At 38.1% G+C, this 72,089-nt stretch overlaps 1 protein-coding gene and 1 pseudogene across 1 annotated transcript; both read right to left on the reverse strand.

Annotated features, from left to right (window-relative positions):
- Positions 1-1,716: 1,716 nt before the first annotated feature.
- Positions 1,717-49,056, reverse strand: TEKT3 (tektin 3). The gene is made up of 7 exons (XM_056117903.1): positions 48,478-49,056; positions 39,710-39,793; positions 28,568-28,638; positions 25,697-25,840; positions 18,865-19,087; positions 15,780-15,934; positions 1,717-1,933 (listed from the first exon to the last, which is right to left on the reverse strand). The coding sequence occupies exons 1-7, from the start codon at positions 49,054-49,056 to the stop codon at positions 1,717-1,719; spliced, it is 1,473 nt and encodes a 490-aa protein (XP_055973878.1).
- Positions 3,716-3,858, reverse strand: LOC130027262 (uncharacterized; annotated as a pseudogene).
- Positions 49,057-72,089: the final 23,033 nt, after the last annotated feature.

Raw genomic sequence — 72,089 nt, forward strand, 5'->3', positions numbered from 1 at the left:
TCATATCATATCATATCATATCATATCATATCATGTTGAATTCCAGATGGTTAAGTAACATGGAAGTAAGAGAAATTATAAGTTAATGATCTCAGAATAAGGAAGGGCTTTTCCTAGTATAACTACAAAGGTATAAATCAGAATGAAAAAATTATACATTTCAAGTTTTACATATTAAGTGTCATAAACAAAATGCAAAGTTAAGTGACATTGAAAAGTAGGTGTTCAGTATGTATGACAAAATGCCATTTAATTGCTGTAGGAAACTCTTAAAATAGATTTGGAAAAGATAAAACCTGTTGTTGGGTTATAGGCAAATAACAAAGATAAACAACTCAGAACAATATAAGGGTCAAGAGACCAATGTCTCTATCACTAATTTCACAAAAATAAGATATATTAAACAATAACACATTTTTATATGAAGAAAAGGATAATGAAGGGTTATCAAAGATTCAAACAGTGTTCTCAGACACGACTAGCTGGATTCAACAAAATTTCAGGAAGGCAATTTGACAACATATCACAAAAGCCCTTTTTTGATATGAACAATGCAAAAAAAATTGATCTTATTGTTTCTGGATGTTGTGACAAGTGATTTTCAGTTTTATGTCTCCTGTTTGCTCTACTTTTCAATAAACATAAGAAAATGCTACTTATTTGTAGTTCATCAAAATAATTTTAAAAGATATATCATGAAAGCTCCCAGAATGTAAACAATGTCTCATCTCTATGTTATTCTGGACCCTACAACACGTCTCCACATGCTAGAGTTACTGGTGATCAGCTTGCTTAGCATTTCTCCTTTCCTTGTTTCACTCCCTTCTCCCCTTCAATCCAAACTTTCATTGTTCATTTATTACTTTCCTAAAGTCATTTCACTGCTCAGCTTGTACATCAGCTCCCCAACTCCTTAACCTAGAATGCAAGACCCCCACTTTCCAGGCACCTCATCTGTGAGCTTCTTTCATATAGTCCCAGCATGATCACGGTTACTGTCCTCCCGTTGTTCATCAATTTGCTCGGGCGGGCCCAGTAACGTCTCCATCATGAGACTTGTTGTTACTGTGTTTGGCATATCGAATACGTCACGGGTAGCTTGCCAGGCTCTGCCGTGTGGGCGAGAAACTCTCGGTAGCTTGCCGAGCTCTCCAAGAGGGGTGGAGGAATCGAACTCTGGTAGGCCCGGCCGCTTGTAAGGCAAACGCCCTACAGCTGTGCTATCGCTTCAGCTCCATCCCGGCATGATGAATCATATTATTCTGAATGCATTCTGCATTTTTCTATTATTACTAGTACTCAAACTACCTCACATACCATATATTTCCTCCTCACTGTTTTCTTTAGGACATAGATAAAATTTACCTATTCATGAGTCCTGGCCTAAAAACTAAACTAAAAAAAAAAAAACAACTAAAAAAACAAAACAAACAAACAAAAACCACCAGTAGTTCTTTTCCACGCCATTAATTCTAGCCCATTTACACAATGATACTACAAAAGTTGGTTTTACCTTCCCTATTAGATTATAATTCTTTCCCAATATCCAGCAGTAGCCTATAAATAATAGAAAAATCAAGGTTTGAACACAAACAAGAGGTTTTCCAGATAGGAGATGAGTGCATTTCTACAATTCTTTAATAAGTAAATGTATTAGATTTCAATTTGATGCAGAAACAGACCCCTGTGAAATATCAGACCTCTGTGACGGGAACCCTAGCAGAAGCCAACCAGTCGAAGGGTGCTGGGGAAGCTCTTCCGCATGCTCATGCATTTTTCCTGGTCGATGTAGAGTGTGTTTGCTTTGACAGCCAGCTCATGCTCCAGGGTAGCTTTGTTGTGGGCCAGCGACTGCAGGGAGTCTTCTGCATCCTTTAAGCGCTGCTGCAGGGTCTGGATGGTGTCATCCACTTCATACACCTCATTAACAAGGCTATCAAAGGGACAAAGAGCACTGTTAGCACGCATCACTCTCCCACACCTGTGGTTAGTAGGTGAATTAAGGGCATTTGTAGGTATTGAATTCCTCTTAGAAGCATGGCTCCTTGTGCAGGGTGCACTTGGAGCCTCACAACTTCAGAACCAAGATGCAATGGTATATGGTTCTAGTATGGGGCCCGCATCATTCCCATTAACTATACCCTTGATCCAAAAGGTAAAGTGAAACATATGTGCCAAACATTTTTATATACACAATTATACGCATTCATGTGTGTTAATGATATTTAAAGGAAATATTTTAAAAATTTTCTATTTTCAAAAATATAAAAAATAAGAAAAATCAAAACGGGTATTTTCTTACATTATTTTTACAAATTAAACCATTTCTATGGTTAGAAAGAGGAAGATATCCAACATTTTTCAGTGGCTACTGGAATTAAACCATCTATCAACATATCCTGTGGTGGTGGTGGAGAGGGGATAATTAATGAGATACTCCTCAAATTATAATACTGTCCTCGCCCAGAAATGTTCAAACTGATACTTCAATGATCCAGAATATATATACATATATATATTTACAATTGTCTAAAATATATTCAACCATAAAATGACTATTAAATTAGTTAAATAAACCTTGAAATAACTTTGTTTTGATAACGCAACAATGATGGAAAATGTTGAACACATTTTTGTAAGATCAGAAAGAGGGAAAAACATCATTTTAGATATATCCAGCTATGTCTACCTAGGTCGAGAGGTCAACATGACAAATGACCTGGCACCCGAGCTGCGCAGGAGGAAGAGAGCGGCTTGGAACGCCTTCAAGAACGTCGAAGAAATAGCTAAGAGGACGAAGAACCTCCGGCTCCGGGCACATCTCTTTGATTCCACTGTTCTTCCTGCATTAACATATGCCTCAGAGACCTGGGCCCTACGCAAACAAGATGAGAACGCTATTCAGGTCTCCCAAAGAAGAATAGAAAGAGCTATGCTTGGAATATCACATTTCACTCAAATGAGAGAACGAATCCGGAGTTCTGACATCTGTCGACGATCAAGGATCAGGGACGCTGTCTCATTTGCCAAGGTGTCGAAAATCAGATGGGCTGGTCACGTAATGAGATTTAAAGACGACCGTTGGACTAGAGCTGTTACTGATTGGATTCCACGGGATGTCAAAAGACCGCGTGGCCGCCCACCTACCAGATGGTCAGACTTCTTCGTCAAGATCATGAACGATCGGTTTGAGGCCCTTCATGTTCCCGGAGCGAACAGATGCCATTGGGCTACACTAGCACGCGACAGGGACAAATGGAGACGTTACTGGCGCCCGCTCGAGCAAATCGATGGAAGTTAAGTGATTTTAAGTAAGATATATCCAGAAAAAATCTAGTAAGTTTTTTAATCATTAAATCAACATGGTCTTAATTTTAATTTTTTTGACTATTAAGGAAGCTTTCCTGAACGTCTATTGGCTTTTTTGCATTTCTTTTGTATACTGCAACTCTTTTTTTGCTTATTATTATATAATTTCTTATTTGTAAATGACCCTTTAAATATAGGGAGCCAAAGAGATAGTACAGTAGGCAGAATGTTTGTTTTTTGCATGTAGCTGGCCAGGGTTCAATCCTGGTATTCCATATAATCCCCAAGCTTGCCAGGTGTGATTCCTGAGTGCAGAGCTGGGAGTAAGCCCTAACAACTGCCAAATGTGTCCCACAAACAAACAAATAATAAACATTAAAATAAATAATAGGCATATAATTTTTTCTAAGGGAGTGAGAACACAGTCTCCCACTACCACAAATGACGCAGTCAAGTTTCAAGGGTCAGCACCTCCCGACTGCAATGAAGAAGCTTCGCCCTGAGAACACCACCCTTGTGACCATGGTATCTCCTCTGCCAGGTGAGTATATAATGTTAATCTTTTTTATCTGTTAAACTTGCAGCATTTTTTAATCTTATTTTAAATGTTTCTCTTATTCTCTAGTTCTCACTCTCAGAGAACCCGTCAGGCTACTGAGAGTATCCTGTCTGCATATATGCCTGACTGGATACACCTGTAAAAGTGATTAGAGGATCCCCTAAAGCCTCTATCCCTCTCGGAGAGCTCAGCAAGCTACCGAATATCCTGCCCACAGGGCAGAGATTGGCAAGCTACTCGTGGCATACTCGATATACCAAAAACAGTAACAATGATGGTCCTCATTCCCCTGACCCTGAAAAAGCCCCCAATATGCCTGCCATCAGTCTACACTAGCACGTGACAGGGATGAATGGAGACGTTACTAGTGCCTGCTCCAGCAAATCGATGAACCATGGAGTGATTTCCCCTTTCTTGGTGCTTTTTGCTCTTGTGTTTATATTCAATATTATATTCACAACTAACACTTAAGCAAGAGAACTTTACCCACTGATCTGGCCAATGAAATCCAAAATATAAAACTACATTGTTATCTGAGAGAAATAATAATAATAATAATAATTGAAATGATTAATTGCTCTAGAAATACACTGTCCTGTCACTGTCACTGTCCTCCCATTGTTCATCGATTTGCTCAAGTGGGCCCAGTAGCATTGTGAGACTTGTTACTGTGTTTGACATATCCAATAACGTCACGGGGAGCTTGCCAGGCTTTGCCATGTGGGCGAGATACTCTCGGTAGCTTGCCGGGTGCTCCGAGAGGGGCGGAGGAATCTAACTAGGGTCGTCCATGTTGGTCGCGTGCAAGGCAAACACTCTACCCACTGTGCTATCACTCCAGTCCCTAGAATACACATAATACTAAAATTTTTATTTTTGGTTTTGGGAATCACACTTGGATGTGCCTAGGGTTTACTCCTAGCTTTGCACTAAGTGAGCTCATTCACTCAGAACAACAGTATGAAGTAGATACTGTAAATATTCCCATATAACAGATGAGGAATCTGAGGAAGGAGGAATTTAGTTTAAGGACTTACAGTTTTGCATGGAACTACCTTTGGATCAGAGTTTTTTAATTACCTTTTAGCTCTTTTAACACTGGTCAGTTTAAAATAATTACAAATTGTTGAAAACTTAACCAGCTTCATAAAAAGTCAGTTTTCTTTACATTGTAGCAGACCATGAGTAAATTAAATATAAATATACAATAAAATAAAGAGAACAGTTAACAATGAACAAATAGAGATAGATGTTTGTAGAGATAGAAAGGATTTTGCTGTCACAGAAAACTATCCAGACCATGTTAAGCTTATTAGACCAAGGCAATGTTAATTGAGTTTCAGAACATTGCAAAAATGGATAATAAATGTTAGAGGTCATCAGACCCAGCTTCCGTGTTTTAAAGTCAAGGAAATTAAGTTGGTGGATTGATAAATTGCCCTCTGCAGAGGCAGGCAACCCACATGTGTTTATAAGCTGCACACAGTTATCCAGGAAGTTAAGGAGGAAATCAGAATTTCTCAGGGGCCATAATCAGGATCTGGTTCCCACTTCCTGACCCCACCCACTGAGTTCCCTCAGAAAAAAAGAACAGAAGCAGAAACCCGAAGTTGGCTTCGGTATACTGAACCTGTTTGGTTATAATCCATCTGATTTGTAGGTGAAAATACACAAATAAAGGATTGCAGATAATCCTGTGAATGTCCAGTTTTTAATGCGAATTTCATATTTTTAAATTATGGTAAATGCATGCAACATTAAATTAGCAATCTAAGCTACCACCTTCCAGTCACAGAACTACATCTTTACATAATGAAACTCTGTCGCCTATATCAGTTCTCCATTCCCATGCCACTATCCACCCCGCAACCTTCCTTCCTTCTATCTCTATGAATTCGACTGCTCTAGATCACTGTCACTGTCACTGCCCTCCCGTTGTTCATCGATTTGCTTGAATGAGTCCAGTAATGTGACCATTGTGAGACTTGTTGTTACTGTGTTCGTCATATCAAATACGTCACAGATAGCTTGCCAGGCTTTGCCGTTCCGGCGAGACACTCTCAGTAGTTTGCAGGGCTCTCCAAGAGGGGCAGAGGAGTCGAACCCGGGTTGACCTCATGCAAGGCAAATGCCCTACCACCTCAAATTAAATAATAAAGCATTTATTTTCCTATGGCAGCATGAAGCAGAATTTTTTTCCTTTTAAAGCTAAATATATTCAATTATTATAATTTTTACTTAATAAAAATATTTTCAAGGTAAATATTTCATGCAATATGTGGTATGTATTTATACTAAATATATAGCTTATTATTTTTCTGAAATTCAAATTCAATTGACTCATCTGTTTTAATTTGCTAATCTGGGACCCCTACCACAGAAGCCAGAATAGAGCAAAGTACAAAGAGGGCACTAACAAAATGTAAAATGATATCAAAGCAATAGTTTTTCTACTCAAAACCTTTCATGACCTTCTTTTCTGAAAAGACATGCTGAAATTGATTTTAGTAATACATTCAATTGGCAGCTGTAGATGGGACAGGGAGATAGAGAGTGGGTAGAAAAGTCAACTCTGATTTTTTACTACATTGAGAGCTGTAGTATTTGGATTTATTTTAAAATCAGAATGTGTATGTTCCTATCTAACTAGTGAAATTAAGCACATTAAGTTTTAGGAAAAATAATATGGGCATTGTGGTTTGTAATATTGACACTAAAGAGTTATCAAGAATATCCCTTTACCTACTTTTAACACTCAAATCTTGTCCAGTGTGATCATTCCCAGCTATTATTATCATACTGGTCTCTACTCTATCTTACCTACCTTCTGCCCCTCTCCCAACATAAACTTGTGGTTGATTCCAACCATTGACCAGTCCCCCCGAGTTCGAGCCAAAACGAGTTTGATTCCTCCATCCTTCTCGGACATACCGGCAAGCTACCAAGAATATCTCGTCCTCATGGCAAAGCCTGGCAAGTTACCTGTGACATATTTGATATGCCAAACACATTAACAAGTATCACAATGGAGACGTTTACTGCTCAAGTAAATCGATGAACAGGAGGACAGTGACAATTATAGCCAAATAGTATTCATTATATGTATAATACATAGAATATTTATAAATACAAGATATATTCCATTTTATATATATACAAAAATAATAAAGATAGATAAGAGAATATGTATGGGGGATATAAAAACCATAGTAAGGACAGCCAAAAAGTGGAAACAACAAAAATATGTTCAAAAACTGTTGCCAAAAGACATTTGGCTTTTTCTTTTTTTTTTTTTCCCTTTATTTTATTTTATTTTTTTAAAAGTTGTAGATTTACAATTTTTTGTGCTTTGGTTTCAATTATACAATGATCAGATACCCATCCCTCCACCAGTGCCCATTTTCCACCACCATGGATAATATCCCTCCCACCCCCATCCCCCCATCCCCCCGTCTCTGTGGCAGGGCAATCCCCTGTGTTCTCTCTCTCCTTTTGGGTGTTGTGGTCTGCAAAAGAGGCATTGAGTGGCAAACATGTTCAGTCCATAGTCTACTTTCGACATGCATCTCCCCTCCTGGGAGGATCCTCCAAACATCCTTTATTTGGTGCTCCCTTCTCTATCTGAATAGCCCTTTCCTCTAGGATACCCGGCTGGCCTCTAAGTTATGGAGTAATCCTCCTGGTGCTGATCTCAGCTATTCTTGGGTATTAATCTCATACTTTGTTACTTTATATCCCCCAGATGAATGCAATCTTTCTATGTCTATCCCTCTCTTTCTGACTCATTTCGCTTAGCATGATACTTTCCATATTGTACCACTTGTATGTAAATTTCATGACTTCATCTTTTCTAAGAGCTACATAGTACTCCATTGTGTAGATGTACCAAAGTTTCTTTAACCAGTCATCTGTTCGTGGGCATTCAGGTTTCTTCCAGTTTCTGGCTATTGTAAAGAGTGCTGCAATGAACAAACAAGTGCAGATGTCACTTCGACTATACATTTTTGCCTCTCTGGGATATATTCCCAGGAGTGGTATTGCTGGGTCAAATGGGAGCTCAATTTCTAATTTTTTGAGAATCGTCCATACTGTTTTCCAGAAGGGCTGAACCAGTGGACATTCCCACCAACAGTGAAGGAGTGTCCCTTTCTCGCCACATCCACGCCAGCATCGGTTGCTTTTGTTCTTTTGAATGTGGGCCAGTCTCTGAGGTGTGAGATGGTATCTCATTGTGGTTTTGATCTGCATCTCCCTGATGATTAATGATGTAGAGCATTTTCTCATGTGCTTTTTTGCCATTCGGATTTCTTCTTTGAGAAAGTTTCTGTTCATTTCATTGCCCCATTTTTGGATGGGGTTGGGTGTTTTCTTCTTGTGGAGTTTAACCAGTATTTTGTATATCCTGGATATCAACCCCTTGTCAGATGTGTATTCGGTGAATATCCTTTCCCATTCTGTAGACTGTCTTTGTATTTTGGTCACTGTTTCTTTGGAGGTGCAGAAGCTTCTTAGTTTAAGATAGTCCCATTTATCTATCTCTGTTTTCACTTGCTCGGCCAGTGGCGTGGCATCTTTGAAGATACCATTAGCTTCAATGTCATGGAGGGTTTTGCCAACTTTATCTTCAATGTACCTTATGGTTTCTGGTCTGATGTTGAGGTCTTTAATCCATTTTGATCTTACTTTTGTACATGGTGTTAGGCAGAGTTCTGAGCCTATTTTTTTGCATGTAGCCGTCCAGTGATGCCAACACAATTTATTAAAGAGGCTTTCCTTACTCCACTTCACATTACTTGCACCTTTATCTAAGATTAGATGAGCATATGATTGAGGAGAGATGTCAGTGTATTCAACCCTGTTCCATTGGTCTGCAGTTCTGCCTTTGTTCCAGTACCATGCTGTTTTAATTATTACTGCTTTGTAGTACAGTTTGAAGTTCGGGAGGTTGATTCCTCCCATTTTCTTTTTCCCAAGAATTGCTTTAGCTATTCGTGGGGGCTTATTGTTCCATATAAATTTCAAGAGTGTTTGCTCCATTTCTTTGAAGAATGTCATGGGTATCCTTATAGGGATTGCATTGAATTTATACAATGCTTTCGGTAGTATTGCCATTTTGACAATGTTAAGTCTCCCGACCCATGAGCAGGGGATATCTTTCCATTTCCTCATGTCCTCTTTTATTTCCTGAAGTAGCGTTTTGTAGTTTTCTTTGTACAGGTCCTTTACTTCCTTAGTTAAGCTGATTCCTAGGTACTTGATTTTCTGGGGCACAATTGTGAATGGGATTGTTTTTTTCATGTTGCTTTCTTCTCTCTCACTGTTTGCGTATAGGAAAGCCATGAAAGCGTATAGGAAAGCGTATAGGAAAGACATTTGGCTTTTTCTTAACAAAAGAAATAGGACAATGAACATAAGTGCTTTTAAAAGAAATTAATTTTGAAGCACTTGAATTATTTGATCCTTATGGAGGTTATCTAAAGTATCTCAGCTGATCTATGTAACCTCTCCTAGCCAAAGAAAGAGCAAATAAATGGAAGAAATTGCAGGCACCTAGGACAGCTCTGCCAGTCCACCTCCTAGCAATGACTCCCTGGTGTATAATGCAGCCAGTGACTGATGCAGGCGCAGGTGGAGTGATAAGTATATGTGTCACTCAAGCTACCTTTGAACCCATCTCAGGAAATTTAAAGTCCTTCTTGTTCCACCACCACTAATTCCAGTATCCCTCCCACCCCCCATCCCCCCATCCCACCCTGCCTCTGTGGCAGGTTACTCCCTTTTGTTCTTTCTCTCCTTTTGGATGCTGTGGTTTGCAAAAGAGAAATTGAGTGTCAATAATGTTTGGTCTATAGACTACTTTCAGCATGCATCTCCCATCCTGGGCGAATCTTCCCAAAACCCTTTATTTGGTGCTCCCTTCTCTATCTGAGCTGCCTTTACCCCTAGTGTGTGGCTGGCCTCCAAGCCAAGGGATGGGTACTCAATCATTGTATAACTGAAACCCAAGCACAAAAATTTGTAATTCTACAACTGTACCTCATGGTGTTTCACTAATAAAAATTTAAAAAAAATTAACCAATGCTCTATTTCCCTATATGTATATATATATAAAATTTTTCCAATTTTTCTTTATTTTTGAGATAATACTGTTTGTGCAATACAATAGTAAATCTCTTAGGATGTGGTATGACTGTATTTTTACCTGAAAGATCTTTAATTTGTGTCTCTGGATCTACTGTGCCTGAGTTAATAATGTATATTTGTTTTGAATATCTTGTTTTTATCACTTTAAAAAATTTCTGTCTGAAAAATGTGCGTATCTGCATATCAAATGTTATTCTTTAATTGTATTCTTAGGTAAACTGGTAAATGAAGAACCTTAAGCATTTAAAATAAAGACCCTGAGGGATAAAAAATTATAATAAAAATAAAGTCATCCTTGCATACCCTAACTGAAACCAGAAAACCTCTGACATTCTTGACCTCACCTCCTTTCTCATGCCTCCACATCCTCAGTCATAAAGCCTTGCTATTCAGTCTCCCAAAGAACTTTACCACTTGTCACCATCCCATTATCTCTATGCTACACAGGCACATCTTTGATTAGGTTTCTCTGTCTCTGATTTCAAGGCCTTCACCCCTTCTATTACCTCAGTCCAGGTGGTTCTTAATCCCACACTTGATCCTACTAATTTATTTCATGCTCCAAATGTGACTAGACCCTGCTCCTCAACTTCCATCTTTGGCCCCGGGATTACTGTGTCCAGAGAATAACAGCCCTTCTCGTCTGCAGTTCTTAGGGTGCCAAACACCATCAATTAGTTTATGTCTTCCCTTCAGGCCACTAATCTGCCAAACACCATCTACCTTGCTTGTGGCTATATCCAAAGCCCTTCCCTTAGCTGATAGGCAATGCAGAAAATAAAAAAATCTTTTGGATAAGAACAGATTCCAAGTGCTAGGAGAAGACAGTTACCATTATGGGAGAGAGCTTCCCAGAGATCTAAGGGTTTTCCAATAACAAGAACCAAACCCAAGAGTCAAAGATAATACACAGGACTCCTCTTCAAAGCACCCTGCAGGCAACACAAGAGAAAATATGAGAGGGGATTAGGAAGTGCAAAGAATAAGGCCCCAGAAAATCTCATAGAAGTAATACGCAGCAGAAACCAAATTCAGTTGGTGTATTGCTTTTAATCTTAGAACCTGTCTTTCTTTCAGCAAGGAGAAAAGGAATTGACACATAACTACTGAAGTTTCTTTTGGTTTCAGAGAGCTAAGTAATAAGAACAAAAATCTAAGATCCCATCATTTTAGAACTTTTTTTATTTAGGTAAAATTGAATTAAAAACAAAAATTTTGAACTAAACTCAAGTTGAATTAAAAGTATTAGATCTTTTTTGAAGATCCCAGGTATAAAATTTCACCAGTAAAGAGAGGTTTTCCAGGAAGCATCTTCACATGTGGTAACAAGATTTACACGGACTATTGGTAGTAACCATGGTACATCTGCCTGATGCTCACTCACCTGGACTACCTCCAATGGCTCCCCCATAAACAAATAAACCCTGAGTTCAAAGGTAGGAAACACAGAGCAGAGTGATTGATATGACTTTACCCCCACACAAAGTCAGACACTAGTAGAGTGGAAAATTTATCTGCAAGGAAATTTTTGAAAATATACATGTTAAAGTCGTTCTTTCTTTTTCTAAAAAGAAATAGACACAGATTGCAGTCAAGGCCATTGTTTTCCCATTGCTGTGGGAACAAGCTAATAGGCATTACACTTTCCTTCAGTTTTACTGATGGAAATACCTATTTCAAGAGCTTTCAAGGCTACATTTTGCTCGAAGTTTCCTTGTTCCTGGCAGATTAGAGAGCGTTTATACTGAAACCATTTATTTTAGGGGAGTTACAGAAATGAAAATATTTTGCATTCAAATAAAAGTAAAGCTACTATAGAATGTTTTTAAAATCAAGATGATTTAAGTAAAGCACAGACTAGTCTGGCCTGCCACCAAAGATGCCAAGATTGTTTAGTTACTTTCGAAAAAAAAAATTTTGGAAAAGTTTAAATGAAAATAAAAGTCATAAAATTTGGATTTTTCTCAATCCTCATAATCAAGTGTATGTGATTTATTTCTTAAATCTAGATAGTTACAGGGTTATTTTCACCATGAATAATCAGTGGAATAAGTAAAATAATTTCTCCGCACAATTATAACCTTAAATTCCAGTGTTTCTATTCCATATTGATGTTGACAGTAATGTTTTAGCAAAAATATTTGTAGAAACAATAAGAAATTTTGTGATTAACTCAAAAGGGGAACAGAAAATAGACACAATATAAAGATAAGGAAAATTAAATTTTCTTTAGCTGTGAAGATGCAGAAAGTGTAAAACCCGTACAGCTTTTCTGAAGTTGCTGTGAAAGCCTTATTGTTTGATAACTCTGGTGTCAAACTGGACCACAACTTAAACCCTTTTAAATAGTGACTCTGTGTGTTCACTAGCAAGCTGGACAATTTACTTAATCCCATCTCCACTTTTGATGACTGCAGAAATTTTCAGAGAATGAAACTACAGCTCAGCCTCTTTTAATCTTTGCAGAAAGGCACAATTCACAATCTAGTTCCAGCTGGCTTAAATGGGTTTGTTTTTAACGCTAGGCTTCCGTGAAACAAGCAAGAATTCGAACTGACTGCTCTAGGCCTCTCTGGTCTGGAATAGGAGATTCTATGGAACCCACTTCAAAATCCACATAGCCTGAGACAACTATTTGCCTAAACATCAATTCCACAAACAGAAATGCAGCTAGTGCACAAGGTGAAGAACCTTTTCAGTAATGCTATAGCATGCTTTTTTGCATCCAACTCTAGCAACATGCATGTTAGACACAAAGGGTTTTTACAGTAATGACCTCCCCTATAACCATCAGTTTCATTCTCTGGGAAAGATACGAGAATACTCTTCTTTCCCAGCTTTTACTGATGGGCATTGTGAAGTCCATGAAATCAGTTCCCTAACACAGGAGGGATAAAATCACCACGCAATGTGAAAGATGGACAAAGCTGGAAGAAATAGTTGACCTGGTTGAAGAGAACTCTAGGTAATCAATCTATGGCCAAATTATTTAAAGAGCTTGAGCTTTAGTTTCCTATCTGTAAGTGAAGATAACAAATTATGCAGAGCAAAGTGCTCAGGACAGTGGCCAGAACAGAAAAAGATATTATTCTGTGAAATTCCAGCAATCATTATGATCAGAATTACTATTTTTTTTATTACTTTCATCACTGTCAGACTCACAAAGATTACCTTTTCTTTTACAGACAAAAAATTCACACTTATTTCATTGGTAGAACTTGACATTATTTATCCCTGGGATAAATTGCTGGTGGTGACCAGTGACCAACAGCTTACACAAACAAGGCCCCGGTATGCGAGTTCCATGATTAAATCTCCATGCCGCATGGTGGCAGAGGCACCGGGCTGTCCCTCCCCAGCTCCCCACCTACTCGTCAGCCTGACTGTCATCAGTACAATGTGCCGTCTTAGCGCACCAATAGCCCTTGTCCAGAGATGCCCAAATAGATTCCAAAATGGATTAGTGTCTCTGGAACCCAACCATTTACAATCTAGGATTCCAGAAGCGCACAGCCACAGCACCCATGATATTCAAAATGAACAATGGACAATAAATGATCTAGCACCTGTCCCTGGCAGGCAGATTTTTATGGTGGTGGGAAAATTTGAGCAAAACATAAGGCCCAAAAGTAGAGAAAGAGTATTGGGGGAGTTGTTTGCCATGGAGAGAGGGTGAGAACTGGGATGGGGGTGGGGGGGGAGATGTACTGAGGACACTGGTGGTGGAAAGTGTGCATTGGTGGAGGGATGGGTGTTCGATCTTGTACGGCTGAATCTCGAACATGAAAGATTTGTAACTGTATCTCAGGGTGATTCAATTAAAAGTAAAGTAAGTAAAAGTAAAGGCCCTCCCGTTGATCATCAATTTGCTCGAGCGGGCCCAGTAACGTCTCCATTGGAGACTTTGTTGTTACTGTGTTTGGCATATCGAATACGTCATGGGGAGATTCAATTAAAAAAAATAAAAAGTAATGTGGAGTTCATGTTCAATTCAATCAGCTTAATCAATGGCTGAATAAATAGCAATACTCCTACATTGAAAAAATAAATCTGTTGGTGGTGGTGGTGTGAATTCCTTTTCTCATTGTTTGGTTTTTGCTGTTGTTGTTTGGGTAACCGTTCATAACTCTGTACTCAGGGGTCACTCCTGACAGGGGTTGGGGAAGGACTTATGGGGTACAAGGCAAGTGCTTTAACCCTGTGCTATCCTTTTGGCTCTCACATCACACTTTTTTTTAGCTTGGGGGCTACACTAGGCAGTTCTCAGGGCTTTACCCTCAGGGATCACTTCTGATGAGCTCAGAAGACCATATGGAAAGTCAGGGATCAAACCCAGGTTAGTTCCATGCAAGGAAAATGCACTACTCACTGTATTATTGCTCCATCCCTAATTATGTGAATTCTATAACCAGAGCAGTTGCAGTGGAATCACCCTACTATACCATACAGGATTTTGTAGTTCAAGTGCTGGATCTTTGTTCTTTCAGACTGCTACAAATTTGATTTGCCTCTGTATGGAGTATTTCTTGACATAAGAATAACAATGATGACATTCTTAAAACAAAGGCAGGCTGAAAGCATTGGGCTGTCATTGGGAAATGAGTCCAGTATGCAGGTGGAGGGGGACAGGACCTTTGCACTGTGCTTAAAAGGCCATCCAAAAAAGGAATCTTGAAAGTTAAAATTATAACAATAATAAAATTCGTTCAATATTTAGTAGATAAACTACACTGTTAAATTTCTTCTGTATAAACCACATTGTATAAACTACAGTTAAATTTCTTCTAAATAATCAAACCCAGCTGCTTTTGATTTCCACTGAGAACTGAACAAACTGAAATGAGCCTGAGTAAGACTCTCAGGAGTTTTATGGGGTTGTAAATAGGATAGTAATGACAAAAGCAGATATAAACCACCCAAGAAGGCCCCTCAGAGCAAATGGGTGATATCAAATAGGGCCACTGGAATTGGTACTTTTACTGAAGAGTTCCCAGTATCAAGAAATACACAGAAAGTAATGAACTATGTGACTTTGAGAGGTGTTCCAGAAATTCCAGAAAAGTATTAGGTAACCCAAGTATAACTTTAGGTACCACTGAATGAAGTTTGATAAATTTTTATTAACATTGTTAGTTCCACCTTTCTAAAACAGTGTCAAGATTATATATAACATGAAATTTACCATCTTCACTATTTTAAAATACATATTTATAAATATATATGCTACAGTGACATTCACAATGTTCTGCAATCACCACCATATGTATATATATATATATATGTATATATGTGATCTTTTATCATCTCAAACTGAAACCTCATGTCCATTGAAGCAAAACTCACATTACTGATATTTTAAAAGAAGTCTCCAACACAATTACAATTATGTCCCTTCCATATTACATGTATTTGCAGAAAGCAAACTTTTTTTGTCTCACTTTGGACAAAATGGCAGGCTACCAAATGTAACCTGCCCACACGGCAGAGTCTGGCAAACTCCCCGTGGTGTACCCAATATACCAAATACCAGTAACAATGATGGGTCTCATTCTTCTAGCCCTGGAAGAGCTTTTATATGGCACTTTTTAAAAAATCTTAGGGCTAGGACAAAGGAGACATTACTGGGGCCTGTTCGAGGCAATCGACGAACAACAGGATGGTCGTGATCGTGATCATATTACATATGTTTGCAGAAAGCACCTTCTATAAAGTGCATGACCTGCCCTCAGACCCTGAACCTGTTCCTGTGCCAGGGCAAGAGCCTCACCGTAGCTGGGCCATGTCTCTGCACAGCTCGATGTTTGGTCTCCTCGTGCGCTCATCCAGTCTGGTCTGAGCTACCTTTAGGAAGGCAGACTTTTCCTTGATGGCTTTCTTGATGGATTCTATGGTCATTTCAGTCTGGAAAATCTCCTGCAGGGTCTGCAGGAAGAGAAGCAAATGTCCAAAGCTTATGCTATCCCTTGTTTTCTCATTCTGACCTGTCCATGTAGTCGCAGGCTCATCATTGAGGGTCTTGCTCTACCTAAGAGGCTCTCTGCAGTGTACTGCTCCTCTCTTACACCCCCTCTGCAGTTCTGAGGAGTTGTATCAACAATTCCCAACTTCTGATTTAGCCCTCAGTAGAATTAATTCTATGACAAAAGCAACAAATGCTACAAACTAAAGCTTTCACCCCACCCGCATTACTGCTCATTAACTTGTCCGGTATCTACCAACTCAGATTTGTAGGAAACTCTGAAAAAAGAGGGGTCAAAAGCACTGGGTGGCCCTGAACTCCCTTCCTTACACCAATATCTTCTTGCCTCCTTAACTCCATTCTCTTCGTTACTGATCTCTAGTGGAAAATTTTCTTTGAAGTGAATCAAATTCTATCTTCAGGACATCTAATTTTTAAGAAAAGAAGACTGACAAATTTTAGTACTCATTTTAATATGCTGTTTTCTTAGAGTGCTCCAATTACATAAACCTAGAATCTTCCCTAATTTGTCCTCTATAAAGTGAATTCCCTCCCATGCTATAAAATCTTCTAGGCCTCGATTAACCTTTGAAACCAACTCCTGTTCACTGCTCTCTTCTTTTTCTACCCTTTCTTAATTCTCTATTCTGGCCCCAAGAGGTGCACCCAAATGGATCCTTGGTTCTTTTAAAATTTTATATTTTCACCACTACTCTTTTATCTAGTCCTCTCCAATTGGTACCTATCCAACCTCTAGTAATGTTTACCAAATATATTTAATAATATTTTTCACTAACTGCTTCACTTACAACCTGCCCAATCAGAAGTGGCTTTGTAGTCAACCTCTGGTCCCTGACACTGCACTTACAAAACTGATGTCTCTCCAATGTTCCCCTATCCTTGAAACCCTTTTCTTGCTGATTTTCTATGAACAGTTGTAGTTCTCATTCCTTTATTTTCTCAAATTTTGCTTCATCAGGTGCGGGCAGGGTTTGGTCTCTTACCACCTCTTTAACAATGACCTTTCTCTTCTTGAGAGATCTCATGAAAACGGGCATATTTCAGGCAATTTGTGTGAGCCAGAAAAGTATTTTTAAGCCAGGAACTTTAAAATCTGTCATTTAAGCTTTGACAATCTGTTGGAAATTATTAGATTGCCAGGTGGAGCTCCCTGTTCCATGAAGCCATCCTTATAATCGGAAACAATTACTCCTTTCAACGCGTTTAACATTGATCTATAACTCCCAGAGCTTCTCTCCTCACCATTTTACGGATCTTACTTCCTAATGGAATGTTTTATTGTTTCATTCTGATCTACAAGGAGGCAGGTTGAGTGTGCAGTTATGTATGTATGCCCCAATATTCCAACCATACCACCAAATACAGCTCAGATTGAATTAAATCAACCTTCTTCAAATCTCTAAAATTCATATGTTGAAGTTTCAACCTCCAGTGCCGTAGAAGTGACTGACTTTAGATATCAATTCTTTAAAGAAAATATTTAATTAAAATGAAGTCATTAAATTTAGACTCCAATTCAATATTCCTGAATCCATAGAAGAAGAGATTAGGACATGTAAAAACACAGAGGGTGGACCACATTAAGACTGAGGGAGGAGATGGCCAATTGTAAGTCAAGGAGAAAGGTAGAGAAGAAACCATCCTCGCCAATGTTTGGTCTTAGATCTCCCAACCGTGAGAAAATTAAGTTCTGGTATTTAATTCATGTTACTGGCAATGCTTTCTTATAGCAGCACAAGCAAATCAGAATTTTTGAATAAAAAGATTCTATTAAGTCGTCCTTCTAGAGGAATACAGAATATTTGCTTGTCACAGTCCAAAAGATACCTTCCCATCAATATTCTCAAAAGTCTGGCTCCAACTTAATTATCCAAGTGTCTCTTCCTGGACACATAACACCACTTCTTCCTATGCTAGAAAGGAACAACCAAACCCAACATATGATTGTCTACCTCTGGAGACTTTGTTCGAGATGTATTGCTACTTGGACTTTTTTACTTCTTACACATTTCCCCAAGTACCTGTGATATGTGTTTGCTTGGCAACCACAACTTGAAATTTTTATATTGTTATTCATTGTTTATAAGCTTTTCATATATAGCATGTTTCCTGGAAATAAAACTAGATTTTAGGGTTTTTTCTGTCCTTCACTATATATAGTTCACTATCTGGTTCAACAACTGTTTCCTATCCAAAGATGACACTCAGAAAGATAAGGTTAATTCCTGCAGCCTGGGAAAAGTAGGGTGTCCTCTGCTGGACAAGATTAACTGAAAACAACATGAGTATAATGTTCTTTTTTAAAAAAGAAACAATAAACTAAATGTACCTTAATTTAGAGAAATAAGAGCTCTGAGACGGATACTTTTTTAAAAAATAATTTAAAAAAATTAACAGGTAATTTCTGCTTGAAGACTTTATTGTACTTTTTAATAAAACTTATACTTAGAGCACGTAGAAAAGTTCAATAACAGGAAAACTTTGAATTACCTAGCAGTTTCCTGTATTTGGTTTTTAATTTAACAGCAGTAATTTAACAGAAAATATCCCCGCCATATGTTCTAGTAATAGATTTTCTTCCCAATTCCATACAGTTAGATTTTTAAACTTTAACAACATTCTTGTTTCTATTAAACACTAGGGAACTTTTATTACATTTTTATGTTCAACAAATACTGGATTCCAGTTCTATCTTAATAGCTAAAAATCTGGCTAAAGTAAACAGTGTGCTTTGCACTTTGTGTTTTTAAAACACTTTTAGACCAGGTCATGTGCCTGATGGTCTCTCTCTGGTAGTAGTGAGAGATTTGTTGTTCTAGAATCCATGACTCTCTCTAGCTCACCTAAAGCAAACGGCCAGTGCTTGATTTACCTTTGCCAAGTGAGTCTGAATCTTATTTTTAGCATCTGCAGTCTCAGCAATTCGATTGGTGAAAGCCATGTTCACTTTGTTGAAATGATTCCACATCTCATTGGCAGTTACAACTAAGAGGTTTTGGATATCTTCTCTGAGCTTGGCAGATGCCGCTCGTTCACTCTGAGAGCGGAGAATATTGTCATCTGTAAATTTGGCCCAGGACTCAGGCACTGAGATCCTGATAAAAGGAAAAGAGAACCAAACAATGGTGACAATGATGAATCCATGCCAGTGAAACAGGAAAAACCTCAATTCACAAATACTGCACAGACTGAATTAAATGTCAATATCAGAACACAATTTAAACATTTCTTTAACTGCTCTTTATTTTACTGTTTAGTTTCTACAAATCGAAAGCATAAACTAATCCTCCGCAAAATTTGGGGAAAGGGACAATTAGTGAGAGGTATAGACATTTAAGATCATTGTAAATGTGTCCCATCAGCCTAATAAACAGAAGGAAAAAATTCAACATCAAAAATAAAAAAGTAGTAATGAAATAAATAGCATCATAGTAATAAAGAAAAAGAATGATAATTTGCTTGTGAGTACGTAGAGAGAAGATTCTCTTACATGCTACAGGTGGGAATGTTGGGAGACCATGTTGAAGGCAAAAAGGAAACAAAACCCAAAACATTTGAAATACTACTTTTATAAATATAATTGACACATAGCATTGTATGATTTGTGAACAAAATAATGTATGAACAAAATAATGCATAAACAATATTTTATGTATTTGTGAACAAAATAATGGCTCAATATTGTTATGTTCTATGAAAATGTTAGCCACAGAAAGTCTAGTTAACATCACCACTAAAGATTATAATTCCATTTCCATTTCTGGGGCTGGGTTAAAAATTACATAATTTCCCTTTGTGAGATTATTTAATATCTACTCCTTTAGAAACTTTAAGTTATACTCATATGTAATTTCATGACATTTTGGTGTGTGACAGACCACGTGTATCAGTGTCACATGAATGGTTTCAGATTGTAGGAAATTCCTGACAACTTATGAAAAGGTTCTTTTTATTTAACTGACAGCAGGTTTCAACCAACAGACCATGAATTGCTACTGTCAGTTTGTGACATTAAATATTAAAATTAATGACATATACAGTGATAGTCCCAATAGACTACATCATATAGTCCTGTTATATAGTTGGTTAGTGATCTAGGTTTGTTTAATTTATCACATTTTTAATATATTTATGTTTATTTTTAATTAATACACCATTATTTACAAAGCTGTTCATAATAGAATTGCTTTAGGCATACAATGTTTTAGTACTAATTCCATAACCAGTGTCCCCTGGGTCTCTGCTGTTTCTCAGCCTGCTCCATTGGTAGGCATATAAAAAAATTATTTCATATTTCTTGCCCCAACAAAACTTAAAGAAATGGCAAATTGAATTATCAGAACAAAAGTCCATTTGTAATGATTAATTATTATATGATTTTAACCCATGTAAATAAGGAAATTAAAATCATTTAATACAATACAGTAAACTGCCTATTCTCACATAACTAAGCTTTCAACTATGGCAACTAAAACATACTGCATTAAATTTTATTTTGTACTTGAACCTTGTTGTGGTAATCATCACATCTTCCCTATTACACATGTGTCTTCTTTTTTTGTCCCCTTAGCAGGTACACAAGAAATTTATTTTATATTCTTTGTTTCAAAAAACTTAAAATAATGGCAAATAGAATTATTAGAAAATAAGCAAGTAAGTAAATTTGTGATGATTAATATTGCTATATGTTTTTAGCCTTTCTTACTCTAGTAGAGGACAGTCTAGTGAGTGCAATACTCAATACCACATAATTCTCTTGCCCTTTAAAGGAGCTCTTTCTTTTTTGTTTTTTTTTAATTTTTATTAGTGAAACACCATGAGGTACAGTTGTAGATTTACAAATTTTTGTGCTTGGGTTTTGATTATACAATGATCAAATACCTATCCCTCTACCAGTGCCCATTTTCCACCACCATGGATCCCAGTATCTCTCCCACACCCATCCCCCCCATCCCACCCTGCCTCTGTGGCGGGTATTCCCTTTTGTTCTCTCTCTCTAAAGGAGCTCTTTCAATGCTTCTTGCAAAACTTGTTCCAAGACCATAAATTTCCTGAACTGCTTCCTATATGTGAATCTCTGTAAAGTTCCTTCAAATCTGAATGATAATCTAGCTGGATAGAGTATTTTTTGTGAGATGTTCAGTTCATTGAGTTTTTGTACTATATCTTTCCATAGTCTTCTAGCTTATAGAGTTTAATTTGAAACATCTGCTGTACACCTGATGAACATTCCCCTTTGTGTACAAGTTCCTTTTGTTGATCTTGCTGCTTTTAATACTCGGCCTCTATCTTTGGATTTTGTCATTTTGAGTATAATGTGTCTTAGAATTTTCTTAATTGGGTCTATTTTCACAGGGGCCCTTCAGGTCTCTTGGATCTTGGTGCCTGTAATCCTCAAGTCTGGGAAGTTCTTATCAATGATTTCTTTAACTATTGTTTCTCCATATTTGCCTTTCTGTTCTTCATGGACTTCAGTGGCTCTCAATTGTTCCTCTTGAACTCATCCCATAGTTCTCTGGTATTTTGTTCTTTTTTTCAGATAATTTTACACTTTCTGTTGTTTCCTAGTGGTTTCCTCCTTCTCATCTTTGAGTTTCTCAATCTCTTGCTCAGTTTCTATTAAACTGCTATTTAGAGCTTCTATTGACTTTTTAATATCACCTGCCATATTTTTCATTTCTGTCCTTCCTGATTATGATGGTTTTTACATTTTTTCTATGATATTTTCTAAATGTTAAGACTGCCTAATGATGTATTTCTCAGATTAGATTTCTGCCATTAAGCACAACTGTATACAGTACAGTGCTGTTAACTATAGTCACCATGTTCCAGGTTACATTCCCAGAACTAAAACCAGGAAAGCTTTAGGAATTTGTACATCATCTTTATCTCCTTACACAGGGGCTATGCTGTCTTCTCTGTAACAATTCAGTTTTAACATGTGTTGCTGCTGACATGAGAACTCAAAGAAACTTACTCCAAGAAAACGTGCCCCAAAATATATATGGAGGACATAAGTTGACCAACATATGATACATTTTAAAAGGCAATCCACATTAGCTTATAGACACACATGGTATAAGAATATGTTCATATAGACATCACAATTTTTTAATATAATGAAGTAAAAAGGGTAGGCAAACTTTATAAGTAGTATGTCATGATTCAAAAATGTAGATCTATTTAACTGTGTGGAAGAATATTGAAAAAACTAATAGTAAGTTATTGACATTGGTTTTGTCTAGATAGCAGACCTATGGAGATATATTTTGGTTGTTGGTATCATAGAATATGAAATGAGACTTTCTGTTGTATTGGGTGGATGCTTTAGCTCAGGCTTTAATGATCTGAAATAGGCTCCATATGCTGTTCTATGGCTAAAAACTTATTTCTTCTAGAAGCGGAAGGCCCTTTACTAAAGGAAAGGTAAGCATTCATGAAGCCAGAGCAATAGTACAATGGGAAAGGCTTTTGTCTTGCATGCAGCCGACCCAGGTTTGATCCCCGCACCCTATATGATCCCCCACGAGCCCTGCCAGGAGTGATCCCTGAGCACAGAGCCAGGAGAAAGCCATGGGCTCCACCTGTGTGGCAAAAAAAACAAATAAGTAAATAAATAAACTAAAAAAAATTTAAAAACCCACAAAACCAGAAATCCAAGCATTCAGAGCATATGGTCAAATCCCAGACCACCACTGCCAAAGAGGGAGAATAGGAAATTTATCCCTGCTCATCAAAAGCCAAGTAAGTGGTATTTCATGAACTCAGGAAATAAGGTTTGAATCTGATCCATACTGAAGAATCTCAAATTCAAACTTACTAAATAGTGCTGTTCCTATCACCAGAAATTTGAGATCATGATGATAGAGGCTTCTTGGCAGGGGAGTTTTGGGGGTGTGTATAGGAGGGGTGGCACACAGGGAGGGGTGGTGATCCTCCCAACACCCTTTATTTGGTGCTCCCTTCTCTATCTGAGCTCCCTTTTCCCCTAGCATGTGTAGCTGACCTCCAAGCCATGGAGCAAAATTCCTGGTACTAATCTCGGCCATTCTTGAGTGTTAGTCTCCTATTTTGTTACTTTATGTTCCCCAGATGAATGCAATATTTCTATGTCTATCCCTCTCTTTCTGACTCATTTTGCTTAACATGATACTTTCCATGTAGTACCACTTGTATGTAAATTTGCACAGTGGTAGGGAGTTTGCCTTGCGCGCTGTCAGCCCGGCCGAGCCAGGTTCGCTTCCTCCGCCCCTCTTGAACAGCCTGGCAGGCTACCGAGAGTATTCAATATGCCAAACACAGTAACAAGAAAGTCTCATACTGGAGACGTTACTGAGCCTGCTCAAGCAAATCAATGAACAGACATCTTTTCTAACAGCTACATAGTACTCCATTGTGTAAATGTACCAAAGTTTCTTTAACCAGTCATCTGTTCTCAGGAACTCAGGTTTTTTCCAGATTCTGGCTATTGTAAAGAGTGCTATAATGAACAAACAAGTGCAGATGTCACTTCGACTATAATTTTTTGCCTCTCTGGAATATATTCCCAAGAGTGGCATTTCTGGGTCAAATGGGAGCTCAATTTCTAATTTTTTGAGGATCATCCGTACTGTTTTTCAAAAGGTCTGAACCAGTTCGCATTCCCACCAGCAGTGGAGGAGGGTCCCTTTCTTGCCACATCCACACCAGTACTGGTTGCTTTTGTTCTTTTGGATGTGGGCCAGTCTCTGGGTTGTGAAATGATATCTCATGGTTTTGATCTGCATCTCCCTGATGATTAATGATGTGGAGCATTTTCTCATGTGCCTTTCAGCCATTCGGATTTCTTCTTTGAGAAAGTTTCTGTTCATCTCATCGCCCCATTTTGGATGGGGTTGGATGTTTTCTTCTTCTGGAGTTCAACCAGCACTTTGTATATCCTTGATATCAACCCCTTGTTGGATGTGTATTGGGCAAATATCCTTTCCCATTCTGTAGACTGTCTTTGTATTTTGGTCACTGTTTCTTTGGAGGCAAAGAAGTTTTTTAGTTTAAAGATAATCCCATTTGTCTATGTCTGTTTTCACTTGCTCGGCCAGTGGCATGACATCTTTGAAGATACCATTAGCTTCAATGTCATGGAGGGTTTTGCCAACTTTGTCTTCAATGTACCTTATGGATTCCGGTCTGATGTTGAGGTCTTTAAACCACTTTGATCTTACTTTTGTACATGGCATTAGGCAGAGATCTGAGAGCACTTGTTTGCATGCAGCCGTCCAGTTTTGCCAGCACAATTTGTTAAAGAAGCTTTCCTTGCTCCACTTCACTTTTCCTGTCCCCTTATCAAAGATTAGATGATCATATGCTTGGGGGGAGATGTCAGTATATTCAACCCTGTTCCATTGGTCTACAGCTCTACCTTTTTTCCAGTACCATGCTGTTTTAATGATTACTGTTTTGTAGTAGAGTTTGAAGTTAGGGAGGTTGATTCCTCCCATTTTCTTTTTCCCAAGCATTACTTTAGCTATTCGTAGGGGCTTATTGTTCCATATAAATTTCAGGAGTGTTTGCTCCATTTCTCTGAAGAATGTCATGGGTATCGTAATAGGGATCGTGTTGAATTTGTACAGTGCTTTGGGAAGTATTGCCATTTTGACAATGTTAATTCTCCCCATCCGTGAGCAGGGGATATCTTTCCATTTTCTCGTGTCCTCTCTTATTTCCTGAAGTAGCGTTTTGTAGTTTTCTTTGTATAGGGGGGAGTCCTTTTAAAGGGGGGAGACATATCAAAGTTGGAAGGATACAAGGGAAGTTTTTGAAGTAACAATAATATTTTTAGATCAATGTAGTCATGGAAACATAGACAGACATTTATAATAAGTCATAAAAATAGAGTCAAGGAAATAGGACCGGGGCTTGCTGTTTTTGGCCTGATTCAGTTTCCAGGACCTCATGGTTCCTTGATCATCATGGGGTGTAGCCCTGGAGACGCCTGAACACTGCTGCTTATGGCCCTAATGGTCCTCTAGCACCACTAATAAGACCCTATTTGTCACCAGAACCATAGGGACTAAGTAGTACTATATTCTTAAGTTTTCAAATTGAGCCATTGGATTTGATGTCAAAAGTTCCCAAGAGGGACCACTGGCCCCTGAGAACAGCTTGGGAGCCCTCACCTTGCACCAACAAGGAAAAAGTTATCAAAATATATCCTAAATAAATTTTATTGTAGGTGAATTTTACCTCAATCAAATTCATTTTTAGGAACAGCTAGAAAAATGATGAACCCAAGATAGCATGCAGGGTTTTAAGGAAAACCTATTTTAAGGAAAGAAACCATTAACAGAACAAATCTAACAAATTGATAAGGAAAATCTACATGTGTTTGTCAGGTTAGTTAACCACTGAAATTAGAATATCTAAACACTGGCAAAGTTTTATTTTTCTTTGTATTTATCTGTTTTTTTTCTAACTTTATTCATAAAGCACATATTTATAGTTAGAAAAATAGATATTCTTTCACCAAAAACCAAAGAACGCAAATGCCAGAGTATAAACTGTAGAATAATCATAATTATTGGAGACCTGTCCAAAGAATGATGTGTCTTTGAGTAATAAGCATCTTCTCATGTCTTCCATATTTAATCTACAAGCTGTATAATTTTGAAAAATGTTAGAACAAATTAATGGGCCAACATCACAGGCATGCTGTCTCTCCAACTTACGTTGCATCAACCTTCTCAACACCACGGTAGAAGCTGACTCCATCTGAAGTGTTTTGCAGGTGTTGGCATTTGTCATCAATCCTGTAAGCTGTTTGTTTGTCACTTAGGTCCTTCTCCAGCTCATGCTGGGCAGCTCTGTTGGATCTGGAACACAGAGTGGGGGAATAAATCTTTAAATTTAGGTAACAATGTGTAGGAAGAAGCATATCTTTCTTTCTTGGCACCCATTCCTCTAAATTATCTGGATCTTGGAGCTGGAGTGATAGCACAGCAGGTAGGGCATTTGCCTTGCATGAAGCCGACCCAAGTTCGATTCCCAGCATCCCATATGGTCCCCCTGAGCACCGCCAGGAGTAATTCCTGAGTCTTGTGCATCGCCAGGTATGACCCAAAAAGCAAAAAAAAAAAAAATTATCTGGATCTCTCCTTTTATACTCAGTGTTCAGCTTTTCACTGAAAACAAACTTTCTATAGTTATATCTATACATGTGAATAGTTAGGCCCTCTTTTGGGGTGTGGTGGGGTGGGTGAATGTGGTGGGGTAAACACAGATAAACAAAGTTGGGAATCTTGAATCAAGGCAGGACATTGGTTTAAAGTAATCTGTCTATATATGTGCCTCATTTTCCTTCTTCCTTTCTCTCTTCCACATCTTAACTCCTTTCTCCACCACTGAGTGTAATTCCCTAATGAGTTGTGAATTGTCTGTTAACTTTTTTCTCCTTACATCAATTGTCATCATGAGAGGCCTGTATTTTCAGAAGAGAGAAACCACTGGTTTCTAAAAGCAGCCTCCAGGGGAAAGCTATTGAAAAGCCATCAGAACTCCCCTTCCAGGCTCCAGTTCTCCAGTAGTCATCTATCCCTAGCCTGGGAACCAAGAGTAATTGTTGAGCTCTGAGCAGCATGGGTATGAGGTAGAGAAGAGATCAGTGTTCACTACCAAAGAAATAGGTGTGTGAGAGAAGGAGGAGGCATGTGAGTAGGAGTGAACCATATTTCTACTCCTCTGGTAGTTTGTGAAATAAACAATTATTGTGTGCCTACTTTATTCCCAGCTCTTCTGAAAGTCTGGCATGTATAAATACAAAAGGAAAAAGCAAACTTCTCTTCCCTTAACTGAACTTATATTCTACTGCTAAGAAATAAGCATTGCCCACAATGAGTAAGCATATCCTATGATTTGTTAGCATAACAATGCAGTAAACTAAGTGGAAAAAGAGAATCAGAAGTATAAGTGAAAATTTCAAATACCATGGTCAGGTTAGATCTCTCTGGGGAGGCAATGTTTGACCAAAGACTTGCAGTACAAAAACCAGAGCTTAAAAGGCCTCTCCAATCCCTGGAAGGAATCATGTTTTCCTCTGAGTGAAATGAGAGACCATTGGCTTACTAACTTTAAGGATTATGCCAATTTTGGGATGAAAACAGACTCAAGGCTCAGGAAGACCATTAGCAGAGCAATGCTATTACCCAGAGGAGAGATGATGGTTGCTTGGACAAGGCCAAGGTGGTGAAGGAGGTGAGAAACTTTGACTGTGTTTTAAAATTAGAAGCAAGAGATTGAATAGGATATTGAAGAGCAATGAGGAAAAAAGAGCTGAAGGTGAGTTATTACAATAGTAAAATGTCATCAACTGAGATAGGCAAGGATATGGAATAGAGGACATAAGTGGAGCTGATGCACTGATCAGTGAGCTGATCACTGTCGTTTAAACCAGTGATTTCAACTGTGGTGCCCTTCTGAACAGATTTACTTCTTGTGGCCCCACTTCCCCACTTACTAGCCCCCTAATCTCACTCTATGGTCCCCTGCTGACACTATTTTTCACCTGTGGCTCCCTTGGAACATTCTGGGAGCCCATTTAGGACCACATAGCCCCTGGTGGAGAAGAATCTTATTTAAACATCCATGTTGAGGTACCAACCAAATAGGGTGTTGGAATATGGGAGAAAAGCATGGGTTAGAAATTCTTTGATCCAGATATCATGAAAAATGAAAATTATCTGGAAAATCAGGACAATTGGTGATCTTACTCATTTCAGTATGCCCGCATTTAAAAATTGTCTCAGCAGAGAGGAGCTACTCAGTGAAAACTACATTAAATTGAATGAGCTAATTCTAGTTGAGCTATCCTAGTTTGCTTTAACCCTTTGAATACTGGTTACTGGACCAACTGAACTCTCTCTTCTTTAAGTTTTAAAGTAGAAATGAGGAAAGATACAAACTATCTACATTTTGTGAATTCAAAAACTATATACTTAAGCACTTGACAAAGAGGGTCTTTCTGGACCCCCTCACCTGACTTCAGCATCTCCTTCAGCAGATAGGCAGTTGAGGAAGCATCCTATCAATATATCCTATAGACAAAAGTAGGGAGGTTCTTGGCTGGGATGTTGGTGCCTAATAAGATCTATTTATAGCTTAGGTCCAAGCTGATGCTTTGACTGTTCCTCCAAAACAAATGGAATTGAAAAAATCATTCCCCTATCACTTTCCCCAGATTGTGCCCAATGGCCATGTTAAAGATTCAGGCTCACACAAATCCAGAATATGCCATCTCAGAAAATGATATATTGAGTAGAAAAGGAAAGTCTTGCTAGTTAAAATTTAAAAAGGACACACACAGAACTTACAATAGGGCCACTAATGAGGTCATTTTTAATAAACATGGCTAGGAAGTATTTTCAAGTATTCATCTCAATCTTTGAATAAAATATGTAAATGAATATGTGCTCACATGTGTGTATGCATGTGGACACATGTATTTTATCTATATATGAGAAATCCTCCTGACCCATCTGAATGGGATGCAAAAAAGTATAGACTCATGATATATCCTAAGTTATACACAGAGGTTAAGCTCTTACGCAAGTTGGGCAATAGCCTTATCCAAATGCAGCTTCATTCTTTCTTGACAGCATAGAATAATATCAACTTCCTACTCAATAGAGAAAAAGATTAGTTAAACTCTGTGAAGTAAAACAAAATAATTTTATTTATATAACTGAACGCCGTTAAGATACTGCTACTTAAATGTTGGCCTGAGATTTATCCTTTTCTAAAAAGAAATTATATTATGAAATAAGTTGGGACAGATTTAAACTTTTAGGGGATTCCTTCTTTTTATGATTATTACTTAAACAATAAAACAAATAATTTAATTCCAATTATATATATATATATATATATATATATATATATAGGGTTGAACTTAAACACATAACTTCTATAGTATTCTTAAGACAATGCAAGCCCTGAAAAAAAAAAATGACTTGTTTCTGGCATTGCATATAACCTTTAACAATTCTCATCTTCCACCAAAACATTAAAAGTTCAGACCTGACTTCACTCCAGAGACCAGCTTCCTTTCTGTCCTGTCTGTGTTCAGCTGCCCAGCTCTTATGCACACATATAAAAATGCCTAATCACATTCTTCGCTTAACCATAACTTGTTACTTGATTCTGATAAGATATATGTGTTGTTAAACAACAGATGAAAAAAGTTTTTAAACAAGTATTCACTTCTCTATAAAGTTAAAATTCACACTAGAAAATCTAAATATGCAAAACAGTGTCAAGAAGACATTATAAAAATCCAAATATTTCATATATTTTTCTATTTATTTTGGGCTTGGGGCCATGAAATTCAGCAGTGCTCATGGATTACTCCCGACTGTATGATTAGGGATTCTAACCCAAATTTCTGGCAGGGTTAGGGGAAATATATGAGGTACCAGGGATCAAAAATAGGCAAGCACACTACCTGTTGTACTATTTCTCCAATTCCTTTATTCCTCTTTCATAGCAAAAAGAGATCATATTATACATGTTGTTCGGTAGTCTATGTTTCATTTTTAACTTAAGACTTTCCCATAGCATTAAACAATCTCTGATGAACAATCTCAATATATAGACACTGCTGAAGGACTTTGACAACTTAAATTGTCAGAAGAGTTGTACCCAGTTACAACAATAACCATGTTTCCACTTCTCCAAATAGACATTGTGACTACTCTCAGTCTTTATCAGAGTGATAGAATATCCCCTTAACCCCTCAAAAAACAGACCTATGAAAATTTACAGATTAATATTACTATGACAATGTTCATCACTTGATATTTCCTTTGTGAACCATCTGTTTGTGAACTTGTCCTCTTTTTCTGTTGGTTCTTTTTTCTTTTACTTTTTTCCCCTTTATTTTCACAGTGGCTGGAGCGATAGCACAGCGGGTAGGGCATCTGCCTTGCACGCAGCCAACATGGCCGACCCGAGTTCGATTCCTCCACCCCTCTCGGAGAGCCCGGCAAGCTACCGAGAGTATTCGATATGCCAGACACAGTAACAACAAAGTCTCCAATGGAGACGTTACTGGGCCCGCTCGAGCAATTTTCACAGTGGGTGACACACCTGATGGTGCTCATGACTTATTCCTGGATTTGGGCTCAGGGATCATTCCTGATATGGCCCTACGACTATATGATGTATTGGGGGATAAAATCCAAGTTGGATATGTGCAAGGTAAATGCCTTATCTGCTGTACTATCTTTCTGTACAAACCCCAAGTTTGTTCTTTTTTCTATTAATATATAAGTGTATGTAATACTTAGAATTTAATCTTTTACTAATTATTGCTGTAATAGTTCTATATTAAGATATTTACATATACATATGTACATTTGTACATTTTAGGGCTGGAGTGATAGCATAGCAGGTAGGGCATTTGCCTTGCACGTGGCCAACCTGGGTTCAATTCTTCCGTCCCTCTCGGAGAGCCTGGCAAGCTACCAAGAGTATCCCGCCTGCACCGCAGAGCCTGGAAAGCTCCCCGTGGCATATTCAATATACCAAACACAATAACAACAAGTCTCATAATGAAGACGTTACTGGTGCCTGCTTGAGCAAATAGATGAACAAGGGAGGACAGTGCTATCTATGTACATTTTTAAACCAGTTTTGCCCTTGTAATTTTGTGCCTGTAAATTTTTGAAATGAAGCTATTTTTATTTCTATAATAACAAATTTATAGAATATATCCTTTGGTTTTGACTTTGCTATTTGAGTACAAAAGCCTTCTTCACTCCAAATTTAATTATAATGTATTGTTTAATATGAAATATTAATAATATATACAGTTTATCTCTGTGAGAAACCTTCTGATTCTTTAATATTAAAAATAAAAGGAATAAATTAAAAACTCAATTCCCACAATACCTTATCAATATTACTCCTGCCCATAAAAGTAGCAAAGGATTTCCACACACTTTCACAGTAGGTTTTGATCAGTTTTAGTATTTCTTCCTTAAATAAAAGAAACTTTGCCCCCTCCAAAATGTTGCTTGGTTTGGAGGGTAGTGCTATTAGAGATGGACCTTTCACGTGTTCATATAATGACGGTTATAAAATTCCACATAAAGTTGAAAATCCTAGTGAGGTTTTGTACTCTGGATATAAAATGGGAATAGAGTGACAATTCCTGGGTGGGACTTTTAATAAGAAAATAACATTACATCTAAGGACACCTTTGTTACAAATATTTTTAACAATAATTGCTGTATGATAATTCAAACAATCTTAAATAATAGAGGAGGAGAGTTCATGTAAATAAGAAATACAGAAAGCCAAAGACTTTTGGAACTACCATAATGTGAACTTACACCTAACCTGTACTCACAGACCAAACAGTTCTTGAAATGCCTTGGTGGAAGGAGAAAGGGAGATAAATACTGATCAAAGTTGGATGTGAGTGGAACCAGTAACCTCTGCCTGACACTCAAAGAGAAGAAGATTATAATAGAACATACATAATGCTCACTGAAAGTCTTGCATGTGGGTCTGTTCCTTCTGAACTTTAGACATGAGGAGGAATAATGAACTCTTAAAAACAAAAGAACCACAATGACTTCTATGAATTACTCAAAATATCAGTGATCAAATGATCCTGTGACTAAAGAAGAAAAATTAATCAATAATCATTATTGCTGAGGCAAATAATAAACTTAGGGCACTTGTATAATATCCGGCGATGGCCACGGGGAGGCCCCGAGGGCTCTTCCCCTACCCACCCAGGTTCTGGAGCCCGCTGACCACTCAGCTTGGGTGGCCAGGGTCATGGGGAAGAAGGAAGGAGGAAAGGAGGGCCAAGCCAGTTGATTGATCACATGTTGTTTATTCCATTCTCCCCACACGCCTGCCCCAGTCTCTCTAAGCCCCCCATTCTAGTCTTACACTGCCCCTCATTCCCGTCTCCTCCTGTCTCTCCCGCTCATCTCTCCGCACTCCATCTCGAGCCAGTGCTCTCTCTCTCCTGTATTCTGTATTCTTCTTCTACATCCTTCTCTCTCTGTCCCTCTTGCTAGTCTTTCTGCACTCCAACTTGTTGTCCTGCTCTTTCTCACTCTCCCACGCTCTCCCTCTCTCCAGCTCTCTCTTCTCTCCAACTCCCCTGCACAGCTGGCTGACACCGCACCCAGTCAGGTAGCAAAATCAACATAAGAAAGCCCTTCCTGAGGGCCCACCATATTCAAAGGAAACACCACCTAACAGGTATTCCAAAGCCCTTCCTGACTGCCCAAGGCCAAAATACCTCCTAAGGTGTTTTTCTCTTTTCCTCAGTCCAGTAACTCTATCAACATCTTAATACTAGTTATTTGTGTATGGATACAGTAAGAGATACATTGAGGCTTGTAGGGCAGCCATCCTGGGATCATCTTGCCACAGACTCAGAATACAGAGCTCAGGCCATATTAATTATCCCTAACTCAAGGAGGGTCCGAATCTACTTTGGATCATGACAGCATTTGCCCATGACCAAGCTCTTAATTTATAGTTAAACATTAGGCACTTTGACCAGGCCCATCTGGATGCCAGGGTAGCACATAGTTTACAGTTTGCCCTGGTTCCAACCAGTCCCTCATCGGGACCCTGCTTTTGGGGACACTAGGAAGTAAGGGCAGCTGAGGCTTAGGTCCAGAGAACAGATGCCCAGGAGAAAAATATCACTGAGAGTCACTTTACAAAAGTATAGCATATACTGTCTTCTGTGTCCATACAAAAAGGACATTGCTTTAAATAAACTATGCAAAGGACTTAGGGAGAAGAAAAAGCAATATTTACAAGTCAACAGAGCACAAGGAAAGAAGTTACAAATAAACACAGAGGAAAGGGAGCACTGTATTAGGAGCAACCCAATAAACCTAAACTACCTGAGGCTATTAAACCAATATTATCCTACAGGCACTAATACTCATCTTTCAGTTACTGGGTGGATAATTACATGTCTAACTGATAATAAGTGCTCAATAAGTTATAGATTTTATAATATAATAAAAGGTAAAGGTAAAGGCCCTCCCATTGTTCATCGATTTGCTCAAGCGGGCCCAGTAACGTCTCCATTGGAGATTTTGTTGTTACTGTGTTTGGCATATCGAATACATCACGGGTGGCTTGCCAGGCTCTGCCGTGTGGGTGAGATACTCTCGGTAGCTTGCCGGGCTCTCCGAGAGGGGCGGAGGAATCGAACTCGGGTCGGCCATGTTGGCTGGGTGCAAGGCAAACGCCCTACCGCTGTGCTATCACTCCAGCCGCAAGCAAGCGGCTGATTTGGAGATGCCGGGGATATAATACAATATGGATTATTATTTTTATTAGAATTTAATATTCGTGTAAGATATAACACAAGGATTTTTTTTAACCCTCAACTGGGAAATATGATCACATCACAAGAACAATTCCTTCTAACCATAAATATGGGACTTTTCTGACTCTCAGTTCTCCCCTGAATTGTAGAGATAGAATCATTTCTTGGATCTTTTATTTCTTTGAATTTTTTTTGCCACATCCAGTGATGCTCAGGACTTCCTCATGATTCTGTGCTCAGGAATTATTTCTGGTGGTGCTCAGGGGATCAGATGGGTGCTATACTATCTCTACAGCCTTCATTTCTTGGATCTTATTGTTAAAACCAGATTATGCATCCAGTATATTGAAGTTTCATTACCATTATTATTATTATTTTGGTTTTGGGACCATCATGGTAGCGCTCAGTGCTTATGTAGACTCTGCGCTCAGAGCTCACTCTGGGCAGAAATCAGGGGACTAGGAGGGCCAGGGATCAAACCCAGGTGGCCACAAGCAAAGTGCCCTATCCTTTCTATCTCTCCTGTCTGTAGCTGAGGTTATATGTGTTATATTTGTGTTTATCCATATTAAAGGGAGACATTTTAATATTGGAAAAGTGAGTAAATCATCTAACATGAGGGATAATTTTATTGAAATACAAATACAAATCTAGCTAATGACAAATAACATTTAGAAACCAGAACTCTATTTCTATCACCCAAACATGTTGATGCTATTATTGTATTCTCAGTTTTCTCGGAATTAGTAAGCACAGATGTTTCCGTAGCAATTTGAATTCTCAGTATCTACTCTGGACAAATAAATCAATGATGACCCAGCAAGCACCTGTTTTCTACACAGCTGGTGGCAGGCCACCTCTGGCCCACACTCTAGTTAGAAGTGAAAATCATAGGTGAAGAAGTCAGTTTTTATTCCTGGTTTTGAGAGCCTTCACATTATTTCCAGGCTGGTATCAGTGTTTTATCCCATGCTGTCTCATAGCACAAACTTCCTGGGATGAAATGTTCCAAGTATGTCTTGATCTAAAATTCTGAAATGTCTCTGGAAGGTATATTCAAACTAAGAGCTCATGAATCCTGGGTCTACAACATAAAGAGAAGCTTTCGAACTTCAACCTGAACTCAAAACCACAGGACTTACCTCACATCCCAAAATAAGGCCAGTCTAGATGTGAGATAACTCTGAAGGTACATTTGACTTCAGAGTTTAAAGCTTAGTTGTTTAGAAAGATCATATCATTCCTGCACTATAGCACTGTGGCACTGTCCTCCTGTTGTTCAACGATTTGCTCCAGCGGGCACCAGTAACATCTCACAACAAATTGTGAGACTTGTTACTGTTTTGGCATATCACGGTAGCTTGCAAGGCTTTGCCAAGTGGGCGAGATACTCTCGGTAGCTTGCTGGGCTCTCCGAGAGGGATGGAAGAATCGAACCCGGGTCAGCCACGTGCGAGGTAAACGCCCTACCCGCTGTGCTATCGCTCCAGTCCAGAAGAAGAGACGGTAAAATTAAAAAAATAAATTTAAGAATAAAAACAGCAAAGTTTTGATTTTCTTTTCAAATTAGCATTTTATAGGAAAATAAAAAGCTAATGGAAATGCTAGAACATACCTGTGGATACCACCATGAGGAATGACTACACTTTCTATTGTAAATGTATCATTTATAGGAGACAGCAGTGTATCCTTGTTTACAAGCCCAGCACAAGTACCATAGATACTAACTACATCTTTCCTGAGTAAGTGAAGGACTGAATGAAGAAGCAAACATTAAATAAGAATGCAGTCTGCTAGAGCACTGCTGCTGTGAAAGGAACGCAGACATTCTTTGGTGATTGTATCCTTTCCCTTTCCTACACAGCATCCAGATTTTCAATATTTCTGTTTATTATTTTATCACATCTTAAGTGCGCATTTCTAAAGTACCCTACACAAATGTTTCTGGTTTGCTCATTTATCACATACCATTCATCACCATTTATCACATATCATTCCTAGTAAAAAAAAATTCTGTAATAGTATGGAGAATATTGTTAAATATTGCTAGCAACAGTGAACAGAATTCATGAGAAGACACTTCTCCATATACATTTTTCAAAAATGATTTTTTAAGGATGTTTCTTGTCTTTGTTAATGTATTTGGTTTTTCAAAGAGGTATATTTTGGAAAAGAGAAAAAGATATGATAATATTACCACCTTGACTAACCTTCACAAAACATTTACTACTTACATTAATTGACAATAACCAAAGTGTTCCCTCAACTGATAGGTCATTATACAAACCACAGTTAGATTTGACATACTCAGTTATGAGGTAAAATAGTCCCTACCACTGATTCAGAAAACACAATACTCTAAGAAATTAGTGCTTCTTAAAAATAAAATCTATTAAAATAAGATTCAGCCACAATATAATTGACCCTTCAAGTTGTATAATGCAATGGTTTTCAGAATAAACATATACTCTTTAACATTCATCCCCAATTTTCAGTTACCCCATCCCTATATTCTCTTTCTTTTAGACAATCTTTAATCTGCTTTCATATAAATAGAATCATAAATTATGTAACCCTTCATAACCAACCACATTTCCCTCCTTCCCTTTGACTTATTGCTGCTGTTATTACAGTGACTAAGGATCTCATATCTGGTTGCAGATGTGCACCTGGCTTTTCAAGGGAGATGGTAAACTGTGGAGACCACGCTCAGCACATTGATCTGCTAGGCAGAGATAGAATTTATAGTTCCATGCTTCTAGGGCGGGCATCTTTGTTATGAAATTATTCCCTTGCTTCCATGATCTGCGCCTTTCACTTTGACATGTTTTTCAAGGCTAAACCATATTGTAGAATATATCAGCACTTTATTCCTTTCTGTTGGCTGAATAACATTCTATATCATATCTTATTTTCCACTATCAGTTGTTGAATATATTTGGATTGCTTCCAAATGACTGTTATACATTATGCTCCTATAAATCTTCATATTTAAATTTTTACAAACATGTATTTTCTTTTTGTTCTTTTGATGGAATGACATATTATTGACATAGTATTTTAAGTCTTATAGAAGTGGACTCACCAAATGAACCAATTCATAGTTCCATATTTAAGCTTTTGCAGTAGCAACCATTTTATTTTATATCCCCACCACTATATGAATTTGTACATTTTTAATTTATCCCCATTATTTCTTAACATCACTTGTTACAAATTTTTTTAGTTTTTATATTTTTAGATTCTTACCAATGCTATTTTTTACTACAGTGCGCAAGATAAGCACCGAAACCCTTTATCATTGCCCCAGTCCTACATTATTTTATAGTTTTAAAGTAAATAAGTTCTCATATGTACAATTCCTTGTCAAGATAGATTTTTCACTTAGGAACATGAATTTACGGTTCTTCTATGTCTGTTCATTTTTTTTTTAGTTTTTTAGTGCCGAATTAATTACATCTTGTTTGAATATACCACAATGCACTTATGCACTCACCAACCAAAAGATATCCTGCTTGATTTCAAGTTTTAACAATTATTTATAGATTTGCTACATGAAAAAAAAGAATGATTCTTAATTATGGATGTTCATTGCACCTATCTTTGGAAAAGTTATAAAATATCAATGTCCAGTACCCAGATTTGAATCAGAATCTCTGCATGCAGGACACACTCCTTGATATTTTAAAAATGCTTACCAGGGGCTGGAACAATAGCACAGAGGAGAGGATGCTGACCTTACACACTGCTGACCGGGATTCGATCCCTGGCGTCCCATATAGTTCCCTGTTCACTACCAGAAGTGATTCCTGGATGCAGAGCAAGGAGGAACCCCTGAGCATCACTGGGTGTGACCCCAAAAATTAAAAAAAAATACTTACCAAATGATGCTAAGATATAGCCTTAGTTTAGAATAATAAAATCATGGAAATAGCTCATTTCTTTTACAAATACCATATTCTCTTCCTAAGTAAACCAGTAAAGATAAAATGTTTAGAAGTCATTTAAAATTTGTCATATAGAATATGATAGAAAGATATTCACTGGAAAAAAGTTTCCATAGTTTATTTAAAATGACAAATCAGAAAAATAAATAAATAAAAACAAAATAAAATGACAAAATAGATGCCCAATTATAATAAAACTTGTTCATAGAGGCTGTGAAAGAAGAAATGGAAAAGAAGGGGCCCTACTTACTGTAAATCTATTTCACTTAGAATAACCATAACCCATATATGTCTCAGACATGGATGTTAGGGACTATGGTTTTCACAAAGTCAATTGGCATAGCCTTGCTGTAATGGCAAAAACACATTTTCCATAGATATATCTTTCAACTCATATTTCCTTCAGGCAATCAGGAAGTAAAGAGAATATGAAATAAATTCATACAATGAGTTTCTAAAAAAAAGTGTGGTGTTAAAACGACACTTGATGACTTGTGAGCATAAAAGGTACTAGTGCCCAAGTGGCCGCTTAATCATAGCTACTATTTACCAAGGATTCATTTCTTACCAAGAACTGGTGAAACAAAGACTGAAACAAGTAAGGTCTTGCAAAGCTGATTTGAAGGTAGTGAATTGATTGACTGAAGTAGAAATCTTCAGAACAGGAAATGAGATAGAGAAGGTATGTGAATCAGGTAATGAAAGGCCATAGTAAATTTTATCCCATACAAATTAAAGAACCAAGAAAAAAAATTTTCACAAAGGAAAAACTGATAATCGTGTGCAGTGAAAATCCAAGTGAAACCGGGGAAAGGAACGACATTGTGGGATTTCACAATAATTAGTTACAAAGAAAAAATGATTTATTTAGAAAAAGATAGGTCAGAAGCCAACAAGAGGAACAATTATAGGAGCTGGAAAAATGTATGGAGGTCAAGGAGATGATGTTCAGCAAGTCATATTATGGAACTGGAGAACCTTGCTGTAATGGACAAAAAGGAAAAAGAGGAATCAAAATAGAAATTTACATTGAGGCTCTATAATTATGAACATAAACTGAATCGCTAATGTAAGTATGTTTGTCAGGTATTTGGGGGTGTAGAGTTAGTACCAAAGATAGTGTCTGGACTATAAAAAGAAAGAGAGACATGGGATGGCTTAAATCTCAAGGAATGCCATGGATCATGTGAATCAATGCCATAGTCTAAGGAGCAAAGGTTAGATACCTTAGAACTAAATCATATTTAATTAGTGAAAGAAAACTTAGGAAAATCAGCAAAGTAATAAACATTAGATTTCAGCTACTGGAAGGTCATTTGGTTATAAACATCAAAAGTTTCATAAACACATACCCTCTGACTTACCACTTTAAAGTGCATTCTAAGAAAATAATTAGAAAGTTATCAATCAAGTTTTTAACATCCCGTTATTAAAGTAGCAAAAATGGAATGAGAACAAGAAAACTATTCTGAAAAAGAGGATGGACTTTTAATAGTGTAGTAGAATTTTCACATTATGGAACGTTTTTAATATAAACATTAAAATTATATTTTAGTGCTTTGAGAGATAGTAAAGCAGATAAACTGCTTGCCTTGCAACATGTCTGAGCCAGGTTCAATATCTAGCATCTCATAAGGAACGCCCACCCTGCCAGGAGTCATCTCTGAGTGCAGAGCCAGGAATCAACCCTGAGCACTGCTGGCTAAGCCTCCCCCAAAATAACAGAAACAAATAAAATTGTATCCTAGAGGGGTATCTAATAATGTGGAAAAATTACCCACGTATAGTTTTAATAAGGCAGTATTTGGGGGACAGGATTAAACAGGTGGAATATGGAAGATTCAAAACCTAATGGTAAACTATGGACTTTGGGTGATTAAGTTATATCAGTGAATTATCAGTTTCAAAAAATGAACCACTGTGGAGGGGAATGGTTATAATGAAGATTATTTCGGCAATGGGAACATATGGAAAATCTCTCTACTTCCTCCCTAAATTTTTTTTAACTTAAATTGCTCTAAAAATAAAGCTTTTTAAATGTTTTCACATTTATATTTAAGAATAAATATCGTTAAGAATTTAGTCAAAATTCACTTAGACTGAATTGTTTTATTCAAAATTTGAGGTCCTGTTTCTGTCTTTGAATTGAGGAATGCATATAAAAATGTGGTTAACAAAAGACTGAAAATTAACAGGAATTTATGTCTAATTAAGCTTCAGCTAAATTTTACCTTACTTTATCCTTTTCTGAATTTTCAGATTTTCTAAATAAATATCTATTATTACTCATACAATTCAAAAAATTTTCTAAATACTATAGATATATACTATAGTTTATAAGTATCCTTAAGTAACCAAAATATTTTATACATTAAACATGTTTGGAACCAAGTTTCTTGTTACTAAAGCATTTCCCCCATTTTCACCATAAGTAGATCTGTTTCCACTTCATCATGAACTAGATCAATTCCCATTCTTTTCTCTCGATGAAATAAACATTCTCGGGCTACCTACAGATATAAAAATTATGGAAAACATTAATACAACCTGATTAATATCACAGAATAGCTTATTTAATAGTCTTTTTCTAAATACGTCCATAGAACTTCGTCATCGTCATTTGTCAATATGTACTTTTCAAGCCTTTCTTTTGAAAAGTTAGCATGAAACCAACTGCGACAACCCTTGAAAATTCCTGTTGCTAGGCAAAAGATAATGTTAGCCTGTCAAGACATTGTTTCAAAATATTTTCTACGAGAAGAATGAAGAAACAAGTGGCTATTTTTGCATTTATTTTTAAGTAATTTTTATTTAATTAAAGAACTGTATTTACAAAGCGATTGATAGTTGAGTTTTAGGCATATAATATTTCAGTACCAATCCCACTCATATTTCCACTCATATGAAAGGATATTCAAAGCTTATTCAAAGCTCATATATATCTTTGTATATGTGATATATAGCTATATACCACAACTGAAGCCCCAATCCCTGCTCCCCCATTACGTCCCCTTCTCATCTTTCTTTTACCCCTGATTTCTTTCCTTCTCCGTCCTTCTCCCTAAATTTTGAGATCAAGGGGGATGTAGACATCCCCATCCCTCTTTGACTACGCTAAATTTCCTCATCTTTAAAGACACCAAAATATTGGAGACAGAGAGATAGCACAGCAGGTAAGTGCTTGTGGCTAGCCTGGGTTCCATCCTGGCTTCCTGTATTGTGCCCACCAGCCCACCAGGAGTGATCCCTGAGTGCAGAGACAGAAGTCCTGTGCACTGAGCACTAAGCACAGCCAAGTGTGCCTTTCCCTTCCCACATCCCCCCAAGAAGACAGCAAAATTTTTCTTCTTTTTTTTCCTTCTCTTGAAGTAAAAGCAGTTCTTATTAGAAATTCTGAGGAAGGGAAGGGAGGGAGAGCGAGTAACGTGTTTAAGAGAAAACACGGGCTTCTCCAAAGGCAGAGAGAGCCCCGGTTCACATTCCGTGTTAAAGTATGAAAGTACATATCTCGGAGCTGGGGTAATAGCACAGCGGGAAGAGCGTATGCCTTGCATGCGAAAGACCTGGGTTCAATTCCCGGCATCCCATATGGTTCCCCGAGCACCACCAGGAGTGATTCCTGAGTGTAGAGCCAAGAGTAACTCCCGAGCATCACTGGGTGTGACCCAAAAAAACAAACAAAATAAAAAAGAAAGTCCATATCTCAAGAGGGAAGGTTTGCGTGACATATGTTTGCATGACATATGTGCCAGGCATCACTTGTGCATAGCAGCTGCACGAGTGTCTGAGAAGCATATGCGGCACCAAAATATTTCTTTAGCCTAAATTCCAAGTAATTATTTTTTAAGTACTATTTACTGCTCATTCAATTATTTTTAAAAGACAATCGTATTTTACAGACAAAAACACAGAAAAGGGAAATTTATCAATATTCTTATTACTATTTTGTTTGTAATAAAATAAATTCTGGTTACCACACAATTTTATATTATGCTTTTTAGACTTCACTTTAAATAGTAGGAACTTATCATGAAATCGTCTTGAGACGAAGTGTGTTAATGATTCAAACAGCTAACAATAAATTATGAATGAAAAAACATTATGTAACTGCAAAATACTTTTTTCAAAGACATTCATAAATGTATACTGCTGTTTGTTGTTGATAGTGCTATTTTGGTCGCACCAGGCAGTACTCAGGGATTGTTCCTGGCAGGACTCTGGGGACTGCAGAGGGTAACTGTGGGCGAGAGATATTTAGTGCCAGGGATAGAAACCTGATTGGCTGTGCAAGGCAAGAGAGTACCCAGTCCCTTAATGTCAATTTTTGAAGGCATAAGAAAAATATATACACTATAATCCAGACATAGCATGTGATAGAATGAAGTTAGGCAACTAGGTAAGGGCGAGAGAAGGGGATCTAGAGTAATGAATTAAATATATATATAATCATGAAATCAAGATGCGATCTATAATGAAGTTTCTGCCACCGCCCTCTAGTCCTACATGGGACACTGGCTCACACCCCAAGTTCAGGCTCTATCAAGACTCACCACGGGATCAACCAACAACTGAGAACACTGAACAGGGACCACCAATCTTTCTTGGACTAGCAACATACTTAGCACTGCACTGCACTGTCCTCCCGTTGTTCATTGATTTGCTTGAGCAGGCCCAGTAACGTCTCCATTGTGAGACTTGTTGTTACTGTGTTTGGCATATTGAATATCGTATATCGAATACGTCACAGGCAGTTTGCCAGGCTTTGCCATGCGGGGAGGCGTGGCGGGGGGTTCTCTGGGTAGCTTGCTGGGCTCTCCGAGAAGGGAAGAGGAATCGAACCTGGGGTCAGCTAGATCGGCTGCATGCAAGGCAAATGCCTTACCCGCTGGGCTATCGCTCCAGCCATAGCAACATACTTACTCGAGTGGGCCCAGTAACGTCTCCATTGGAGACTTTGTTGTTACTGTGTTTGGCATATCGAATACTCTCGGTAGCTTGCCGGGCTCTCCGAGAGGGGCGGAGGAATCGAACTCCGGTTGGCCATGTTGGCCGCTTGTAAGGCGAACGCCCTACCCGCTGTGCTATCACTCCAGCCCACATACTTAACTGCACAAAAAGCACAAAGCAGGCACAGTTTAGAAAAGGCCTTTAAAAGCAGCTTTGCAAAATTGGGTGGGGTGCACTTTGTTCTCAAGTCTTTCACACCCCTCTACTCTGTGTGTCACTTTTATGCTTTATGGCAAACTCCATTATAGGGTTGCCTGATTCCCAGGCCTGGGAAATGTAATCCCTTTCTTTTACATTACAGGATTTCTCTTCTGTCTCTCGCTCTCTTTTTTTTTTTCAAAATATAACTGTTTTGCTTTGTGTGGTCTGATTTTTTCTTTCCTGTGGGAACATATAATAAAATTAAGAAACTGAATAATCACTGCCCATGCCCACTGTGCAAGCACTCACATAGACTTGTAAGAGACGAGATCCTGGCAAGATGAAGAAGGTTGTAGAGGAACAACCACAGGCAAAACATTTTTTTATGAAACTCCATTTTAATAGAACAATTTGAATTTATTAGAAGAGTAATGAATGAATAAAGAAAACTTTGATTATTTTATTATTTGGGAGAGGGAGCATCTAAGGTTCTCAGGAAGCTCAGGGCCCCATCCTGGGTGGTTCTTAACCAACCCAGCCAGTGGTTTAATCCAGTAGCTTACAGATATGGCGATGCTCAAGCTCTGTGGTGTTTGGGATTATTCAGGTCACTACCATCATGTTCAGGAGCCTCCAGAGCCACACCTGGCTATATAGGGGGACCATGTGGTGCCAGGGATCAAAGAAAGGTTGGCCACATACAAGGCATGCATCTTAAAAAGGTAAAGGCCCTCCCGTTGATCGTCGATTTGCTAGAGCGGGCCCAGTAACGTCTCCATTGGAGACTTTGTTGTTACTGTGTCTGGCATATCGAATACGTCACGGGGAGCTTGCCAGGCTCTGCCATGCGGGCGAGATACTCTCGGTAGCTTGCCGGGCTCTCCGAGAGGGGCGGAGGAATTGAACTCGGGTCGGCCATGTTGGCTGCGTGTAAGGCGAACGCCCTACCCGCTGTGCTATCGCTCCAGCCCATCTTAATCCCTCTAATATTTCTCAGGTTCCTCTTAATATTTTAATATGTTTTAATAAATTGCATACTGGCCCTAAAGGAAAGAGAGAGCAAAAGGGAATGTCCTGCCACAGAGGCAGGGTGGAGGGGGAGGGTCGGTTACTGGGATCATTGGTGGTGGGAAATGGGCACTGATGGAGGGATGGGTACTCGATCATTGTATAACTGAAACCCAAGAACGACAGTTTGTAAGTCTACAACTGTACCCCACGGTATTTCACTAATAAAAATTAAATTAAAAAAAAAAAGAAATTTGGGGCTGGAGCAATAGCACACCGGGTAGGGCGTTTGCCTTGCATGTGGCTGACCCCGGTTCAATTCCCAGCATCCCATATGGTCCCCTGAGTACCACCAGGGGTAATTCCTGAATGCAGAGCCAGGAGTAACCCCTGTGCATCGCCAGGTGTGACCCAAAAAGCCAAAAAAAAAAAAAAAAGAAATTGCATACTGGGAAGTTTTTACTAATTCACAGTTCTACTTAGCAATATACGAAAGTGTTCATTTTAGAAACTTGAACCAACCCTATATGCTATCAATTTTCACTTCTGTACATTTGATGGTCTAATGTGGTTGCTTCATTGATTTAATTTATAATTAAGTTATTGCATTTTAACGTTTTCCCCTTAGAGTAGCTGATCATAATTTTGTCTTGATATTTGTTTATGTGAATACATTCAATTTTAATTAGAGGTTTCTGGCACTATTAGTAATAGATATTCTAGTACACAAGAATATCTCAACAAAAAATTGCATAAACTTTCTAAAATGGAGCCATATCCCTAAATACAGTCATCATTAAAAGTATGAAAGGAACTAAAATTAAAAAAAACATATATGGCTATCATTTTAAGTATAAACTAAGAGATGGCTTAGGTAGATCAGAAATCCTCAAAAGTTTTCCAGTGCTCAAAGAAAACTATGTATTTCTAATCTTAAATAACAATTCATGGTACAAGAGATGTTGTTTATTGAGGTAGAATATAAACACCTGGCATATGAAGGTTCCAAGTAAAATTCTTGGCATCACTTATGTTCCTCACCTCTTACTGCTGGGTATAGCTGTAGCACTTCCAGAGTACTGCTTTGTGGCCCTGGTATCCTCCAGCACTAACAAAGTTTCAGGACCACAATGCAGAGGAAAGTACTGAACTATCAGGCCCATACCACACACAGTTCTGCAGACCACTGGGAGTAGTTCCTAGACTGCTCCCTCCCAGCACCACAGTGTATGTCCCCTGTTTTAAAATTTTTATTATATGTGAGAGACTCCTTGTCCTTCTCTCTCGGAAGAGAGCATAAAACAACTTTCCATAGCCATGCCACCAGACCCGTGCCAGGGAGTTTCATTCAGGGCACCCCGAGGAGGGCAGGTGAGGCCCCTCCCCACCCTCAGGGATTCAGCCCTGGGATCTGAAAACCCCCACCATGCTCACAGCCACTCTCCAAACACTCATGCCAAATCTCACCCATGAAGGAATTCGCAGAAAACCCAGTTATGCAGGACTTACGGCTGAAAACTCCAGGTTCAACGTTACCGGGAATGGGTGACCTTCCCCCATGGCCCCTGTTTCCAGAAACTTAGCAGTTATGCCCACAAGTCACCTCTGGCTGGCACCAGATATTCTCATCAACAGCCATGATCCAGAGACTTATTGTCCTTCTCTCTCGGAAGAGAGCATAAAACGACTTGCCATAGCCATGCCACCAGACCCCCAACCAGGATGCTTCATTCAGAGCACCCCAGAGGGGAGTGGATGAGGACCCTCCCTGCCCCAAGGTACCCGGCCCTGGCAGCCAAAAACCTCCAGAACTCAAGCACTGCAATGCTCATGGCCACTCTCTACACGCTCAGGCCAAGACTCACCCACAAGGAAACCTATCACTGGACCTGTGGCTGGGATACATCTCATACCTCACACCACTAATACTCCAAGAGTAGCACACCACATTTGAGAGGTTTAAAGTAGAAGGCAACCAATCTTAGAGGGAAACATATTTTTTACAAATATATATAATAATATTTAAATATATATATATATATATATATATATGGCGATAGCACAGCGTGTAGGGCGTCAGCCTTACAAGTGGCCAACATGGCCGACCCGAGTTCGATTCCTCCGCCCCTCTCGGAGAGCCCGGCAAGCTACCGAGAGTATTCGATATGCCAAACACAGTAACAACAAAGTCTCCAATGGAGACGTTACTGGGCCCGCTCGAGCAAATCGACAATCAACGGGAGGGCCTTATATATATATATAAATATATATATAAATTTCCCCCTTAACAACACATTAGTAATCTCTTCTAGTAGGATTTAATGACCCCTAGGTGACATACAACAATCTTCACACACTCTCCTCTAAGGAAAACTTTTTGGAGCATTTTTAGCTGTTTATTCAAAACAAACAATACAAAATAAATTATTTCAGTTCTGCTTTGGGACAGGGTTGGAGTTCTGGATGAGAACATCCAAAATATGGTGGTGGGAAGGTATAATGGTGGTAAGATTGGTGTTTGAATATTAAGAGTAATCATATATTGTGAACTACTTTGTAAAAATAAAAATAAAATAAAATAAAATAATTAAAAATTGAAGCATCTAAAATGCTTCTGTAAAATAAAAAAAATTAATCATATGTGGAGCGATAGCACAGTGGTAGGCCATTTGCCTTGTGTGCAGTGGCCTGGCCGAGCCGGGTTCGATTATTTCACCCCTCTCAGAGAGTCAGGCAAGCACTGAGAGTATCTCGCCCGCACAGCAAAGTCTGACAAGCTCCCTGTGACGTATTCAATATGCCAAACACAGTAACAACAATTCTCACGATGGAGACGTTACTAGGCCCCCTCGAGCAAATCGATGAGTGTGAATTTTAAAAAGACATCATTAGTAGACTATCCTTACTGGGGATCTCTGTTGGTTGTGTGTTAAATGGGGAATAAATACAACAAGAAACAACAATGTGCAGACATCTCTAACCAATTACCTAACTTCAAAGTTCAGTAAATGTCCACTGCAAATTCTTATTGCATTGCAAATAAGTTATATATACACAACGATGAGTTTAGCATTGTTCATCAAAATGCATTTCAAAATTTTTGTTGTAATTTGCATATCTCCAAGAACAGAAAGTTTTCATTGAAGGAGGATCAACAAATTCATACACTCAAGACAAAAGGGGTAGGAGAAATTTAAGTCCACTCAGAAGTCTGATCTAAGTTAAACAAACAAATGAAATGCCTGACTATCCTGACTACTCCTGACTATCTCAATTGGCTTACCTCAGTCCCATTGCTCTATTTAACCAAACGTATATACCATATCTCCAAAAATAGTCACATTTGATCATTTCACTGTACCCTGCAATAGAATACTCACAAGCATTTTATGTAAAACACTTAAATCATGCTTTGTTTTCTCATTTTTTTTTGTTAATTCAAGATAGCAATGACCAAGTAGCTTTTTTTTTTTTTTTGCTTTTTGCTTTTTGGGTCACACTTGGCGACGCACAGGGGTTACTCCTGGCTCTGCACTCAGGAATCACCCCTGGCAGTGCTCAGGGGACCATATGGGATGCTGAGAATCGAACCTGGGTTGGCCGCGTGCAAGGCAAATGCCCTACCCGCTGTGCTATTGCTCCAGCTCCGCCAAGTAGCTTTTTAATGTATGAAAAGAATTCCTGTTCACCAGAAAATATTGTTGTGACCTATGAGCCTATCTTTAATTAGTCTCCTTAGCTTTACATTTCAGATATTTCTACCTGAATAATTATTCTGTATAATTCATAAAATGGAGTGAGTTAAATATGACTGAAAAAAATCCAATCCTATTTAAAAAATGGGGAGAAAAAATGAAAAAACACTTAAAGAATAAATACAAATGGCCAAAATGTTGGGGCTGCAGTGATAGTACATTTGCCTTGCATGTAGCTGACCTGAGTTCAATCCTAGGCACCCCAGATGATACCATCAGAAGTAAACCCTGAGCATGGCAGTGTGTGACCCCAAAACAAAACAAAACAAAACAAAAATCAATGGACACGAGAATTAAGAAGTATGAAAAATGCTCCATAACACAAATCATCAGGGAAATGCAAATTAAAGCAACAATGAGGTATCACCTCACACCACCAAGACTGGCATTCCTCATACAGAGTAACAATAACCAGTTTTAGCTGTGGGGGGAAAAGAAGCCCTAATTCATGCTGATGGGACTATTGACTGACACAGCCTTTTTGGAAGAGATTATGGACATTCCTTGAAAAAGCAGGAATCGAGCTTCCATATGACCCAGCAATTTCACTCTGAGGAATGTACCCCAAAGGTTCAAAGGCAGAATTCAGAAGACATCTGCATTCCTATGTTCACTGAAGCACAACAGCCCAATTCACAATAGCCCAAATCTGGATACAACGCAAATGCTTAAGAAGAGATTGGATAAAGTGACTGCAAACCACAATGGAATACTACTCAGCTGCATGGAAAAATGAACTCTGCTATATGGATGGATCTGGAGAGTATCATGTTGAGTCAGAGGGAGAGGAACAGACTTATAATGACCTTCACAGGGCAATATAAAAGAGAAGGCAATAGAAAGGGAAGACGTGCTCTTCAGTAGGCAGCTACTCACAGGTGAAGTGGGGTAGGGGAATAAGTTGGGAAAGGAACCATTAGGACAATGGTTGAGAGAAAAAGTGCCTGCCACAGAGGCAGGCTGGGGGATGGGAATGAAAGTTGGGACATTGGTGGAGGGTAATGGTGATGAGGTTGCTGTTAGAACATTGAATACCTAAAACTAAATCATAAATATCTTTGTAACTTTGTAATCTATGGTGATTCACTAAAATAATAAAATTAATCAAAGTTAGGTCTCTTCAGAGGCATTGAAAACAAGTCAACAGATAAATTGTATCATTTAAATTATAATTCAGTAATAGATATTATTAAAAACACAATTTAATATATAATCTCAGATATTCAGTCAGTTAGCTATAGTAATAAAAAACAGTACTTTTTATTATAACATCTTGTATTTACCTGAAGTGGGGCTTCTGTCTCCATCAAAGACCGTTCCATATTTTTCTTAATATCAGTTAACTCATTTGTCTCCCCAATCATTCTATCCAATTCATGAATTATTTCAGATTTCCAAAATCCTATGTCATTGACTCGTTCTCCCAAATTTTGAGTGGAATCTCTCTGAGATTTTCTTGTTTTTTGATATTTGTCTTGAATCAGTCGAGATGTATCCACCCTGAGTTTTTCTGAATTATGCCAGGAAGTTTTAGATTCTAGAAAATTAGCTAAGTTGGCTCTGTACCAATCATCAGGAGTATATCTTGTAAAGAGTGTGGTTCTGTTGGAAACAAAGGGGAGCATAGTGCTCTCAGAAACTCTTTCAGATCTGGTGCTGTATGGACCCAAGGTTGGTAAGTTGGAGGCCACTTTGTAGTATGTACTTGGTCTCCAAGGCAGGCTTAAGCTATGGGTGAAATTGGAGTGAGGGAAATGATTCTTATAGCTCGATGTCATGGTACCGATGGCTGGTAGAAAGTTGGCTGATGTTGGTTGAGAGTGGGCATGAGTTGCCATTAGAGTAGGACGTAAAAGGTCCATGATGGTCAGATACAATGTGCAAATCTATCCTGTTTAAAAGGGAAATGGAGGAAGAGGGTACATTGTCACTTAATCTTGTTGCAAACTTAATAATAAAAAAGTAATGAATATTTTGGTGTCTATCCCACTCATTACCATTTATTAAATTTGATATATACCTTATATATGTATATAAGGTATATATATATATATATATATATATATATATATCTGAAGACTTCGGGAACCCAGCCACAGCCATGCTTAAGACTACTCTCCACACACTCGGACGAGCCTCACACATAAAGGAACCGGCAGAGGAACCCAGGTGTGCAGGACCCAGGGCTGAGATCTCCAAGTCTGCTTGGATTGGGACTGGGTCTTCTCCACCCAGATCCCCCATCTTCCAATAGCTACACAGTTACACCCACCAACTGCCCCCAGCACCGTGTAATCCCATCAACGGCCAAGATCCAGAGACTATAAAAACAAGCTCCCGGACCTCTCATTGTCTAGTCTGGCAAGCTCCCCATGGCATATTCGATGTGCCAAAACCCAGTATCAATGATGAGTCTCATTCCCCTGACCCTGAAAGAGCTTCCAATGTGACATGGAATGGAGACTTTACTGGTGGACTAGAGATGCCTGCTCGAGGAAATCGATGAACAGGATGACAGTGACAGTGACCTTTATTAGTGATTATGTATTCTAAAAATATTTTTATCTATGGGTTCCAAGACTGTATTAATATTGCACTTATTAGATTGACAATATTATTCTTTGAAATAGTTTTAAATTATAAGAATTATTATTTTAGAATAAAATCTCATTGAATGTGAACCACACACTGTAAAAGACAGGAATTTGAAACTATTGTATTTGTTATTTGTGTGATACTTTAACAAATTACTTAAACTCTCTATGCCTTCAGTTATTGTTCTCAAAATTGGGAACAACAGAATTTATTCCTTTGAATAGTTAACAGTATTAACAACAAGGGGTTACTAAGCAACTTCTGTTCTTACCATCAAGTCATTCTAGATAAACACACAATCCATATAACAATGCTGTAATTGGCATATAAACATCTTCAAGAACAGACCCACTTTCCCTTTTACTAGCAACTCTAGGCAATTCCAATACTGAGCTTCTAGGGCAGAGTTGAAGACTGAGGAAGATAATCCCAAGAATCTGGAAAACTAAGCACAGTTCTAGGCACAGAAAATTTTAATTTTAACAATTAGTAACAAATAAAATTACATAAAGGAAAAGAAATTTCCATTTTTTCCCTAAAATGAACTCTTCAGAAGTAAATACAAAAGTTTATTAGTAACGTGTTTCATTAGATTTTATTAATAGTGAATTTTCATATTCATTTATCAGAATATTTTATATTTTACTTTGTGGAGGATTTAGACCACATCTGGTTCTGTGCTCAGGAATCACTCCTGGTAGGAAACCATTTGGAGTGCCACAGATTGAACCCAGGTGGGCCACATTCAAGACAAATGTGACTGACCTGTTGTTAGACCCACCGTTGGATCATTCCAACCAACACATTATTTTAGAACCTATATACACCTGTAGCACTGTCCTCCCGTTGTTCATCGATTTGCTTGAGTGGGCACAGTAACATCTCCATTGTGAGACTTCTTGTTACTGTATTTGGCATATTTCATACGTCACAGGCAGGTTGCCAGGCTTGCCGTGTGGGAGAGATACTCTCGGTAGCTTGCTGAGCTCTCCGAGAGGGACAGAGGAATTGATCCTGGGCTGATCGGGTCACCTGCGTGCAAGGCAAATGCCCTACTGCTGTGGTATCATGCTAGCCCTACATAGATATTATTTACACACATGCCCAAAACTTTTTTAATACAGAAAATGAATTATCTTAATCATTACATGTGTTATTCTAGAACATGCTCTAAAACACATTTGGAACTCTGCCATTATTAGAATCGTTAGACTTTATATGCCTTCTTTATCCTTTATATCATTTTGAAAAATTTTATCATTTTGAAATACTGGATCCCTTCGCAATTTTATATGAACTTTAGGATCATTCACATAAGTAATTTGACTTTTTTTTTGGCCTCACAATTTACAATACTGTTGATGTAATTATTATATAATTTAGAAATACAGTGCTGCTACACCACACTAACCATCAAAAGTATGAGAATCCCTTCACCACTGTTTCTATAGGATCAGCAATTATGCTTGTACAGAAAACTTGAATACTGACAGAAATTGAACCTTCCTTGTTGATAATTTAGGAAAGTGTTGCCATTTTAACACATGAAAAGATATTTTAGACTCTATTAGATGGGTTTTGTAACTGAACGTGGGCTCCTGAAAAATTTGGAAACAGTAAAAGGTTTCTGAAAGTTCAGCAACTAAAAATTCAAAATCTAATGTGTAATGAGCCCAAAGTGTTTCTGGAAGTGCTTGTATATATTGAATTTTGGGGGCAAAAAGGGATCATGACTGAAAAATGTTTTAAGAAGCCCAGTTTTAGACCATGAGTACTGGACTTTATTTTTAAAAAGCTGAATTGATTTTTAAATTTTATTTTATATTTTTTATTTAAACTGATTTTTGTTTTATATTTCCAAGCTTGTTATTGTTATATAATAGTTTTATTATTTAGGATTTAAAAATTACAGTAACATAATTTTTTTCTGTATGATAACATATAACATGTCAGCTGCAAAGAAAATAATTTCTCTTTCCTTTCTGTATCTGCTTTATTTTTTTTTCTTGTTTATTCTGACTGGGCTGGAGCGATAGCACAGTAGGTAGGGCATTTGTCTTGCAGGTGGCTGACCCAGGTTTGATTCCTCCATCCCTCTCAGAGTGCCTGGCAAGCTGCCAAGAGTATCCTGCCCGCAGGGCAGAGCCTGAGAAGCTCCCCGTGGTGTATTCAATATGCCAAAAGCAGTAACAAGTCTCACCATGGAGATGTTACTGGTGCCCACTCGAGCAAATGGATGCACAGCGGGAGGACAGTGCTACAGGGCTACTGTATTCTCTAGAACTTCTAGTTGCAGCTGTTGCAGAAAACCAAGTATTCTAGATTATGACATACTTTTTAAGAAGCATGAATTAATTGCAAATGAAAATAAAAAATGATCCAATTCTCGGTCTTCTCAGAATAAAAGTTCAATGATTAACTTGTTTGTATCCAAACCACAAAATAATTTATTTGTAGAACTGTGATCAAATCAAGATCCACTCAAACTATACATGATGAAACAGCCCTCCATTGACAGCTGAATTTTTCCCAAATTAGTTTTCCTTGACTTTTTTTCTAGGTTACTAGTTCCCCTCACTCCTTACACTGGTCAAGATTTGAGTATTACGTGAAAAAAAGAAATTTCAAACACTTGTGGTCACTAACATCAGTATAAAACTTTAACACCTTTTTAAAAAAGCAAATTTAATTTAATTCGAGACCATCGTACTACCATAATTATATAATATAATTAGAGCTATATTATCATATTACATAATTACATAATGCAATTAGGGACATCGTGACTACCTTGAGTTCTAACCTCTTTCCCAGTGAAATCTAGAAATAATTCAGCAAGAAGTTTCGAATTTCCTTTCAGTAAGGCTAACCATTCCTATTTGATTTTTCTGATTTTTTGTTTTTATTTTAAGGATGTGTTTGGGGAGCACTTGGTAGTATTCAAGGCTTACTACTCCTGGCTCTGTGATCAGGGTACCACTCCTATGGGAATCACATATATGGTGCTCAAGTAACATATGTAGGGATGAGGAACTGAACCAGGGTCAGCTACATGTATGGAAATTGTCTTATTCCCTGTACTGTATATAGTCCCACATATATCTTAATTTTTGATGAAAATATTTAGGAAGGAGTGATAGCATAGCAGGTAGGGCCTTTGCCAACCCGGGTTAGATTCCTCTGCCCCTCTCGTAGAACCCTGCGAGCTACCGAGAGTGTTCCGCCCGCACGGCAAAGCCAGGCAAGCTACCTGTGACATATTCGATATGCCAAACACAGTAACAACAAGTCTCACAATGGAGACGTTACTGGTGCCCGCTTGAGCAAATCGATGAACAATGGGAGGACAGTGCTACAGTGCTACCTATAATTTTAATCCTTAGGTAATTTCTCTTCACCCACATATTAAACAATGTGGGAAAATGTGAATAATCTCTCTTTATATAACATGATATGGAACTGGAAGTCTTTTCATTGATGGTGGAAATACATATTATCATATATTAGTGAGCAGCTTGGCACTATCTAGTATTTTTTTTAAAAGTATTTTCCCTCTGAGTCAGCAACTCAACTTTTTATATATACCCAAGATGTATTCAACTAAATTTAACAAAAAGTTTCTAATAATTTCAGAGAGAAGCAGTTTAAAAAGTTATCTCAGGAATATGAATAGTTTGTGGCAGACTCCTACAAAAAGTTTCATACAATAGCCAATATGAATGACCTTTTAAATGACCTATATTATGATACACGGAATAGGTATAGCATATTATCACTACATAAACTTTAAAAAATAACTATATATTTATTTGGGGATATACATAAGTAGAAAAAGTATAAAAATATGTAGGATATTGACACTAAATTCTGATAGGATGCAATTGTGGGAGAGAAAATTATATGTAAAAGGATAGAGAAGGCCCTGAGTGTACTTGTTAACAGTTCTGATTTTCATTGTAACTACTGTGTTTGAAGTGAGACGTCAGTGTGTGTGAATTAAACACCATTTGTTGAGAGGGATGCTTCCTTTTAAAAAAAAGTTTTAAAGTATTCCAACACCCATCCTTCCACCAGTATGATTGAAATCTTATCACGAACAACTTTGTAAGGATCTATCTCACAGTGATTCAATTAAAAAGTAAAAAAATAAAAATTCTCATTTACCTCATCCATTGCCTATTAGTAATACTGTTTGTTTATTTTTTCCACAATAGTCAAACAACTTATTTTTATCCATTTCTAAAACGTGCGTTTATCAGGGAGTAAACATAGGGGGAGGGGAGTAGTCTACAGTCAAATTAGAATAATATAGCAATCAGAGTTAAACAGAAATGCTTGCAAGCCTGGAGAGAAGACCTGCATTGGTCAGAATTTCAGGAGCTAGGCCTTTCTTGATTTCACTCTGAAGATCAGATTCTGGCGGAGGAGTTTGTGAATACAAGCACCACTGTGGAAAAGCACATCACTTGCTAGGTTTAAGAGATCTCAAGAGTTTGCAGAGATGGGGAATTCAGGCTCCCTCTCCCGATTCCACATTTAGATGCATTTTTTTTAACATTGTAAATCAAAGTTCTTTACATTTATTAAATCTGCTTTTCATAACAGAATCTCATTTAGATGCATTTTACAGTCCTTAAACGCATCAGAAATGTAAGGGACTGAACTATGAGGTGGAGGGAATGTGTGTGAGGTGGGGGATGAGGGGATCGCGGTGGTGGTGGGGGTGGGGGGGGAAAGGGGGGCTTTGGTTTGTATAGTTTTAATTCTAGGTCCTGGGAGAAGTGGGTAGCTTCAGGCTTTCCAAGACTTCACCCCCATTCCGAGGTGAGGTGTTGGAACCCCAGCTGGAGAGGGGACCCTATAGAGGCAGCCCAGAGACTCCTAGGAGTTGGAGAAAACACTCACCAGTTAACGGATGACCGGGAAAGCGGCAGGGGAGTGGTTAGGGTCGCAGCCCCATCACTCCCGCAGTGGGTCGGACCCACCTGGAAGCCCGACCCCGAGTCCCCTGTGACGTCAGCGCCCGCGGGCCACTCGGAGGCCGCCGCTGCAGCAGCCCGGGGCACTATTGGGCAGGGGGCGCGTCACTCTCGGGGGCGAGCAGGGGACAAGGTGGAAATGGGACCCGCGGCGGTTGCCAGGGACGCGCCAGGCTGGGTAACCAGAGCAAGGAAGGGACATCAAGGCACTGCACCAGAGAATGTCAATGGGCTGCGCGCGAGAGCCCTGGCGATTCCCTAGGAGGCTGCAGTGTCGGATTCTGCGCTTCAGTTACAAGAGCCAGCAGCTCACTCTGAAGCGCAAGAGGCTGACAAGTGCCCACTCTAAGCCTGTCCCTGTTGAGGCAGCCGACCTCACCCACCCCCGCCTCCACACCCACAACGGGTGGGCGGTTCAGTGATTGTGTCCATCCCTCCTCGCCAACCCCCCAGCCCCACCTCCACCCCATACCCAGCCTTTCTTGCTCTGAGGAAGTGGTTCGGGAATTCTGTCTTTTTGGTTCTATGAAACAATACGTTTAAAATGTTAATTTGCAAGTCAGAGGCGATAATAAAAGTATTTGATATATTCTTATTTTTTAGGCCTGATCTAAATTGTATAAAATGGAAACATATTTATACCTTATAAAATCATTATCAATATTATAGATAGAAATTAGAGTGATAAAGTAGAAAAGAAGAAAATATTTCAAGCCATAATATAAGTACATAACTTGGGATGGAGAAAATTATATATACGTACTTAGATTTTATTTAATAAGATATAAATTTCTAGAAGAAGACTATAATTTCAAAAAAGATACCATGACAAATGAAATACTGGACAATCAAAGATATTCCAGCTTGAACAAAATATGGTTGTATAAATCTCCCTAAAACTCTGCAAGGTTCTTATAAATGTTGATAGTAATCAACATCACTATTTTCTCACTGTAGTTATTATATTCATTATTACCATAATAAATACAATTGCATGAATATCAAGTTGAAGTACACTCATTTCCAATTGCTCATTTCCAGTTCTACTTATTTATTAACTGTAATATTGGCTTTAGGTCGATGACAATAATACTGCCTACTTTACTAACCTTGGGATGTTATAATAATTAATTTTAATGCACCATTAAACACCAAAAGAATATTATACTTCCACTCAAAAAATATTTAGAACTGATTTTTATGCTGAAATACATTGGGAGCATACAATATTTTGATCCACTGCAGTGAATCTAAAATGCATTATCACTCTTTACTATTAAACATAATTTTGTTTTATTCTGGTTAAAAATTCCATGCAAGCTCATTTGGCATATACATTGTTTCATTATTATACAAGCATTGTTTGGACAAAGCTAATTACTATTGCTTTATCAGCAGCAAAGTTTTTATCAGTGCTTATTTGACTGATACATCTCCCCAATCAATTATTATATGCATAAAGACTTAGAAATTCTGCCACCCATCCAGTGTAGGGATGCTGTCTTTTAAGGGGAGCGGGGGGGTGCTTTTTAAGAGGGTGGTTCTCTTGAGCAAATAACTATGTGAACGAGCTTTTATTAGTTTCTCCAGGCACTGAACCAGATGCCTTTCAAACATTCATCCTTATTGCAACTGTATAATTTGACATTTATTAACACATTTAACACAAAAGAAGTTGAAAGAAATTGTTGAAAGTTAGGCAAAAATCACCAAAACACTTCAATTTCTCAAACTAAGAACTTCTGGAAGGTGGTATCTAAATATGTGAACGGCAGAAGAATACAGAGTGTCTAATAGTTCTAAAGTTCTCTCAGTCACTCATCAAACTCACAGGAATTTGTCTGGGAGCTCCTGTGTTGCAAACCCATTAAAGGGTTGCACTGGGTTACTTGCAGTTAGAACACTCCTAACAAGTGAGTAAGGTTAGAGGCTTTAACTTTGTCTATTTAGAATTTGGTTTTGTTCTCCAAATTTATTAAGGGCTAACTTGGGTTAACTAAAGTCATGGGAACCTAAAATAGCAATGCTGGTTTCCTACCACAAGTCTTTATAATAATAGAAATGTGATACCTCTGATAATGGGAATTAAAACTCTGAATACTTTCCCCAGCTAAGCAAACTACAGTCAATGATCAGAAACTATTCATTAGCGCGTCCATAGGATTGTAGAGGCCAATTCTAGTACCCTATATCCCAAGTCAAACAAAGTCAGTGCTCTTTGGTTGTCTTCTTATGTTCCTTACCAGCAACTCTATGTCTGACCAGGCAATACCCTTGACCTATTGTTTAAAAAATGTTTTCATTTTGCACAGAACACTAATTAATTTGTTTTAAATCTCTGAATTGCTCATGGATCTTGCTGACTGTGAACAAATTAATACTACTCTAAGGAAGCATTAATTTGTCCAAAAGGATACTCGTAATCAATTAAAAGACCTGTTTGATTGTATACAATCAAAACAGATTTGATTGTATACAATGTCTGCAGTCTTTGTTCTTCACACATATCAATTACAAATACCATTACTTATTAAATATAAAATTTATGTTATATCTGCTTTATTCTAAAGTGAATGAAATTATCACTAAATATGGTTTTTTAAATGATCAATTAAATTAATGAAATTTTAAAACCTCATCAAAATTTTAGGTCAACGCTCCAAGGAAAAAATGAAATGCAAAACAGTTTAGATACTCCATCTAAAATTCTGTTTTATGATTATCAAAGTTTTGTCAGAATTGAGAGTGTATATCACTCTTTAGTTTTATTTTACAATGAACATCTCCTAAAATGCCTATTATGCTCTGTTTATAAAGAGAACAAACAAAGCTATTTGCATTTGGTTATTTCTTGAAAAAGAAATTTGCTGTGAGCACAAAATCTAGTGCAATGATAAGGGTATAAACCTCTAGCAAGACTCACAAAAAAAGGGAAAGAGAAAACCATAAACCCTTATAGCACAGCATGTAGGGCATTTGCCTTGCATGTAGCCGACCCAGGTTCGATTCCCAGCATCCCATATGATCCCCTGAGCAACACCAGGAGTAATTCCTGAGTGCATGAGCCAGGAGTAATCCCTGTGCATCACCAGATGTGACTCAAAAAGCTAAAAATAAATAAATAAATAAAACCACTTTCAAACAACAAACAGTTTTTATGAAGAAAATATCACCCTGATACCAAAAGCAGACAGAGATACCAAAAAGAAAGAGAATTACAGGCCAATATCCCTGATGAACACAGACACAAAGATCCTCAACAAATTATTAGCAAATAGAATCCAATGACTCATCAAAAAGATCATACACCATGACCAAAGAGGATTCATCCCAGGGATGCAAGGATGGTTTAACATTCACAAGATAAGCAATATAATTCATCACATTAATAAAAGAAAAGATAAAAACTATATGATCATATCAATAGATGCAGAGAAAGCATTTGACAAGATCCAGGACCTGTTTATGATGAAAACTCTCAGCAAAATGGGCATCGAAAGAACTTTCCTCAATATAGTCAAAGCTATCTACCACAAGCTCACTGCAAGTATCATTATCAATGAGGAAAAACTAAAAACCTTTCCTCTAAGATTGGGCACAAGACAAGGCTGTCCTCTTTTGCCACTCCTATTCAATATAGTACAGGAAGTCCTGGCCATAGCAGTTAGACAAGAAAAAGATATCAAGGGCATACAGATAGGAAAGGAAAAGGTAAAGCTATGACTATTTGCAGATGATATGAAACTATACTTAGAAACCCCTAAAGACTCTACAGAAAAGCTCCTAGAAACAATCGTTCGATACAGTAAAGTGGCAGGCTACAAAATCAACACCCAAAAGTCCATGCTTTCTTATATACAAATAATGAAAGAGAAGAAAAAGACATTTAAAAAAATTCCATTCACAACAGTACTTCAGAAAATCAAGTACTCGGAATCGGCTTAACCAAAGAGGTGAAGAATCTGTACAAAAAAAAAATTACAAAACACTACTCCAAGAAATTAAAGAGGACACTACGAAATGGAGACACATCCCCTGCTCATTAATCCTCATAAGGAGGATTAATATTATCAAAATCGCAGTACTGCCCAAAGCACTATCAAATTTAATGCGGTCCGTATCAGGATACCCATGATTTTTTTCAAAGAAATAGACAAAACACTCCTGAAATTCATAGCACTGTAGCACTATCCTCCCACTGTTCATCTATTTGCTCGAGAGGGCACCAGTAATGTCTCCATTGTGAGACTTGTTGTTACTGTGTTTGGCATATAAAATACACCACGGGGAGATTGCCAGGCCATGCGGGTGGTGGGATACTCTCAGTAGCTTGCTGAGCTCTCCGAGAGGGATGGAGGAATCGAACCCGGGTCAGCTGTGTGCAAGGCAAATGCCCTACCCCTACCCGCTGTGCTATCGCTCCAGCCCTTCTGAATTTCATATAGAACAATAAAGCTCCACGAATAACTAAAGCAATATTTGGGGGGGAAAATGGGTGGCATCACCTTTCCAACTTCAAACTCTGCTACAAAGCAGTAGTAATTAAAACAGTATGGTATTGGGCTAGACATAGACCTGCAGACCAATGGAAAAGAGTTGAATATTCTGTCATAGACCACCAAATATATGGTCACTTAATATTTGACAAAGGAGCAAGAAATGTGAAGTGGAACTAGGAAAGCCTATTCCACAAATGGTGCTGGGAAAACAGGATAGCTACCTGCAAAAAAAAAAAAAAAAAATGAACTCTGACTTCTGTATAATGCCAGGAACAAAAGTCAGATCAAAATGGATTAAAGACCTCAATGTCAGATATGAATTCGTAAGGTACACAGAGGAAAATGTAGGTAGAACTCTCCATGGCATTGAAGCTATAAGCGTCTTTAACGATGAACCAGTACTTACCATGCAAGCAGAAGAAAACATAAACAAATGGGACTACATCAAACTAAGAACCTTCTGCACTTCAAAAGAAATAGTGACCGCCTTATAGACAGCAAGGTGGCGACCACCTCAGAGATTTTTGGAAAGCCAGGTATGAGCCGGTTGTGACGGGGCGACAGAAACCTCATGAGAAGGGGGACATTCCCGGCTCATCCTTCACGCACTACTGAGGTCACGAGTTGCCCCCCACGAGCGGCTCTCCGGCACAGCTGTGACTCCAGAAGCACAAGGACTTAATGCAGATCCCGGCAGCTTGCAGCAGAAAAGTGAATGGACTATGCGTTAATCCACACCACCATGCCTGCCCGGAAGGGAAAGCGTGTTGCTCCCTTCCGCCTTTTTTCCTTCTAGACAACAAGGTGGCGGCCACCTCGGAACTTTTTGGAAAGCCAGGTATGAGCAGTCGTGACGAGGCGACTGAAACCTCATGGGAAGGGGAGTGTTCCCTGCTCATCCTTCACAATCTACCGAGGTCACGAGTTGCCCCCCACAAGCAGCTCTTTGGCACAGCCATGGCTCTAGAGCCACAGAGACCAATCTTATAATTATCTGACTCTCGGCAGAAATACTTCCAGGCTTAATAAGTAAAATATCAAAAATCCAAAATCGCAGCCATGCGACATCATTTGGTTCTTGTAACCAGCTGTAGTAAACAAATTATTTTACAATGTCTTTTCAGCAAGTCTGATTTGGAGGTGTAAACTCTAAATAATAGTGGTGCATCCTTTGTCGAAACAATGAATCTAATCAAAGTAGATAGAGTGTGAATTAGAATTCATCTACCTCATGGGCATTGGGAGGTTTGGGAGGGGGGGTATATTGTGGTTCTTGGTGGTGAAAAATAAGTACTGGTGAAGGGAAATGTGTTTGATGACTGCATGACCAAGACTTAAACCTGAAAGCTTTGTAATTTTTCCCACAGTGATTCAATAAATAAATAAATAAATAAAGGAAAAAGTGACCAAAATACAGAAAGAGCTCACAGAAAGGGAAAGAATATTTACCCAATACCAATCTGATAAGGGATTAATATCCAGGATATACAAGACACTAGTAGAATTGTACAAGAAAAAACCTCCAATACCATCAAAAAATGGGGAGAAGAAATGAACAGAAGTTTCCTCAAAAAAGAAATACAAATGACCAAAAGGGACATGAAAATATGCTCCACATCGCTAGCCTTCAGCGAGATGCAAATCAAAACAACCATGACATATCATCTCACACCGCAGAGACTGGCACACATTCAAAAGAACAAAAGCAACCAGTGCTGACGTGGAGGTGGAGAAAAATGGACACTCTTTCACTGTTGGTGGGAAAGCCGGCTGGCCCAGCCTTTCTGGAAAGCAATATGAACAGTCCTTCAAAAACTAGAAATTGAGCTTTTATATAACCTCACAATACTAATTCTGGGAATGTATCCCAAGGATAAAAAAGCACAGTAGAAATGACATCTGTACCTATATGTTCATTGCAGCACTGTTCACAATAGCCCAAATCTGGAAACAACCCAAGTGCCCTAAAACAGATGACTAGTTAAAGAAACTTTGATACATCTACACAATGGAATATTATACAGCTGTCAGGAGAGATGAAGTCATGAACTTTGCTTATAAATGGATAGACATGGAGAGCATCATGCTAAGTGAAATGAGTCAGAAGGAGAGGGACAGACATAGAAGGATTGCACTCATTTGTGGAGAATAAAACAACATAACATGAGGCTGACACCTACGGATAGTAGATATACGGGACTGGTAGATTGCTCCATAGCTGGAAGCCTGCCTCATGAGCAAAGGGAAGAAGGCAGCTGGAATAGAGAAGGTATCACTAAGAAAATGATAGCTGGAGGAATTAGTCGGGATGGGAGATGTGTGCAAAAAGTAGATAAAGGACCAAACATGATAACCTCTCAGTGTCTGTATTGCAAACCATAGTGCCCCAAAGTAGAGAGAGAGTATGGGGAATATTGCTTGTCATGGAGGCAGGGGGAGGGTGCGGAAGGGGAGGTATACCAGGGATATTGGTGGTGGGGAATGTGCACAGGTGAAGGGATGGGTGTTTGATCATTGTGTGATTGTAACCCAAACATGAAATCTTGTAACTAAAAAAAAAGAAAGAAAGAAACTTTGGTACATCTACACAGTGGAATACTACGCAACTGTTAGGAGAGATAAGTAATGAAATTTGTTTATAACTGGATAGAGATGGAGAGTATCATGTTAAGTGAAATGAGTCAGAAACAGAGGGACAGACATAGAAGGACTGCACTCATTTGTGGAGTATAGAATAGCATAACATGAGACTGACACCCAAGGGCAGTAAATACAAGGGCCAGGAGGATTGCCCCATAGCTGGAAGCATGCCTCATGAGCGGAGGGGAGAAGGCAGATAGAATAGAGAAGGGAAAACCAAGTAGATAATGGACCAAACATGATGGCCTCTCAGTGTCTGTATTGCAAACCATAATGCCCAAAATTATGGCTGAAACAAAAGCACAGTGGTAGGGCATTTGCCTTGCACGTAGCTGGCCTGGCCGAGCCTGGTTCAATTCCTCCACTCCTCTCAGAGAGCCCCGCAAGCTACTGAGGTATCTTGCCTGCACAGCAAAGCCTGGCAAGCTACCCGTGGCATATTCAATATGCAAAACGCAGTAACAACAAGTCTCAGGATCGAGACATTACTGGGCCCACTCAAGCAAATTGATGAACAACGGGAGGACAGTGCTATAATATAGCAAATGCCCAGAAGTAGAGAGAGTATGGGGAATGCTGTCTGCCATGGAGGCAGGGGGAGGGGGAGGAAAGGGGGTATACTGGGGATATTGGTGGTGGAGAATGTGCACTGGTGGAGGAATGGGTGTTTGATCATTGTGTGATTGTAACCCAAACATGAAAGCTTGTCACTTTAAAAAAATAAAAAGAAAAAATATACAATTAAGACCTAATCATGTACAACTTAAAAAAATGCCACAGAAGAGTTTAGGAAAACTTGGTTTAGAATTTACTGTGTCATAAAAATTTGTAACTAAAGAAAAAATTATGTATGTATTAATTAATTATAGAATTCCCCAAAGCGATATAGAAATAACGAATATTGAATCTGTATATTCAATAAAACTGATTCATCATCTGGGATTAGATGACAATTTCCATTTCAAATATTCTTCTAGGATATATCTTCCAGGTGGGGGGTGAGGGTAGTCTGTTAAAGGGTGACTTGTGGAAGAATTAAAAGTAAAATGTAAAATTGGTGAAAGAATTTTATGAAGATAAACATATTGGGATGAAGGTGGATGTATAGAAAAGGTAACAGCAAGTATTTTTTGGATCTAAATTCTCTTATTTTTCTACTAAATTATTGCAATTTTCTAATTTTATTTTTATGACTCATGAGAAAAGTGAAATATTTGTGCTGTGAAAGTGAAATTCTTTTCCATCTGAATTTCAAAACATTGTAAGTTTTTAAATGTATTTTATAGTTGTTCATGGAAATCTTAGAAACATGTATGTTATGTTATATTCCAGTTTGCAACAATCAGTGGTATTATTTTTTTTTGAGTCCTGTGTTAGGAATCAACTACTTTAGAAACCATAGAGTTGCTATCTATAAATTAGGCATGTGGTGTAAATGAACTTAAGTTTACACTAATATATTATAATATTACGGAAAGAAATGATTCATGGAGAATTTATTGGGAGACTAAATTGAATGTGATAAAATTGAGAAATTTATCATTTACACTAGTAAGATTATATAACTTTATGCTTTTTTTATGTTACCAAGCTATTTACATGGGTGTGTATTATCATCAGCTTTTTATAATAGGGAAGATATTTTTCATAACATGAAATTGTAGGGCACACCTCATTGGGAGTTCCTTCAGTCAAGGTACATAGACTATCAAATTATCAAATTATAACTGTTGCCCTGCATCCACTTGTTTGTCAGGTGAGGAGATGATTCACACAGCTAAATGACATGCCTAAGGTCACATTTTTGCTTGTGGTCTCCTAATCAAATGGGTGGAAAATGATAGGTTCTCATGTCTCTATTTCTTTATGTTTCCTTCAGAACAATTAACTCAATATCATAATTGTTCACACATTGGGTCCCCGTCTGCATGGTGAGTTCTGTAAGAACAAAGACTATTTCCACCAGGTTTGGTCACAGATTTCAGTTTGGAATCACTTGCTCTGTATCTGTTTCATTGAATATCATCTGGAGTTGCAGTTTAAATAAGTTGACCAAGATCATGTTGAGAAAGAGGGTATAGAGTTGGAGTCCAGGTTAGGTCACATTTATTCCAAAGTTCATGGGCTGTCCCCTAAGACAACTCCTTTTCTGTTCTTTTTCTGTCTTCTATTTTTCCCTTACAACTTACTATTGAACATGGGTTGTTTGTACCCCTTATACATGATTGTTAAATGAATTAATACAATTCAGAGAAAGAGAAACTACTCTGTCGCCTTAAACATATTTGTGATGTGATACTAGAAACAGCCCCTAAATGATACCAGTTAAATTGCATGTTTTCATTAAATTATAGTAATACATTACTATTGGTAAATCCTAGAAGATATTTTACTAAATTGAATAGAAATAGATGCTCTAATATATTTAAACTTATATTTCCATAAAATATACTTATGTTTAGAGGTTGATTTGCAAGTGGTTCTGAAAGAGCTAAGAGTCCATAGGCCATCTAAATAAAATGCTACTTCTACAGGATTTAGGGGCAAGACTACTCCTCTTTCTTCCTGAAGGAAAAATAAAGCTCAAGAGAAAAGCAATCCAGATTAGAAATATTAGGTAGGATGCACTATGGAGTAATTCATCAGCAAGCTTTTGAGATGACTAGAAAAGCTATCAATCTCCATAAGCTAATCCCTTTACTTTAGTTGGGAATTTAACTTAATGTTCCTCTTAGAAAATTCTGTCATTGTCCTCCCATTGTTCATCTATTTTGCTCAAGCGGACCCAGTAATGTCTCCATTGTGAGACTTGTTACTGTGTTTGGCATATCGAATATGTCATGGGTAGCTTTCCAGGCTTTGCCTTGCAGGCGAGATACTCTCAGTAGCTTGCCGGGCTCTTCAAGAGGTGCGGAGGAATCGAACCCCTCTCAGGCTCGGCCAGGCTGGCTGCGTGCAAGGCAAATGCCCTACTGCTGTGCTATCGCTCCAGCCTAGAAAATTCTAGTATGTATTTATTATTCAGTGTCATAAATAATCAAAACTGATAACAAAAATTACTCATTAAATGCTAATAGAAGATTTTAACAATCAAAATTTTTAAAATTGCTTTGTTTTGATGTTTATTTCCCCAAGTCTAGCCTGCATTCTCCTTGGATAAACTTTACAAGCTTGTTTTTTGCTGCTTCTAGTTTTAAACTTTAACCATGTTTTTGATGACAAGGAATGCTATAAAAATACTCTAGTTCAACAGAAAGAGTTATGATCACAAAATAATCTTTATTCATATACAGTGTTTCGGAATTACCAGTGGATTTTTAAAGACAAAGTTGATCTAGAAGCTAATGGTCACTAATCTGGGATGTTTCTGATAGCAAACTGATACTCATGCAATGCTTGTGCCCAAAGGGGTGTGACCAGAAAGCTAGGCCGTTAGCAGTCTGAGATGACTAACACAAAGTCAATGGGGGCAGATACTAATTTGTAAAGTTTGATCTTGAGTCATACATGGAATATATGAGTCATCATACTTGATTTATAAAACTGCAGGTGTGATTCATAAACTCAGACTATAAGGGACAAAAAAGAAATCCTGTCACTGCTATCCTATTATATACTTATGAATTTCCAACTTCTAAATATTATCCTTTTCCATTAGACTTCTTACTTCTACATCCCTTCTTTTAGTACTCAATACTCAAAGCAATCAGATGTCTCTGTTACTCATAGTCTAAAATATAAATTAGGGATCACCTCATTCTGGTCACTCAGTGCCATATGACCATTTCAGGAAAAATTTCCTGAAAATTATTAAGGAGACCTTAATTATCTGAATAAAAGAAATATGAAACCAAATTGGCATTCAAGTATATAATAAAAGAATGTAAAATATCTGTTTGAGATAGTTAAAAGCTAAAGGAGGCAGACTTTAACTTAAGGAGAAATAACTCCTCCTCCTCTCAACTTCTAACCAACAAGAAGCTAAACAATAACAGAGAAGATAGAGTAAAAAGAGGGAAAAATATGTAAACCAAGAGTATTATGGAATTACATAAACTGTGAATGTTGAACTCTGAGTTACAGATGCCATTGAAGTCTGCCAATTAATTTCCTTCAAGAAAATTTTATTGATTAAAAAACCAGACTAGATAAGCAACTAAAATATGTTATCTAAGACTGCTAAGATAACAGTCTTTACAGACTGCTCTGTAACTTATTTAAAAGGAACCTATGACCAGGCCTAGCTCACTGGGACTCACAAACAGGCAATAACTCAAAGATACTTTTATTCATAAATGTAGGTTAAAAAGATCTTCAGGGTATCAGACCAGGTATGATGTAGAGTTAAAAGTTACAACACTCTATAATCTCTTCAGTGTGTAAAATGGAAGGCCAGAATATTACAGATATCATCAAATACAAAGTTATGCAACTCATGCTTCCCTTACATCAACATCTCCTCCACCACCTCCTAAATCCCACTTCTCTAGAATGTTCATAAAATATTGTCACAGAATCCAGTGATTAGTTTATCAGTCATAGTACATAACCTTTGTTCCGATGGTAACCAGGTATAGATTGTGATACATAATAAGTACCAGAGAACTTTCTTTTATCTACTTTATTAATCATAATTTTATTTGATATTATTATTATTTTAATTGAAATAGCACACAATACAGCACTAAATATAGATTCCAGGGTTTCTCCTAATATTGATTCAGTTTTAAGTCTAGTATGAGGCCTGAGAACCTATAAAAGCTTTATTGCAACTCTGACTTTTCTTGGATTTAAGCTATGATAACAGATCTTACATTTTTCTCAAATGTCCCTTAATTTAATCTTAAGGAATTGCAGTTGTCAGTGTATTGGGGGGTGAGGAAAAAGTCTGGCTCTGCGTTCAGGGGTAACTCTTGGCAGGACTCAGGGGCTGTATGGGTACTGGGAATTAAACCTAGGTAGGGTGCACGCAAGACTACTACTGTTGCAGCTATAAGTATTTAAATATTTATTTACCCACTTACTCTCTATTGCCTCAATCAAAAGGATTTTTAAAGGCAAAGAAGGCACTCTGTGTCCTTACTTCCTTCAATACAGATAGTTTTAACTTACACAGCCTACACTATAAATAAATTTATAAGTTTATGTATAAGTCTAGTCCATGTCTTGCATATGCTAGACCCTACAATCACTAGCATTGCACAGGTTCCCAAAGTGTTGACTTCTTTAGTCCTGGTAGCTTTCAACCACCACTAGATAGGAACCAACATAATTCTGCATAGCTTTACAAGGACATGGCATTAAAGCACTGCACACCACCAGGCCAGATATCACCAGAAGTGGCCCTTGTGGCCCCAAAGCACCTAATCCAAGTTCCTTCAATGCTTACAATTCTAATTTAAAATAAGTAGAAATATGAGTATCTAGGAGAAATCATTTTTCCTTGGATTTTTTTGTGGGGTTGGAGAGGCACACACTCAATAGTACCCCTCAGTTCACCAGGGTTTGACCCGTAGGACTCCTGCATGCCAGGTATGTACTCCAGCCCGCTGGACTGTCTCCAAGAGGATATTTTCTCTTCTTTCCTGAGAATTATATAAGTATAAAGATAAAAATTCCACACTTTATTACCTTAGCTGATCTTACTCAGCACAGTCCTAAGTTTGTTGAAAGCGAATGAGAAAGTGCAGGAAGCAATATTATTATCTAGGTAATTTTGTGTCATTGTCTCAACTCCCAAGAACAAGAGGCATTGCTCATATGGTTGTCATTCCACTTCATTTCATATCACTATTCAAAGTCACTAATTCTCTGGGTACAGTAAAATCTTTTTATTTTTAATTTTTATTAGTGAAACACCATGAATACAGTTGTAGACTTACAACTTTAGGTGTTTGCATTTCAGTTATACAATGGTTGAGTACACCATCCCTCCACCAGTGCCCATTTTACACCATCAATGATCGCAGTATCCTTCCCACAACCCCCATCCCATCCCTCCTCCTACCTCACTCTGCCTCTGTAGCAGGGCATTCCCTTTTGCTCTCTCTCTCCTTCTGGGTGTTGTGGTTTGCAATAGAGGTATTGAGTGGCCATTGTTTTCAGTCTATAATCTACTTTCAGCACACATCTCGCATCCCGAGCGAGTCCTCCAAACACCCTTTACTTATTGTTCCCTTCTCTATCTGAGCTGCCTTTTCCCCCAGCATGTGTGTCAGGCTTCCAAGCCTTGGAGCAAACCTCCTGGTACTTATCTCCTCTATTCTTGGGTGTTAGTCTTCCATTCTGTTACTTTATATTCCACAGATGAGTGCAATCTTTCTATGTCTGCCCCTCTCTTTCTGACTCTACACTTAGCATGATAGTCTCCATGTTGATCCACTTTTATGCAAATTTCATGACTTCATCTTTTCTAATAGCTGCATAGTATTGCATTGTGAAGTTGTACCAAAGTTTCTTTAACCTGCCATCTGTTCTCGGGCACTTGAGTGTTTTCCAGACTGTGGCTATTGTAAACAGTGCTGCAATGAACATACAAGTGCAGATGTTACTCTTTTGCATCTCCGGGATATATTCCCAGGAGTGAAATTGCTGGGTCAAATAGGAGCTCAATTTCTAATATTTTGAGAAGTGTCCATACTGTTTTCCAAAAGGGCTGAACCAGTTGGCATTCCCACCAGCAGTGAAGGAGAGTTCCTTTCTCCCCACATCCGCACCAGCACCGGTTGCTTTTGTTTTTTGGATGTGGGTCAGTCTCTGTGGTGTGAAATTATATCTCATTGTTGTTTTGATCTGCATCTCCCTGGTGATTAGTGATGAAGAGCATTTTATTTATGCCTTTTGGACATTCGGATTTCTTCCTTGAGAAAGTTTTTTTTTCCATTTCATCGCCCCATTTTCTGATGGGGTTGGATGTTTTCTTCTTGTAGAGTTCAACCAGTGCTTTATATATCTTTGATATCAACCACTTATCATATGGGTATTAGGTGAATATCCTTTCCTATTCTATAGATTGTCTTTGTATTTTGGTCACTGTACCTTTTGAGGTGCAGAAGCTTCTTAATTTAGTATAGTCCCATTTGTTCATCTCTGTTTGCACTTGGTTGGTCAGTGGCGTGTCATTTTTGAAGATACCTTTAGCTTCAATATTGTGGAGGATTTGCTGACCTTGTCTTCAATGTAACTAATGGATTCTGATCTGATATTGAGGTCTTTATTCCATTTTTGATCTTACTTTTTTGCATGGTGTTAGGTCGAAGTGTAAGCCCATTTTTTTGTATGTGGTTGTCCAGTTATGCCAGCACCATTTGTTGAAGAGGCTTTCCTTGTTTTACTTCATGTTTCTTGCTCCCTTATCAAAGATTAGATGTTCGTATATTTGGGGTTGTATGTAATGATATTCCACCCTGTTCATTGGTCTGTGGCTCTGCCTTTGTTCCAGCACCATGCTGTTTTAATTGTTACTGCTTTGTAGTAGAGTTTGAGGTTGGGGAGGGTGATGCCTCCCATCTTCTTTTTCCCAAGAATTACTTTGGCTATTCATGGGGTTTTGTTGTTCCATATGAATTTCGGGAGCATTTGATCCATTTCTTTGAAGAATGTCATGAGTATTCTTATAGGGATTGCATTGAGTCTGTATAATGCTTTGGGGAGTATTGCCATTTTGACAATGACCAGGAGATGTGTTTCCATTTCCTCGTGTCCTCTTTATTTCTTGGAGTAGCGTTTTGTACAGGTCCTTTACCTCCTTATTTAAGCTGATTTGAGGTACTTGATTTTCTAGGGTGTGATTGTAAACTATTTTGCTTTTTTTATGTCACTTTCCTCTGTCTCAGTATTTGTGTATAGGAAAGCCATGGACTTTTGGGTATTGATTTTATAGCCTGTGAATTTACTGTACAAGTCTATAGTTTTCTAGGAGTTTCTTGGTAGAGGATTTAGGGTTCTCTAGATATAGTATCATATCATCTGCGAATCGTGAGAGCTTAATTTCTTCTTTTCATATTTGAATTCCCTTAATATCTTTTTCTTGCCTAACCGCTATTGTAAGTACTTCCAGTACTATATCGAACAACAGTGGTGAGAATGGGCAACCTTGTCTAGTCCCTGATCTTAGTGGAAAGTCCTTTAGTTTTTTCCCCATTGAGGATAATGCTTGCCATAGGTTTGTGGTAGATGGCTTTGACTATCTGGAGGAAGTTTCCTTCAAAACCCATTTTGGTGAGAGTTTTCATCATAAACGGGTGCTGATCTTGTCAAATGCTTTCTCTGCATCTATTGATATGATTATATTTTTTATCTTTTCTTTTGTTGATATGATGGGTTATGTTGATTGATTTCTGAATGTTAAAACATCTTTACATCTGTGGGATGAATCCCACTTGGTTGTGGTGTATGATCTTTTTGATGAGTTGTTGGATTCTATTTGCTAATATTTTGTTGAGGATCCTCGCATATACATTCATCAGGGATATTGGCCTATAGTTTTCTTTGGACACTAACATCTTTAAGACTCAATTTCTTTATCTATAAAGTTGGCAATATCAGATTTACAAGTAAAGAACGTAGGTGAAATAACCTCCACTCCTCTTTTCTCCCCCCGCCATCAGTAGATCTTATTGTTGTTCCTTTGAAGTAAAAGAGGATTTACTGGGGAAAGGTCTGTGAGTCTTCACAGCCGCACTTCAGCTGCTTTCTTTTGACCTCCTCCCACCTCATCACGACAGGAAAGAAAGCCTTGCCTTACCCTGAGTAGAAGCACAGTGGGGGGAAACTTAATTATATGTGGCTGCAAGGTATCCACAGCATTTGGATGAGTTCATCTGTTCTTAGAGAAAATAACCTACGGTTTCTTGAAAGATGACAACTATTTTTAAATAACTAGACTTAAAAAAAACCCTCTTCTTTATCATCTCAACATGAAGGCCAAATGGTCAAAGGCCTAATTTAGATCAGGTTCTAACAGTGAGTCCTATGCTATTCTTTCTCCCCTTGATTCTATGTACTTGCCATTCATATGTACTTATAAGCACACAGTTTAGAAATCATAATAGAAACTTATTATTGATTCCTGACATCCTACACACACAATTACACACAGGAAGTTAAAATTATATACCCAGTTATATTCTCTTTCTATGGAGTATCTACGTGAGCTGTGAAGAGGCTGAAAAAGCTTCATTTATGGCCCTAGCGACTACTGTTAGGAAGCATGGATAAGAAAGAAGTCACAGCTTGGGTGAGTCCTACTAGGTCTCGGCATCACAGTAAATGCAATATATCTCTAGCCTAGTGGAGACTACCAGACTCTTAGACTTGCCTATTATATAAGGCAACATCGGAGGCATTAAATGCTTTCTTAAGATCCTATAGGTACTAAAATGCTTTTAGAACTTTAATCTCTAGTCTGGAACATCAACATAAATTTATGTCTACAAGTTATTGATCTGTAAGGGAGCACTGTCTAGTACTCTGTTTCTTTCAGGAAATACCCCCTTATGATTATATATTTCACTCAGGTGTACTACATCATAGGGCACTAAATAAAGGAGTGGTTCCAAGACCTGGTAATAAGCAAAGAATGTGTATCACTGATCAATCGGGTAATTGAGTAATCTGGTAACATGACAACCATGTGGGTTCAAATTCCTTTCTTACAAGATTGAAGTGAGAGCTAAACAGTTACCCATTGCTCAAAAAAAATTTTATGATAGATGATCTTATTTGGGTCATATAACAGTTATATTTCAAATGGAATAATAATGTCATAAAAAACCTCATTTAAGTGTTTTATAATCTGTATACACAAGATTTCTCAACAGTGATATCTATGAAAGTAAGACATTGACACAGAACTAATACAAAAACAGCTCAGTTTAGCAATGATATGTGTATTTATAATAAAATAAGTAATGTCTCATATATTTCATGAAGAGTTATATTCCAGAAAAATTTTTCAAGGGTTTAATAATAAATTAAGTTATATTGTTTAAATGGGGCTAGAGCGATAGCACAGCAGGTAGGGCGTTTGCCTTGCAAGAGGTCAACATGGCCAACCCCGAGTTCAATTCCTCCGCCCCTCTCAGAGAGCCCGACAAGCTACCAAGAGTATCTTGCCCGCACAGCAAAGCCTGGCAAGCTCCCTGTGATGTATTCGATATGCCAAACACAGTAACAACAAGT

This window comes from Sorex fumeus, unplaced genomic scaffold (assembly GCF_029834395.1).
Source record: "Sorex fumeus unplaced genomic scaffold, SorFum_2.1 ptg000036l, whole genome shotgun sequence".
NCBI lineage: Eukaryota > Metazoa > Chordata > Mammalia > Eulipotyphla > Soricidae > Sorex > Sorex fumeus.

What these genes read in the sequence shown, in the direction of transcription:
- TEKT3 (XM_056117903.1), bottom strand. Translation starts at nt 49,056, where the DNA reads ATGGACCTTTTACGTCCTACTCTAATGGCAACTCATGCCCACTCTCAA. An exon ending in AGACAGAAGCCCCACTTCAG is followed by an intron (nt 39,794 to 48,477) that starts GTAAATACAAGA and finishes TTATATCTGTAG; the next exon opens with GTAGCCCGAGAATGTTTATT. An exon ending in TTCAGACTCACTTGGCAAAG is followed by an intron (nt 15,935 to 18,864) that starts GTAAATCAAGCA and finishes CTCTTCCTGCAG; the next exon opens with ACCCTGCAGGAGATTTTCCA.